Here is a 71,345-nt window from a genome sequence, read left to right on the forward strand (position 1 = left end):
TTGAGGACCGTTCTCCTATTGTGTGTTCCTAGTACCTGTATTAAGTCAGGGTTTTCTACAGAAACATAACTGATAGAATAAGTATCAGCCCATGAGGCGGGACACCTGTCTCATCTCAACTCAGCCCTGAAGGCCTGGACGATTCCTAGAGACCCTCTGGTCTTCAGTCTAAGTGAGAAAGTGGAAGGAGTTGCTTCTAATGTTGGTAAAGGAATGCTACAGCGACAGGATAGGTGGACTTGCCAGCACGGTGAGGGCAAGCAGGCAAAACCCAGCTTTCTTCTTCCTTGTTTTTTTATCCCTGCTGCCACCAGAAGGTGCCACCCACATTTAGGGCAGGTCTCCGTGCTTCAGACAATCTGATTAAGACAGTCCCTCACAGGAGTGCCTGGTAGCTTGTCTTTTCATTGATTCTAGATGCAGTCAGGCATACAACCAAGCTTAACTGTCACAATACGGTTATAAAGTTTAACGACCTGTGGGTTCCTTTATTGTTCCCTGTGCTGTTCAATTGTGCCATCTATCTATGTATGCCAGTTCCGGGCTTTTGTGCCCTTTATTTTTTTTATTTTTATCTTTGCAGGCTTTTGTTTTGTTTTTTAAAAACAGACTCGGCGGGCTGCATTCTCTTGCCTCCACCAGAGTGCTGGGATTACTAGCATGCATCATCATGACCTGCTTTAAGCCTAGTTTGATTGCTATGGCTTTGTGATATTATTTGATATAAGAATGTATGATGTCTTAGCTTTCTTTCCACTCTAGATTGTGTTGGCTATTCAGAGTCCTTTCTGGTTTCCTGTGAATTTTAGGAAGGTTTTTCCTGTTCTTGTGATAAGGATCATTTTGAATTTGTATGTTGTCTTTAGTAATATGGACATTTTAACAATATGAATTCAGATCTTTCTCCTTCTTGATTAAATTTATTCCTAAGTATTTCATTCTTTTTGGATGTGGTTGGGACTGTCTTCTTGATTTCTTTTTAGATGGTTGTTGGTGTACAGAAATGCAGCTGAGTCTTTCTTGAGTTAACGTATTAATGTCAGCAGCTTGAGTGGGGTGTGTTCTCTGTGGAAGACCATGCCATTGAGATGTTTCTACTCCTTTGCAGACCGGGACATCTTGTCGCACTTGCCTGACATTTCTGGCTGGAACTCCCACTCCTGTGCAGAGTGGAAGTGAAGAGTACCTCCTGGTTCTTCTTGACCCGAGAAACGCCTGCAGCTGTTCACCACCGAGTCAGACTTAGCTATGGAGTGTCACGTGTGGCCTTTCTTATGTCAATTTACATTCTTCCTACACTTTTTCTGTTCGGAAATGTTTGTCCCTTTGTTTGGAGACAATGACTTTGACATAAAGTCTAGGATGTACTCAAACTCCTGATTTTCTTCTCCACCAATAGAATTAGAGACACATAGCACCATACCCAGCTGAAAATAATTTAATTCTTTCATTTATTATTTTAAGGGCTTATTTATTTATTTTGTATGTGCATTTGTGTATGTGTGTAACACACACACACGTGAGCTAAAGTGCTCTCAGAGGCCAGAAGAAGGCATTGAGTACCCTGGACAGGTGGTTGTGAACTCTCTGATGTAGGTAATGGGAGCAAACTCCAGTTCCCTTGTGGAAACAAAAGCAAAACCCCTCCCCAACATAATACATGTCCTGGTTTCCATTCTGAGGTCAGTACCTCTTTAAAGTACATCGGCTGATTTAATTCTGTAGTTTTTTTCTACTATCTGATGTCTCTCTGCAGCTGCTGTTCCTTTCTCAATAGCATTTAGAAAATTCAAAGTTAATAAAGCATTATACAGTCTATTTCTGTATAATGCAGCAAGCAACATTTCTTAAAGAATATTTTTAATTCTGAAAGAATATGAACTTTTGTTCACTATTTTTAGTTATATAAAAGTGATCATATGATATTTGTTCTTCATTGTGTTGTGAAATATTCCATTTGTACTGGTTTACATATATTGAGAAATTCTTACATCCCTTTCATAAAACCCACTTTATTATCGCAGACCCAAAAGTCCATAGTCTCTTGTAGTGAAGTCTGATTTGTAGTACATCAACACCCAAGGGTAATCCGACCATGAAGGCTTTGACCTCATCATACAGATTAACCTGCTGATGCTCTATGGCCTGGGAGTTGATACAAATAGAAGGTGGGCTCCGGCTGAAGGTACTAGTCGTCAGGGACACACCCTTGCCCTGTCCCCTTTGTTGTTTATCACACGCTTTTTCTCATGACATTTTGACTCCCAGAGTTCTAGAAGCAATGAGCCAAGTGATCATGGACCAAAGCCTTAGAAATCGAGAACCAAAGTGAAGCGTTCTTTCTCTTAGGCATTTTGTCACGGGAGTAGAAGGCCAACTAACAAATTCTGGTGTATGTTTCATCTAAGGTGATGTTGAATTAGATACACTAGTATTTTGTTTTGCATATATATGCATGTATGGTATGTGAGTGTGTGTGTGTTTTCACATGTGTGTGGGCCTAAAGTTAACATCAGATACTTTCCTTGATTGCTTTCCATTTTATTTGATTGAAGCAAGGCTTTGCTCTGCACCCAGATCTAAGGATTCTGGCTAGTCTAGCTAGTGAGTTGGTTCTGGGGATCCCCCTGTGCTAGATTTATAGGCAGTCTCATACCTGCCTGGCTTTTATGTGGGTTCTGGAAATCCAAACTCTGATCCTCCTGCTTGAACAGTGAATACTTTATCCACCGGGTCATCTCCCGGGCCTGGCACATTACCATTTTTTGACTGAATATTTTTCTATCTGTTTGTCAGGCATATTGGGCCACAGTTTCCTTCCCTCCCCTTCTTCTTCACTCTCCATTCCTGCCTCATTCTCTTTTTTCTCCTTTATTTCCTTGTATTCACCTTGGTGTGGTGTGAGGATAATGCTGGCCCGTTCCCTCCTCTTGGAAGTTTCGGAAGAATCTTACTTTGTTCACGTACTCTTTATCCAGCTGTATTCTCTTGTCGACATTAGGATGGTTATTTTGAATTCTTTCTGAGTTAGCTCACAAGTTTCTCCTTCCGTGGGGTTGGATATTAGTTGCTTTTGTGGTGCTGTCTCTGCCACATTTTTCATGATCTGTGTTGCCTCACACTGGTGTTTGGGCGTCTCTCGGGCCTTTTAGTCTGGCTTCAGGAGGTAAAAGCCTTTCTCGGCCAGGCCCTGGGATGGTGGCTTTTGTGGCTAAGCCTGGCAGAGCTGGCACATGGTCTTACTTGGTCTGCAACTGAAGACTTTTATCACAGTCTTCTGCGGGTACAGATCCTGTCTGGTCCCTCCCACACTCTCTGAGTTAAAATAAACCTTACGTTAGTTATTGTCTGTATTTCCTAATGGTAACATGGTGCTGACAGGTGTAATGTTTGGATGGGGGGGCTCTGTATTTCATTTTACTTTGGCTTGTACAAAATACATAGCCAACCCCGTGCCTGAGGCAAGAGCCAGCATCCTTACTCCCCACTGAAACCAGTCTGTTTCCAACCAACCCCTCTAGAGCAAGTGGCTGAAGGCCCAGGAACAGGAGGAGTTACCGCCCAGGGCTAGCAAAGTATAGCCAGGCTTGGAATCCAGCCATAGAAACAGCCTAGGAACCGAAGAAAGCCAGAGCCAATTCAGTCGCCTTCTGGATCTGCTTTTATTACCTGAGAAACAGAGGGATTATAATATATGATTTCTGTTGTCCTCTCTGGCCCTAGAGTTTAACATCTTTATGATTCTCTCACTGTCTTATTCCAGCTCCCACGGCTCCTATTGTGTCGGGTTTGGTCAGGGCAGGCCAGACTGGGCCAGGCTGGGCACCGAGAAGTGCTGGGATGTGGAGATGCTGGATTGGAGCAGCTTAGACAAGCCTTTGCTTATTTTTCCTCTTATGAAGCCCATGAAGGGAAAGTAGACTCCCCCTGCCCCCTAACCAGTCTGTTTAAAGCTTGACCACCCAGACCCCCTGACTAGAAACACCAGGGACTGCTGGAGACTATTCCTGCTGTCCTAGAAGCTATCTGATCCTCTCTTTCCAGAGTTTGCCTCAAGAGATGGTTTAGTGAACAAAATAAATGAAAATTGTATGCAAGCAACACTTTTAAAAACTTGTCGTCTTTGTATGTGATGTGGTATGTGAACGCGGGCACATGTGCCTATGGCACAAGTGTGAATGGGGACCGGGGTTACCATCAGGTGTCTTTTTTCAGTCTCTCTCCACCTTTGGTTTTTGAGACAGAGTCTCTCACTGAGGCCAAAGCTCATTGTTCAGGCTAGGCTGGTGACCAATGAGCTTCAAGGATCTGCCTATCTTGGGCTTGTGGCACTGAGGTCACACCTAGCCCTCAGTCCTCATGCTTGCCTCAAACACTCGTTACCAGCTGAGCCATCTTCACCCCATAAGCACTGCACTCTGGGGAGACTTTCTGTGCAGTCTCAGAGACTGAAAGACATAGCTATCATCATCCTGCCCATGAACTGAGACATGGTGAGGCTGTGTGTCACTCAAGATAATCCATTAGTGTGTGACAGCACTGGGACTTTGATCCTGCATGAACCTACAATGTAACTGTGATTCCAAGAAAGCCTAGGTCCCATTTGAGAAAGCCTGGTTCTCAGAAAAAGGCCCCAGTGCTAGGCGGGCTCAGAGGTTTGGTCTGATACTATTTAGCCCAGCAGTCAGGCAAGTTACGAACTCCAGTTTCTCTTTCTGTAAAGTGGGTGAGAGATGATAGTTAAGGTTGCTAACCATAGTTTATCTGGTAGGAGCTGGAATTCATAGGTGGAGAACAGTTGAGTTGGGGGCACCTGCCTATGAAGCCGAGCCCCACACAGGATGAGAAGGGAAATGGTAAGAGGGACTGATATTTCAGAGAACTACACAGTAGAATTAAGAGTCTACTGATGGGGGAATTGGTCGTGTGATGTACTGTATGCAGCTTGGTCAGGAGGGGCTCAATCAGCATGTCCAGGCTGAACTGATGTCCAAGTCTTTAACAAATATGCAAAGATACCAGGTGTCTGTGGAGGTCCTAACATTCTAGACTCCTGGTGTCCCTGTCTTCTGGTCACATGGCGTGGCGAACTTGGTGATCTGGAGTCTTAGGCCAGTTCTCCTTCTTGGTGCTTGTCAGAGAAGAATTTATGAACTCTTGGTGGCCCAGACACTTGGTCACAGAGGGCCATTCTGCCTTAATTTGGTGCAGATTTCTCACAAGGACATGTCCCTAGCGCTGGACACCTTTAAGAACCCAAGAATGATGTGTTATGAACTGGGGGCAGGAAAACAGCCATGGAGGAGGTGTCCAGCTCTCAAAGCTGTGTCATCCCTTGGCTGGAAGCTACCTGCTGGCTGCCTATCTGGTCCCTGTGAATGGAGTTGCTATTTGTAAATGCCCAAGTCCAAGCAGGCTGAGAACCACCACCCTGAGGGGACAGCACTTCCCATAACTAGGGCAGAGCAAGAGCTGGTAGCTGGAGACATTCTGGGCATCAACATTTAGGGAATAGACTCTTATTTCACTTCATATAACGATCACCTGTAAGACAAATATTGCATATGTTCTCACATATGTAGAGTATAGATTTAAATGTGTATGTATGTGTATATCACATGGAAGTGGAAAGGGGTCTAATGGAAGGGAGGAGGGAGGACCGGGAGTAAATAATGGAATAAGGGATGGGGGGCCAGAAAGAAAGGGAGAAGAACTAAGGGAAAGAGGGAGCTGGGAATGGGCACCCTGAATGTGGGTGACACCACCCCAAGGGTTGGGGTCGTAAACCCAGTAAGAAAGAAAAGAGAAGAAAGTGGGGTACATGTTAGAGCTCATGTCTCTGCTTCCTGACTGTGACGTCAGCATGACCAGCTACCTCAGGCTCTTGCTGCCTGGCTTCCCGCCACACTGCACTATGTGCCTTCTTAGAGTAGGAATGTAAGCTGCCATTTTTCCTTTAAGTTTCTTTTGTCAGATATTTTATTATAACAATGAGAAAGGTAATGGAAACATACATATATACACATAAAAAAATCACAATAAAGTTTATTTTTGGTGTGCTAACCAAAAGAATAATGTAAAGAAAAATAAATTCCTTCCTATTATAAAAGTAATCTATATCTCCAGGAAACAATAGAAAAATACAGATAATACAAATATTTAATCTAAATATAATTGAGTTAATTTGTTTATAAAATCCCTTTTAGACTATTCTCTATGGGTAGTCATAAAACTGCCTGCGTTTATATATCTCATTCTATACTAACTTCTTCCTCTCCCTCCGTTTATTCTTCTTCTCCGCCCCTTTGCCCGACAGACAGACAGACAGACAGACAGACACACACACACACACACCACACTCACACACACACACACACACACACACACACACACACACACACACACACACAATCTCCATGTGAGCTCCCAGGATTTTCTTTCTGTGTGGTCTACATAGCAGACACTCACTTTCTTTCCTTTTTCCCACTATTACTGACAAACCTCAGTCCTTCATAGCTTTCCATTTTTGCCTTGTTATTTTCAATTCCGTCATTAGAAGGATTCACGGCTGTCAGAAATACCTCTGGTGATGCAGCCATTCGGTGCAAATTGCTGGTGGTCCTCTAGTTCATTCCCATCAGCAAGTGCCATATTTCCCCAGCTCCTTTTCTCTGTCATGTTCACCAGCTTGGCGGGTGAAAAATGCTAGTTCAGTTATTTAAAATTTCCTTTCAGCAGTGGGCTTCTGCCTTTGCCTGCTGTCCAGACTTCCTCCACCGCTGTGTGACCTGGGCTGTGCTTGGCACTGCGGAGTTTTTGTTTGCTGCTTCCATGGTGTGTGTATGCGTGTGTATGTGCTGACTGGTCCAAGAGAATTATAGAACATTAACACCATTTAAAGGACTTTAGATATATACTTATATATCTATACCATATTGTCATTTAACGGAGGGGAAACTGAGGCCAGGGGAGATATGAGGACACTTTCTCACAGTTACACAGGGAAGCACATTCAGGATGGAATTACAAGTCTGAAAGTATGGATTCTAGGCTTTTTGATTGTTTTGATTTTTGAAGTCCTGGGGACTCAACCCAGGACCTTGTACATGCCCAGGCATGCTTTGTATTGTTGAGCTACATCCCCATGTTTCTTACCTAGCTTCAGGGAGGTTGGTCAAGTTCAGCTCCAATGAGTACATAGTCTTCAGTGCTTGATTCAGGGGTAATTCTACTGAGTGCACAATAGGTGTTTTGAACACATTTGTGAAATGAATGTTTGTATATAACAGATCAGAAGGGAAAGAAAATTCATCCTGTCAAAAAGTGTTCTGGACCCTGGGAAGGCAGACTTTTGTCAGGTGCCTATTTGGGGGAAAATGGCCTTACTAATTTTCAGAATTAAAACAGAAAAGTTACTGGGCTGTCGGAGCTGATGGAAGAGGGGCAGCTAAGGCCCCAGGGCTGAGACAGGCGTGTTTGGAGCTGTCAGCTGCGAGAATTCCTCATGAGCTCTTGCCTCCTCCTGGAGATGGACAGATAAGCTGACGGGGAGGACAGCTTTGTTTCTTCTGCATTCCTGGACGAATCAAGCCTGGCTGGGTCCTTGGTGGTTTCTAGGGAGCCTCTCATGCATTGCTGTGACCCCCTCAGTGCCCGTCACTCTCTTGTAAAGATGTGTTACATTTTTTTTTTATGTTGCGGAACGTTACTTTAACTATGTAAAGATGTGTTGCATTTGTTTGTGCTGCATTTCTTTAATTATGTAAAGAAGGGTTTCATTTGTTTTACTTTGCTCTTCTAAGCCACCTGATTGGTCTAATAAAAAACGGAATAGCCGACAGCTAGGCAGTAGAACGATAGGTGGGGCTGGTGGGCAGAGAGAATACATAGTGGGAGGAATCTAGGCTTGAGAGAAGAAAAGAACGAGGAAGAGAGAGGGAGATCCCTGGGGTCAGCCAGCCAGCCAGACATGGCAAAAGCAGGACAAGTAGGAGGTACAGAAAGCAAAGGTGAAATGCCCCACAGCAAAATGTAGATGAAGAGAAACAGGTTAAATTAAGTTATAAGAGCTAGGGGGACAAAAATAAGATAGGGCTGCACATTCATAATTGATAATAAGTCTCTGTGTTATGATTTGGAGCTGGTTGGTGCCCCAAAAGAAAGCCTGCTCTACCTGTCCCTTGGTCCCCAAAGACCATTTACAGCTTTTATTTCTAGAAGAGTGTCAGTGCAGGTGGTTGGGTCAATGGATGCAAGGCTTATTCTGCCTTTGTCAATCACTATGCTGCTCTGTACATACTAGCATCATTGTTGTCTGGATGCTAGTAGAAGCATTTGTGTGTGTGTGTTGTGTGTTGTGTGTGTTGTGTGTGTGTGTGTGTGTGTGTGTAGGATAATACTGGCATCATTTCTCAGGCACTGTCCACTTTTCTTTCTTTGAGATGGGGTCTCTCATTGACCTGGACCTCAACAACTTGGCTAGGCTAGCCAGCAGTAAGCCTCAGGAGTTTTCTTGTGTTCACCTCCTCAGTGCATCACATGCCTGTCTCTTCCCACGGGTGCAACGGACCACATTCAGGTCCTCAACTTTGTGGAGCAAGGCACTTTGGCCACTGTACCATGTCATCAGCCCTGCAGCGGCTTTTGATTCTTCTGCTGTCACATGTCCCCTCCCAATCTGTGCCCCATGCTCACGGAACACATGAACACAGATCCCATCATTTCTTCTTTCCAACCCTCCTCCCCAAAGCTTCCCAGGATTCTCAGACTTTGATTTCTTGTCTGAGAGTCCTGGGAAGCTTTAGGTCTCATGGCCCAGCACTGGTTGACGAGACTCCACTCCAGTCATTTTGCTTTTCTGAGCCAGATGTTTGCCTTTGAGAACGCGGCTTCCCATCTTTGAACCTCAGTTTCCTCATCTGAAAGCAGAGGTCATAACCCCAAGCATCCTGTATCCAGTGAGACTCTCAGCTATTCCTCAGTTACTATCAACTCTCTCAGGGTCTCCTCTTTCAAAGGTGAACAATTTCCAAAGACCGTGGTTCACAACAAACCTTTTCTTCTGGGAAAGAATGGCCTGGTTACTCTAAGATCCCCGATTCTCTGAGGAAACGTTTCCTCTCCGCATCTCTTCTGCTGTCTTGGCACAGTCGACAGCGTCCAGCTGGAGAGGATGTGCTCCTGAATCTACTCAGTAGCCAGCTTGTGCTGTCACACCCATTGCTGGTGAGCAATTTGGCTTCAAAATTCATATCCTCCTGTCTTGGCTCAGCCATCAGTGCCTATAGGGGAAAATGGCACATGCCTATGAGTGACGTGCTTTCTTACTAGAAGCCCTCCTTCAGCTCCATTCCTGGAACCAAGTTTCCAGGAAGCAAGGACCTGGCCCCAGCGGTTGATTTATTGAAGGATGTTCTCGGGAACCCATCAGTCATTTTCTGGTCACGTTTTCATTGATGGGCACAGATGACAGGAAAAGTAATCGGTGAGTATACAAAGGACAGTGAGCTGGGGCCAAATGGAGACTCTCATCCCCAGAATGGGAGCATTCATGTTGTAAGGAGAAATCTGTGGCCACCTGCTGAGCCTCAGAAATTGGCATCTCCTCTGAGGACAGGTGGTCAGGAAGGGCCCCTCTGAAGAGGTGAGGGCTTGGGGTACCCAGCACACCAATTAGTTGAGAAGGAATTACTGGCACACTATACCTCCACCCCCATGTACTGTGTCTCACTCAACTGAAAAGACACCTGCGCTCCATTGGTGATGAAGATGGAGGCCGATTGCACTACTATTTCTACAGGGTGCTCCCGGAGTGGGGATTGTCAGCATGGGAACAAGACTCAAGTCACATGGGACTTCAGCTGTTTGTAAAACACTCTTCATATATACTAACTCTTATCTGCTTGCACAGCCCGCCCCCCCGGGGGGGGGGTCAGCATTTGGGGAAACTGAGTCCTAGAGAGGTTCATTGAGTTGATCATTCAAGGAGAAGGTACACAGCATTGCTTATCACGGCGAGTTCAGAGTTCTCTCCAATACAAAAAGCATGTTTTTCTTTCGTTTTTCACCCTCCAAGGAACACGGGAATGAAAACACAGGATGAGGACTCCAAAATGATACCGGCTGGGAGAATAATTTGTTACAGCTGCAAGCTGGCATCCAAACTCACCTACTCCCTGAACTTCCCAGGCCAGGCCAGTCCACATGTCTTGCTGTCCCTGGCCTCTTGCTGGCAGCAGCAAATGAAGAAGGCCAAGGGCAAGGCTGTCAGCAGCAGGAAGATTATGGCAGTGTGTTTATCACCATCAGGCCTGAATGAGTTACTGACACCTCCTGGAGGCGGGAGCCCAAGCAGAGATGATTTCCGGGAGGGAAGAGACTGGAGGCAGTGGCCACTCATTTCCTTACTGACTGCAGAGAGGCTAAATGTTCCAGAACTTGAAAACTACCAAGCTACTAAACTCCTTCCCAGCAGGTACTGTGTGTGCGTGTGTGGGACCTTCTTTAGGATGTCTTCTCCAGGTGAAGAAGTGTGTGTGTGTGTGTGTGTGTGTGTGTTTGTGTGTGTGTGTACAGGCACTTGTGCTTGCATGGGCACATGCATGCAGGTGCCCTTCTAGGCCAAAAGAGGCTGTTGGATCTCCTGGAACTATAGTTATATACTGTAACTGATCCTGTTGGATCTCCCGGAACTATAGTTATACACTGTAACTGATCCAGGATGGATGCAGGGAGCTGAACCTGCAAGAGTAACAAGTGCTCTTAGCCCCTGAGCCACCTATCTAGCCCTGGTTCTGTTTCTTTGGCAGACTCTGGTTGGTGTACTTTCTAGTCTCGCCATACTATCCACACACGCCTGTGGCATCTGTCGGGGGCCACCAGAGTCTCAAAGCTACTCTCTGCTGTTCATCTTCTCTGTGGCTGTTTCCCAGCTCCCGTTCCTCTTGCGCCATTACTTTGGGCTTTTCTCACACAATCACTGCGCACTAACCAGCTTTGGCCCTGGAGCTCCTGGCTCCCACTCTGTCAGACTTTATCCTTGGTGAATCAAAGGGAGTAAGGCAGAACGGAGAAAGAAGCACGACACATTCTGTCACTTTCAGCGGCACTCACGGCCAAATTTACAAATTGAGCATCATCACAGAAAGCCTTTCCTCCCAGGCTAGGGGAACACAGTTACTAAAGAAACTCATCCTTCAAGAGGCCTTTGAGACCCTTCAGGATCGTGTGTATCCTTCAGTGCTAGAGGTGGACCAGGCTTCAGTCCATCCATATGGGATTACTATTGTGCAATGCCACCCCAGTGGCATTTCAGGGAAGGATGCCTGGCTTCTTTGGTCCCAGGAGAATGATTTCTTTTGTCCAACTGCCTCCTGAGAGCTCTTCAGGGCTCCAAGAACTTTGTCCCCTTTCTGCTAGAACTTATCCTCACCACACTGAAAATAGATAAGTGCTTTTCTGTCTGGCTAGGGTTCAAGGATGCGGGTGCATGCCTCTGCTTCAGGGACCTTCAGGCAAGCAGAGCCTCTCTTCTCTGCCTTGTTTCTGCACAATATCTGCACAATAAACACGGAGGCTGTGAGCCTCTCACGGATGCTTTTGTTCAGATGAAGGCCAAGTTAGAGAACAAGGCTTTGGTCATTCTTAGTAAATCCACAATGAGGTGGAACCATGTGCAACACAGGATGGGGCCTGTGGGGAAGAAGAGCCAGTGCTAAGGAAGTGAATGGCTGGCTTGCCCCTGAAAGCCACTCCCCTCCAGGGAGAGAGCAGGCTGACCTCTGCAAGCCCAACACTTTCCTTCCCAGGTCTCCCCGTCAGGGGGTTGTCCAACAAATCCTTCCTCATTCAGCCCTGAGGTAGAGCAGGCTTATTTGTCCTGCTGGGGTAGCACTAGCTCCCCCCACCCCGCGCACTGTGCTTTAGAAAGAATAGGGGCTGAGGAGATGGCTTAGTGAGTAGAACACCCACTGCACAAGTGTGAGGATCTGAGTTCAAATCCCCAGAACCCACGTAAGAGCCAGGCATGTTAAAATGCTCCTGTCATCCCAGTTCTGTGTCTCTGGAGGCAGAGACAGCTTAATTTCTGGAAGCTTCCAGGCCAGCTGGCCTGGCATACGTAGCAGCAAACATCAAACAAAATGAACATTAACACCTGAGATTGTGGTCCGGGCCCTCCCTGCCCACCACGTGTGTGAGCATGAACTTGCACACTCACACCCACACCACATATACACAGACAGAAAACCAAAGTGATAGCGTTGACCCCCATTTTGCATATGGTGAAGTGGGGTCTCGGGTCGGGTCAGGCCACTTCTCACTTGAGTGTTCTGTAAGCTTGGTCTGTCGTTGGTGTGTGGCAGATGCTGGGACTGATACTGTTCCAAATCCAGTCCCAAAGCAAGAAGAGAACAGTCTTTGCCCCCTACCATTAGCTAATGCTCAGGGAATCCCCACGCCACCTTGGCACGCTGTCGTGTAGAACCTGGGAGCAGGCCCTGGAAGACTCTGCCCCTGGGGAATCTTGGCACAGTGCTGTAATTGTGGATTCAGGAAACACTGCCCTTGGCTCATTTAATTCTCTCCACATAATTAGAAGAGGGAGAAATGAAATGTCAGGAGGAAATACGCATTTAATTCATGTTAAAGAGCCCCGTTCATTTTTTAATCCTGGCCCTTTCTGTTCCTGCCTCGGTCCTTTGTCACTGTAAATCAGTTAAAAAATGATTTCAAAACAGAAAAAGACAGGGGAGTGGAGGAGCAGCCCTTCACATTTCATCTTCCCCTGGCTCCAGCTAGGATTTCAATTTTGAAGCCTGGTGAGGAGACAGAGGTAGCCTTTGGCCCATTGAGAAGCAGAATCATCTTAAATGGTGATAGACTTGGGGCGCTGGGGCGGGTGTGTAAGATTTCCATCACTAACTACCTAAAAAAAATGAAGATAGTGGCGGGGGTGGGGTGGTGAGAGCAGGCATTTTCAATTCCTCTTTAATGGGAATATGAACAAAGCCAGTCCAGAGCAAGGGCTTACACGAGCTCTCCTAAAAGAATGTGAAGAAAAATGAAGAAATAAATAAAGAGAGAAAGGGGGGAGAAGAAATGTGACTTTATTAAAATTTACTCTTGGAAAAACCGTCACTCTCCAAGGCTCCTACATCTCTGAGAGCATCAAGAACTAAACCTATAAAGGAATAAGCTAGGTAGGTTATTCGCGAACCACTATGAAATAAATCTGAGGGACCAATTGTGGGTGAACTGACCAGGCTTTCTGGGATTGCCGCGACCGGCTTGATCTGCCCCCTAGCGGACATATGTGGTGCTGCAGTTCTGGACTGTGGGAAAGCCGGCCACCTTCAGACAGTGCCGCGTGCTGACGCTGTCCGCGCGCACAGCCTGGCCACAGCTCTCCACTTGCCTTCGGTCCGCATCCAGCCACCAGCAAAGCCACAGACTAGAGGACTGCAAAGACGCCGGGATCTACTCGTGGTGGCACCGAGCGTGGCGCCGGCAGCTCTCCCATCCTGGGCGTAGAGCCCGCGCATCTCTGAGGCCATCTGCTGCGGTGCAACTTCCCCAGTGGCGAGGCAACTTTGGGCTAACCTGCAGGCTCTTTCCAGGTGGCTGGGTCCTGCGCACCGCACCTTGGGGACAGGATGGCTAATACCAGTGCGACCATCAGTTTCTGAGGGAAGGCTCTGGCGCCTCTCGCACTTCTGGTTCCCGAAGGCGCTCAGGGTACTCCGAGGGACTTAAAAGTGACAGTTCGTACGACGAAACAGCAGAGCTTTGAGGCTACGGGTTAGGGGATCCTGTGAGAGGTGGCTACCCCAGAAGTTCCTCTCATAGCAGTCCTTCATCCTGGGGTGCTAGGCTCATAGGCAGGAGTCCCTCCCTCCGGGACCCGGGGCTAAGTGTCTTGGATGTGAAGAAGGTGCAGAAGGATGTGCTTGAGCTGAGCTTTTGGGGAACCCCAGGAAGATGTACCTGGAGTAAAGCTTACCAAGATGGGGGCTGCCATGGCTGCCCATTAGGAGGTGGCTGTGTTACTGTCCTGAGGGGAGAGGTGTAGGTTTGGGGGCTCTCTAGGGGGATTGGGGCTAGGAGTGGGGTCCCTGCTCTGGGGAAAGCGGTTAATCGTGCGCCTCCTCTCTCCGCAGGTAGGGAGCCTATTACTTTCCCGGGACCCACGCTCAAGCGCATCTGCAGAGGTTCAAAGGAGGTCTGCATCTTGCAGAGACTCAAAAGAGATCCGGCAAACCGGGATTTCCGCGGTGGTGGCTGAGCAGCCCGGTGGCTGGGCTTGTGTCCTGAGACCCAGGTAACTTCAGATTACCAGAAAGGGGCCAGGCACTCCCCCCCACACGCGTCCTAAAAGAAGCGCAAAGGTCTTCTCATTGCCCTCTCGGTTTGTTTCAGGGCGGAAAGAGAGAGATCAGTGCCCGGGTGCTCCCGCAGACACCTGGACAGCGCATCGGGCCCCGCCCCACGAGCCACGCTTTAAAGAGCAGCAAGGCCGGGTGCTCCCTCGCTGTCGCGGTCACGGTCATGGAGGGCACGCCCGCAGCCAACTGGAGCATCGAGTTGGACCTCGGGAGTGGAGTGCCACCGGGGGTGGAGGGGAACCTCACAGCCGGGCCACCGCAGCGCAACGAGGCCCTGGCACGCGTGGAGGTGGCGGTGCTGTGCCTCATTCTGTTCCTGGCGCTGAGCGGCAACGCGTGCGTGCTGCTGGCGCTGCGCACCACACGCCACAAGCACTCGCGCCTCTTCTTTTTCATGAAGCACCTGAGCATCGCCGACCTGGTGGTGGCTGTGTTCCAGGTGCTCCCGCAGCTGCTGTGGGACATCACCTTCCGCTTCTACGGGCCCGACCTGCTGTGTCGTCTGGTCAAGTACTTGCAGGTGGTGGGCATGTTCGCTTCCACCTACCTGCTGCTGCTTATGTCGCTCGACCGCTGCCTGGCCATCTGCCAGCCGCTGCGCTCTCTGCGACGCCGAACCGACCGCCTGGCGGTGCTGGCGACGTGGCTGGGCTGCCTGGTGGCCAGCGCGCCGCAGGTGCACATTTTCTCGCTGCGCGAGGTGGCGGACGGTGTTTTTGACTGCTGGGCTGTCTTCATCCAGCCTTGGGGACCCAAGGCCTACGTCACGTGGATCACGCTTGCCGTCTACATTGTGCCCGTCATCGTGCTGGCCGCCTGCTATGGCCTCATCAGCTTCAAGATTTGGCAGAACCTGCGACTCAAGACGGCAGCGGCTGCGGCGGCAGCTGAGGGGTCTGAGGGATCTGCGGCCGGTGGAGCCGGGCGTGCAGCGCTGGCTCGGGTCAGTAGCGTCAAGCTCATCTCTAAGGCCAAGATCCGCACAGTGAAGATGACCTTCATCATTGTACTGGCCTTCATCGTGTGCTGGACACCTTTCTTCTTCGTGCAGATGTGGAGCGTCTGGGATGTCAATGCGCCCAAGGAAGGTAGTGCGGGTGGAGAGAGGAGAGGGCGGCAGGGGTAGGCCCTAGTTCTGCTCTCTGTATTTTCAAAGGTCTGGGGTCCTCCTGGGTATGACCTGGTTTGACATCATCATCCCCTGGTCCATAAACTTTGAGGAGATAACCTCTCTGAGTCTCCAAGACTTAAAGATTTTGCAGCATGGAAATGCCCAAGAAAGTACGAACTCTTGCCAGAATGCAGGCAAAATCCCCAGAGCAGGCCTTGGACAATTTTCAGGGTGAAAATCCTTCTTATGGAGGTGGAAACTGAGGCAGGGGATTGTCTTTCCCACAGAGAGACAGAATGGAGGTGGGTTTCCAACCCAGAGCACAGGCTCAGGTTCCTACTTTGAGTTCACTTTAAACGGTACTACTTTAAGTTTGGATAGGGTCGACCCCAGGAAGGGACCTTTGGTCCTATGAAAGCGGAAGAGCTGTCCAATGAAAGCTGAATGAGTCTCCCGAGACAAGCTGCAGAGCCTATCACCAGGCAGAGGCCACGGAGAGGCAAATACCTCCCAGGCTTGGGCAGGAACAGAGTTGGGGTGCCCAGGACTGACTTGATTTTGGGAGAGAGGAAGGGAGCCAAGAGGACAATGCTCAGCCTTGACGGGGAGGCAGTGTGGTTGCCACACAGGAGGGAAGAGCCTCCCACCTGGGAGACCACTGAGGTTATAGGATAGTGCTCTGAATTTGTTAGCCACCTGGGAGCTGGGAAACAGCAGTCCCGGCTCTGGGCCTGTGGTTTGTGCTGGGTACCAGGTGCAGCACCCGGACAGCCTCACCCCCAATCTCACCAGTCCCCGTGACTTATTTGGAAAGAGCAGAAGCAGTCATCATGTGTGGCCCTGCCTTACATCTTTTTTGAAGATTAGCACAGCCCACATCTGTGCGGGTCTGGTCTTCACAGACCTGGCAGAAAGGACTTAGCTGCGCTAACCCTGGATAGTGCAAAATGGTATTATGGATATAAACACCGCTGCTTCCAACACCAAACCCCTCCGCTTGGGAAGCTAGGCTCTCAGGGCAGGTGACCTGGAAAGCACAGACCCCGCCTTCACATGGCCCTCTGCTTTGCTCCGTAGTGGCCAGGACCACTGGTCACTCAGCATTTACTGAGGGCCTGTGCTAGACGGGGTGAAGATGCTATATGGACTCTGTCCATCGTGTGGCCTCTGTTCACATATTCCAATGGTTCAGAAAAGGGAGGTATGTCTACTGGGTTATACAGAAAGTTGGGGGAGTGGGCAGAGCAGGAGCTCGGAAGGAGTTTCCTGAACCAGGGTTCTTAGGAAGGATCACGGCCAGGGAGCTGAGGGAGGTGTGAGACTGAAGTGGGAGTTCCCAAACCAGGCCCCAGGCCTAGCTGCTTCCTCAGCGGAACTGGAGGATTCTTAGCCCATGTGGAACAGAGGGATCTCCAATGCCAATGGCTGCAGATGCTAGATGGCACTCCTAAGGGCAAACCTGGGGGATACCTGCTTTATTGGCAATTTTTCTTATCTCTGTAACAAGAGCAGTGGAAAGAAGAAGGGTTGATTTTGGCTCACAACGTGAGGTGGCTGGTCACATTGCATCCTCTGCAGAAGGCAGACAGAGTGGATGCTGCTGTCTAGCTTGGAGTCTCCTTATCTGGTTCAGGCCCCACCCTATGGATGGTACCACCCATATTCGGGGTTGGTTGGCCCTCCTCGTGTAAACCTGGAAATGTCACCCTCACAGACATGTCCACAGGTGTATCTACTAAGTGACTAAATCTTGTCAAGTTGAAAATGAGAGTTGATCCTCACACCTGGCATCCGGCCCTGCCTCCTGTCCTAACTGGCTCTGAGATGCTGGGTCAGGGGTCCTTTTGTCCCTTGACCCACTGTGTCTACCTCTGAGGATGAGGCCACTTCAGTGCCTGTGGTGACCTTGGAGGGCCTGACTTTTCAGTAACCTAGCCCTGGGGAAAGCCGTAGGGAAGGTGGGCAAAGGGACACCAGGCAGCCTTTTCCCTTCTTGGCCCTGGAACACCTTCCAGCTTGGTCTGCAGGTTATACATCGTGATCTGATAGACAGGTCTCGGCTGTCTTGGCTTCTGGAGGAGGGTGGTTATGCACACTTCTGTGCTTTGGGCTTGTGTTGTGCTGTTTCCCTGGGTTCTGCTGCAAGTGACTTTAGTCCTCCAGGTCTCAAAGGTTTGATTAATGGTATAAAAAAGACTCACTGCACAGCCTTTCCTGTTTGACAGATGTCTGAGTGGGCTGGGAGCAGTGAGAAGGTAAAGGCAGCATGGAGTCCCTGGATCTGGATGCTTAGCCTGCAGCTTGGGAGGCCTTAGAATTGGGGAGCTAAGCCTGGGCCACAGCATACTCTTTGCAGAGCCTGGGTTGGGACTGGATCTGAAGCCTGCTTGCTTTGACCCCACCTCATGTTCTGGCAAGTTAGAAGCCAAGAGAACCAAAGGCTCCTCTTAGTGCCAGGGCTGTAAGGGGATCATTCCCTAGACTTCATTAGGCCCTGCTGACGGAAGTCCCTATCAGAGACCTGTTGCCACCTGTAGGACTGGGGCCTCTCACAGTGTCAGGCCCATTCCTGTCTAAGCAACAGGAATGACAGCCATGATGGAGCAAGACTCCTTTTCTGGGTATCAGTTCCGGTTAAGTGAGTTGTTAGACAAATGCTCACCTGTGTGTCCACTGTGTGTGCCTGAACTCTCTAGTTCTCACCAAACTCAGCATTAGATGTATCCAGCCTGAACACAAAGAGACTGATGCTCAGAGAGACAACTCTTCAAGATCTGTGCTGAGTCAATAGTAGGGCCAGGATCTGACCCCATATCATCTCCCACTGGAGATGAACAGACTGAATTGCTCCCCTGCACCCCACTGTACCAACCGAGGACAACCTCAGCATAAGGATTTCCTGGGCCCTTGACAAAATACTGGTTTGTGGGCCCCATGGAAGACCCATAGAGACAGAGGAGACACTGCCTTGCTGGTTCCACTACGACCATGACACGGTGCTCTCAGCACTTCAGGTCCCCCACCCCATTGCTTGGAATGCAATTGCCTTAGCCCCAGCCCTCATTATCTGTGTTCCCCTTTTTCTTCTTGGCTAGAAGCATGACTTTTCACCTCACCACTCTTGGTAGTTTGGGACAGATCACCTTGTGTGTATGTGATTGATTATGTGTACAAATGTATACACGTGAGTATCTGCATGTGTGTGTGTGTGTGTGTGTTGGTACATGTTTGTGTGTATGCACATGTGTTCATGTGGGTATGGGTGCATAAATGAAGGTGTGTTTGTGTGTGTTCATGTTGGCATGTGTGTGTTTATTTGTGTGCTTATGTGGGTGGGTGTGGGCTTGTGGGCGAACCTCTGTACATGTGTGTTCATGTGTTTGTATGTGTAAGTGTTATGTCTTCATATGGGTATTGTGTGATTTTGTTTGTCTTTGTGTATGTATGTGTGTTCATGTTGGTGTGGTGCATGTCTGTGTATGCCTTGTGTGTTTGCTTATGTAGGTATTGATTTGGGCATATATCTGTGTTTGTATGTTCATGTGTATGTGCATGCGTTGTGTGTTTGCTTGTGTGGGTGTTGGTTCACTTGCGTGTGTGTAGCATGTGTATGTGTGTGTACATGCTGTGTTCACGTGAGAGCAGGTGCATGTGTATAAGTGACTATGCATATGTACGTGTAGGTTCTCATATGCTTGTGTACATGTGTGTATGGAAGCCAGAAGTCACCCTTATGCAGTGGCTCTGGTGCCTTCTCTTTGTTTTTTGAAACATTGTCTCTCACTGTCCTGAAACCCACTAATTCAACAAGGCTGCCTGGCCAGTGAGATCCTGTCTTCATTTCCATCTGCAAGCATGTACCACGGTGCTGGCTTCTCAACATGGGTGCTGGCGATCTAACTCAGGTCCTTGGCTTCTAAGGCAAGCACTTTAACAGCTGAGCCATCTCTTCAGCCTAATATAGTGTCTACTTCTTAAAAATAAAAAGCAAATTTTAACAAGTACCAGGGCCTTAGGGAGCCAGTGAGAGGTGGGACCAGTTTTGAGAGCAGGGGTAGCATGGTGGGCTGTGGCAGTGGGTGGCAGCTGGCTGGCCTGGGATGCTGAGAAGCAGGGTGAAGGTGAAGGAGTGAGCGTCTTGCTTTCCCATAGTGGGAAGGCTGGTGGGAGCAGGGAGGACCTAGCCCTGGTCTTGGAAGTATCGCAGTTGAACCCTTGGTGAGGGAACGAGGAAGAGAGCAGGTGTCTGCAGTGTCCTCTTCCTGGGCTGCTTGCTCCTGGGTCCTAGCCACTGGAAGCAGTGGCTTTCCTTTCAAGCCACACATAGCCAGGAGGTGGCGCTTCTGGGACGGGCTTCTGTCCTCTTGGCCACACCTCACACCTGAACAATCCCTCTGGCTTGTTCTCTCTCTCCCCACTCACCTCACTGTCTGAGTGTGAGCTTAATTTTCCCAGAGGGAATTGCATCTGAGTCCAGTCACCCTGCGAGCAGGCCATGTCCTGTCATCTAACAGGGAGATTGTCTTTTTGCCTTTCCGATGTGCTAGTGGAGGCGGCCGGTTTATCAAGACTTCCTGTCTGCTAATTTCATGCTTCAATTCAGGTCAGTCCCTTATCGACCTCTTTCTATTTTCCAGTCTCTGCTTGCAACCAGGGGCATGGCCACAAATGGGGCAGAGTCTCCAGCCAAGAAGTATAAAAAATAGTGAGAACATGGTGGGATGATTCCACACTAGAAGTATTCATTTTCCGTAGGGGCGGTAGCTGATTCTGTTGCCCTGGGGGAGAACTCCGGAGGGTTTCAGAGAGGAAGCAGTGTTTGAAAAGGTTTCTGAGGGCTGAATAGGAGCTTATTGTACAAAGAGGCAGGTTCACATCTCATAGTTGAAAGCATAGACAGTTGCTTTATTATTTCTCCCTGTTCTCTCTCCATATGAGTTGGGCTAGTTGGAAGGAATTTTAGCTGTGCAAGATTCCCTGAGGTTCTGGTTAAAAGACTGGTGTGACTGGGCATACGGAGGGGCGGAGCCTCAGAGTCTGCATCTCTGGCATAGGACAGGTAATGCTGGGCGGTGCCCATGAAGCCGGCCACCAGCTACCCTTTGAGTAGCAGAACTGTAAGACATAGTCTGTGCCCTAAGCCCGCCACGTGCCTCCTGCATGCTTCCATGATGAACTGTTCCTCGAGAATGGGTGATGTGGAATACACAGGGAGGTCTGGCTTTTCTTCTTCAGCCCAGCACACCAGCCTCACATGTTGGCCAGATGTGGCCAGAGCCCGAACAAAACCCATTTTAACCTTGGTAACCTAGATACTCTTCACAGCCCTGAAATGCATGGAGCGACTATACCACAGAGAGTTCTAGAAGGATCATAGTGGTAAAAGCTCTGTCTTCGCAAAGATGCATCCTGTGGCATCTCCCGGGACCCCACCTTTATGTAAACATTTATGTATACATTTAGAAGGAACATTTTGAAAAGCCTTTCACAGACCTCCTGCCACACCCCACAAGTCTGTGTGGTAATAGGGGCTTCCCCCAGGTTCTCCATATTCTGGGGGAGGCCTTGCCCAGGAGTCTGGCTTCCTGGGTGCGAATTTTAGGAAGTGATTGGTGGATGTGAGTCAGAGGAGAGGAGCCATAAGCCTTTGTTTGTACTATGTGGGAATGCCGGGGTTGTCTCAGGAACAACACAGCCTGTAGGGGCTGTGGCCAGCTGCCTGCCAGCTGTCCTGGGCTAATTTGGGCCCTGAGCGCAAGGCATAGTGAGTGCCCGGAAGTCCAAAAAGGGAGGTTATAGGGGTGTAAGTAAAGCTGGCCTGGTGGAGGTAGAACGCCGGCTGTTGTCCCTCCACAGCCCTCCTGCCTCCTGCCCTCCGTGAATCACAACCCTGAGGCAAACGCGCGGGCAATTCTCCAGTCGGGTGCACGGTGCTTAGGACCAGACTCTGGCTAGGGATGTGAGGTTGCTTTGGCCCATGCCTCTACCTCGTTGGGAGCCCCCACTCGCAGGTGTCCCCAGATCCAAGCTGGTCCAGCCGCTCCCCAAATGCTGCCTCTCTCCTTTTAGTTCAGAGCTGGTCATTTCACCCAGTCTGTGAATCGCTGTGCCCAGGAACCTGATGAGCTTACATGGGTCCCCAGTGCCAGCTTGGCTCTGGTAAGGATAAATGAATTGGATTCAGAGGATAGAGAGATATTTGGCCTCTTCCTCCCCCAGGTGGCTTCCGGGTAAGCGGATGGCCCATTACTCCCTCTTATTGTCCCTTGCTGGCAGGGACCAGCCATACCAGGTTGATAGCCTGGGCACCTGCCAGGGCCTCTGCGCATGGGAGGAGTGAGATTTTTATTTCAGGAGAGAGGAAGGCAGGATCTTATAGCTGGCTTTCCCGGCTCATCCTGTTTGCCGAAACCTACCCTGCTGGGCTAATGGCGTAGCTGGCAATGTAAGTTTCTCCAAATGGATTCTCTTGAGTCTCTCTCATGAGTACATCCAATCCGAGGGCTCTGGTTTTTTCTCTGTTTTAATTTTTGAGAAGTATTAGAGGAAAGGCAGCCTCTTTAACTGACCTCTGATCAGAACCCCGACCATGGACTTAAATACATGACAATAGCTGACCCATCATTTATTCTTTATCCATCAACCGCCGCAGCAGCAAGTCTTTTCACGCTAGCCTAAGACCCTCTCCATTCCCTCTCTTTCCTGCGCGACCTTCAGTGTCCAGATGAGGGAAACAACACTCAGAGGGCTGACAGGGCTTGGAGAGGACTCGGGGAGGGAGGGGCTTAGACCTGGGGTTTTGGGAGGGGCCTGCATTCCAGACACCACTCTCCTCTAGGTAGATTCTCCAGGCTCAGGTCTCCTTCTGTGAACTGTGCGTGTCTCTCCCCAGGTGACTTCTGTGTATACCTCCATCCTGGCCTCGGGACCTCTCTTATCTCTGTTCTCACTTCACGATGGCTCTGTCTTCTGAGAAATGTGACAGGAGACCAGGCTTACCAGGATCTTGCAATCTGGGATATCTCTGCAACAAAGATAGATGAAGGCTGGGTTCCTGACATTGATGACATCACTAAAGCATTCATGAAATGTGGTAACTCCTTTGTTCCGGGGGGGCAGGAGTCCCCCCCCCACTGTGAGCCCTAAGCAGCCTGCACTCTGGCAGCTGGAGAGTAAGCTCTGAGTCCTGAAGAGCTGAAACAAGCATTCCATTTTTGAAGAGGTGGGACCACATCATCCTCTTCCTGAATGGGTGGGACCGCAGCATCCTCTTCTTGTGGGGTGGGACCACAGCATCGTCTTCTTGTGGGGTGGGACCACAGCATCCTCTTCTTGTGGGGTGGGACCACAGCATCCTCTTCTTGTGGGGTGGGATCGCAGCATCTTATAGCCTACTGCACGTGCCTAAGGGCAGAGGTAGGTCAGTCAGCCTCCCTAAAGTGAAGATGTGTCTAACCTTTTGACTTCTTTGGGAAACACTGGACAAAGAAAAAATTGTCTTGGGTTACATGTTTAGATTTCAATGACGTCCAATTCACAGCCTGCAGTATTTGAAAGCATACATTTATGTGACACTGAGACACGATGGTGTCATCGGCAGAGTTCATACTTGGGTAGTGCACAGTCAAGCTTCAAAAATACTAATGGGATGCATTAAGTAAGTTTATGACTGTGTTGGTCTGCTTTCATAGCTTTCCTGGGCTACGTATAACCTGCTAGCTGTAGGCTAGATGCCCCTGCAAGCTTTACACAACTAGTCTGTGAGTTGGGAAAGAAGATAAACATAGGCAGGATCTCAGTGTGGGAGCGAGCTAAGGGATAATGTGGGCCTGGTCCTCCAGGCTGCAAGGCTGGTAGGTAAGCGGAAGGCAGAGAGGACAGTTTCATATATGCCCAGGGCACTGAGAAAGACACTGAGAGCCCAGGGTGCTTGTATCCACTGTGAGGTATTTGTTCAGTGGTGGAGTCGAGACCCCACCCCCATCTCAAAGTGCTTATGCCTACCAGAAGTTGAGAAGCTTGTAGAGTTGTGTAGTTTCACCCTGTGGGCCTTTAAGCCGGCACAAGTATCTACATGTCTTCTGGCCTTCTTGGCCCAAGACCCACACTCTGGAACCAGTCAGTGACAGACACAGCCAGATGGCTGTGAAGCATTGAGAAGTTCGGTTATGGGGTCCTGCATCTTGCCCCATCCCAGGGTGCTTCACATTTTCAGACACACAAGCCCGGGGAACACAAGCCTGCCTGTTTCCCATGCAGAAGGCTAACTCCATTGGGGATTGCAAAAGTAACGTGTGTATGAAGTGCACCCCATCATTGCAGGATGTGGGGGCTGCGCCTGCTGTCAAGGAACTTGAATTCTGAACCACACTTGTTTGTCAGACAAGTCAGTCTCACCACATCCCTGTGAGGGGAGCCTTGGCTTCCCATCTCACGAGGAAACTGAGGTACAGAGATGTTGAGTAACTTCCCCAAGAACACACAGCTCTAGAGGGAGCCAGGTTCCTGCCCAGATTTGTATGACTCAGAAACAAAGGCACGATTTGATTCTGTTAACTATAGGGTGAGGAGGGGCTTCTTTCTGTGGCCCACATGCCCTAAGTGTACTTGCTCTAGGGTCTTCACCCTCTGGGTCCTGCACTGTGCTAAGTGCACTTGCTCTGGCATCTGCATCCTCCTCCAGCACCCTGAGTAACTACCTACCTTTTAACACCTACCCCTCCAACAGGCTCTCCAAGAACTGCCTAAATCTTTTTTTTTCATATGGGATCAGATGACAAATACTTCAGGCTTTGGGATTCAAGGTCTTGTTTATGATTCTTCAACTCTGCCCCTGAAAGCAGCCATGGAAAGCCAGTGAATAGATGGCCATGGATACATTCTAATAAAACTTTATTGATAACAGTGCAAGCAGACTTTAACCCATGATCCATAGTTTGCTGACTATGGGTCCCTGCTTGTGGACACATCTGTCATTGGTGAGAAGGATAACGATCCCACTGGAGGTATTTAAGTGGTGTCCCAGGCAATCACCTCTAAGGACTCTGTATTTGTCCTAGAACAGAGGTATTCTCTGTGGTCCACACTGCCTGGGTGCATTTGTTCAGCCAGCCTTGACTTTGGGGCTGGATCTGCTAACAAGAGGTTGTTCAAAATCCAAGAATGAGAACCTGTTTTCAAAAGGAACCAGTTCTGTTCCTTTTGGGTGGGTGGGTATGGTGTGTGTGTGTGTGTGTGTGTGCCCTTGAGGGGTTCACCTTCCTTCTCTAACACCCATTCCCTTCATCTGTAAACCAGCTTGCAGACCGCTCTGGGAACTGCACCTTCCTGGGAAGCCTGGGGCAGAGGTGCTGACACAGACCGCCTGCATGGTCCTATCCCGTTGGAAAAGCACCATGCCCTGGGCTGACAATGTGTCCATGCTTCTGTCATTCTAAATGCAAAGCCACGATGTCAGTCGCTTCAGGTGACCCACCAAGCTTACGCAGGGAGAGGATCCATATCCAAAATACCTAGAACCAGAAGTCTTTCTCTGGATTTTGGTATATGTATACCTATGCAATGATCTGTCTTGGGGGTAGGACCTGAGTCTAACCATGAAATTCATACACGCTACATGTACACTGTACACATGCAGCCCACAGGGAATTTTACACAGGGTTTTTAGTGCTGTTGGGTTTTGACTGACACATCACATGAGGTCAGGTATGGCACTTTCCAGCTGGGGAATTGTGCCAACACACAAATACTTTCTAACTTGAGAGCCCTTGAAGTGCCGGGTTTCCTCATCAGGCCTGCTCTGATTATACCCAGCAGAATACAGGCTGGTGCCTTGGGGTCTGGCTATGAGATTCCCTCTCTCATTTCACCTCCATCTTCTCTGGGGCTGATGGTTTGTTTTATTGTGTTTGGCCTTTATTGATTTTTGCCTCTTTTATGATTTGGCCATAGTCTATTTTTAGTCTTGTGGGTGATTTTAACCTTAAGGCATCCCACCACTGTTCCCTGCATTCTCTTTACCCAAGCAGAAGCAAATAGAAAATCCTCTTTCATAAAGATAAGCGGTCTGATCATGTTGGCTTTTCTCCCTCTGTTATTCTCTCTTTGTTACTGTTTGAATTTTAGGGATTAGATGTTCTGATTTGAATTTCTGAAAACAATTTTTTGGCAAGATTCATTTATTTTTAAATTTATTTATTCTTATTTATTTGTTTATTGTTTGTTTGTTTATTGTAGTTGCTTCTGTGCCAGTTGGCACACTTATGAACTGGGTCAGTTGCTCTTACATTTGACTGCTATTCAGAACCCCTGAGGGCCTGTTCCGCCATTGCTGAGTGTCTCCCTCGGGCCTGAGGGCCTGTTCCGCCATTGCTGAGTGTCTCCCTCGGGCCTGAGGGCTTGCATTTTATCCACGTTTCCAGGAGCTGCGAAGCCCTGGGGTTCCACTCTAAGAACCACCCGGGCTTCCCAGCCCCTTCTCTTCCATGGCTGCTGGGGACGTCATTGGCAAGCCTCTGTTCTCCACACCCAAGTCCTGCCACTCCTGCCTCCCAGGGGCGATCTCTTTTCCAGGTTGAGCTCTTGACTTCTGGGGTGAGTTTTGGAAGTGTTTCCAAAAGGTAGAAAACCAGGGGGTTTGCCCAGCCCTTCCTGGGATCTTCCTCACAAGTGTGACAGTCTTGTCTCCCGGGGTGTCCAAAGAAGTCACCTAGTCATCTCTTGTCACACTCTCCATTATTCAGACTTGAGGCCAGTGAAAGAAACCTAGATTTTGCTTTTATTCTCTCTGCTTGAAAGAACCTAGGAATTAGTTTGTCCCTTCATTCTGCTGTCGATTGGGTCCAGTGGGTGCCTGGCACATGTTGACAACCACCACATCTTACTGGGCACACTCTTGTGAACCTGGTACTTCTTGAATCTTGCTGGCTTCCAGGCAGGTTGGGAATTCTCATTGGCCCGTGTAAATATGGAGGAACTGAAGCCTCGGGGAGATATGGGGATTAGATATAGTCATAGGTACCGGCTGAGCTATGCAAATAGCTATGCAAATGAGGTCTGAGTCGCCTGCCCACCCCTGCCGGTGTTCTTTGGTATCAGAGTAGCAGGCACTCAAGCATTTGCTGGGTGAAGGACGAAGGCTGTGAGGCATAGAGCTCCCACTGAAGGAAGGGGGCCTTCAGTTCCTGGGGAAGCTGGAGTTCAGAGAAAGGGCGAGGGACCTTTAGGGCTGCACTGAGCCCTAGTTAAACTGGGGAATGGGCCCTGAGCAAGTCTGTAGAAGAAGGACATTCTGTACTTGTTTGGTACTTCGTCTTGTGATCCAGCCTGTGGTACCTGAGATTGCTATTGCAGGGACAGCCAGGAAGGCCTGGGATGGTCCCAGAGTGACCCCTTGTTCTCCTTTCCTCCCGACCCACCCTGCAGCTTCTGCGTTCATCATCGCCATGCTCTTGGCCAGCCTCAACAGCTGCTGCAACCCCTGGATCTACATGCTGTTCACAGGCCACCTCTTTCACGAACTTGTGCAGCGCTTTCTCTGCTGCTCTGCCCGCTACCTGAAGGGCAGCAGGCCCGGAGAGACGAGTGTCAGCAAGAAAAGCAACTCGTCCACCTTCGTCCTGAGTCGCCGCAGCTCCAGCCAGAGGAGCTGCTCTCAGCCATCTTCAGCATGAGCCACCTGCCTAGCCCACCGCGCTTGCGGGGGTTATGCGGACTCCAGTCTGCCCCCTGGTGGCCGTGCGTGGAGTTGTATAAGGTGCCTATTGGTGTGTATCCCTCTACTCCTTGGGGTGGCTAGCCAGTGGGGACATATTCTGACTTGGGGAGGGGAAATGTCTCTATGGGAGATGTCAGTCACTCAGCCATCAAGAGGGTCTTCTGGGTTCCCACCTGTGCTTCTACTACCCCAACCAGAGTGCTCTCGGGTGGTGGGTGGGCTCTCCTGAACCTGGCTTTCATTCCATTATCTTTCTTGCTTGTTTATCTTGGGATCTTGTAAAAGGCAGTAAGCCATGGACTGGTGACCAGTCATGTGAGGAAACCCAGTGGGCTGGGACAAAGAATGGGAGATGAGGCTTCAGATACAGAGTGGTGCTGATTTCCTTGTGACCCAAGTTGTGTGGACATCCCAGTGTGTCCCAGGAAAACAATGGGAACAGGAGACTGAATCGTGAGGCCACCTGCCTCAGGAAGGCAACGAGAACACGGGCTGAAGTGATGAAGAAGCTGATGCTTGGTGAACATTTGGGAAGGAAAAAGATGAGAGTCATCCAGGACAGACAGGACTGGGAAGAAGTGTTTGTACACGACACTGACCCATGCATATGAGATCCTGAGGAACACACATGCATGTGTGTGTGCACACACGTGCAAGTAGCCCCCCCCCCACTCTGGAGCTGACAGTTGAATAGCAAGGTTGCAGAGTCCCAGATCAGTGTACAAAAGCCATTCATATTTCCTTACACTTCTGGTGAGCCATTGGAAAGTGAACTTAAGAGATCCTACCCATAACTGTACCAGAATGAATAAGGGAGGGCCAGCGTTAGCCGAGGAAATGTATGACTTCTGTCCTGAAAGCTGCAAACACCATGGAAGTAAATGAAAGGAGACTTAATAAACATGGACAACTTGTGCTTATGGATCAGAGATGTAATATTGTTGGACAGATTTGATGTAATCCTCCTCAAAATCCTTGCTGGCTTCGGTAGAAATTGATAACCTGATCCTGAAATTCCCGAGGAAATGGGAATTGGGGTAGTTGAAATGCATTGGATTGTGTGGTGGGTGCACAATTTTGAGAACATATTAAAAGTCACTGAACCAGGGGCAGAGGAGACGACTCACTTAGAGAGGTACCTGCTGAGCAAGGCTGAGATGCCCCTCATCCAAGCAGGAGCCAGGCTCAGTGCGTTTGTAACCTCGGCCCTGGAGGGTGAAGACAGGCGCATCCCAGAGACTTGCTGGCTAGCCGGCCTAGGAGATTGATCAGCTTCGGGTTCTCAAAATAAATAAGTAAATAAAAAATAAGGTAGAGAGTGGAGGAAGACATCTGAAGTTGACCTTTGGTCTCTTCATGTGGATATACAACATGCACACACTCACAGGCAGGCAGGCAGGCAGGCAGACAGACAGACACACACACACACACACAAACCCACAGAACTAAATACATTTAAAATGTGAGAAATAAGAGGTCCAAGAGCTGAGTTCTGGGAAAGTCAAAACGATGATGCATTTCTCGGTCTCTCTCCTCGAGTGCCGGTTCTCCTGTGTCTCACAACCTCCCAGTGTCTGCGGGACAGGCTGTTCTCTTCTGGCCGGTGAGAGTGGCGGTCACCGCCATCTGGCTCTAACAAAGGCCAGAGGGATGCTCTGCCATGCCATGGCCTGTCTTCTTTAGAACAGGCAATTCCCCTGGAGTCTCAAAGGTTTTGTTTACCCAGTAAGTATGATTTCAAATGTCCTCTCAGCCTCGAGGGCAGGACCTGACTGTCTCAGAAATACCTTCCGTCATTAATACAGGACACAACTGACTAGTGGCGTTCTGGCTGTGGCTGGTCACTATGCACTCCAGAGTACCTGTGAAATACCCAGAACTGATTCTGGACTTCCTGAGATATATCAAGGGTACTTCCCAAAAGCCTCGAATCTGCAGATCCACTTTACCACCTCTCCCTGTTTCTGAACACATTTTCTTCTGCCACACTGCAATATCTACCCAAACCCACACATATACCCATAGGCACACACACACAGGTAAGTATGAGACAGCACAGTCTGGTGTTCAGAGAAGAGGGAGCCATGGGCTACCGTGCCCACGTTCAACATCCACAGTTTAATGCACACTCGTTGGCACCAGCTGGAGACAGGAGGCGATGACATCTTTGGACTCAGGAGCATTGCACAGCGGCCCACCCCATGCATGTCACCACCAGCTAGTTCTTTGAGAAGCTGGCAGGATTCTGCTTTGGGGCACATGTGCCTATGCTCCAGGTGACCCGGGTTGTCTGGGTGCACCCATGGCAGCAGCGTGGGGGGTCTGTTTGCATCTGTATCGTGAAGATGTCCTTTGTCCCTGCTGTTCCCTGGGTAGTTGCCATCCTTAGAGCCAAGCAGATGTCACCAGGGGTCAAGGGGACAGTAACTCAGATGTTCTGACCAGGGGCACCATTTTTGTGTTCTTGAGAGGTGTAACGTCTTGGACATCGAAACCCTTGGGGGGTACTGTTTCATTCTGTGTGAAAGCTCTAGCTGGTACTTTGAGGCTTGTTATGGTCCTGACACCTGTGTCTATGACATAAATGACCACTGACTTCATCAGCAACATTGGATTGGCACTTGCCGTCCCAATCTCATGGGAGTATGTTTTCACCATTTCTTGTTATTTCCCCAACCAAAGCCTAGGATCTCTAAGGGTCTAAAACACTTCCCCAGTCCTGTGTCCTATATCTTCCTTCCTCAGACTCCACACTTGACATCCCCAATGTCCTTTCCTATTTTCAACCCTGTTTACAATCTATGTTCAGGGCTGGAGGTTGTATTAAATTGGAGCATGCTGAATTTTTCTGGAGTGTTTCATTGTTCTGACCATGAGGAGCCAGTGTGCAAACTGTGAGGGTTATTTAGGCCCTGCAAAAAAAATCTACATTTAAAAAAGCTGTGGTCTTCTTTTGGTATAAATCAGAGCCATCTATTCAGGAAGCACAAAGGGATGTGTGTGCAGCCTGCCTGGATGACAATCCTGGCTTTATAAGTGTTTTGTTTTCAATTGCGATGAGATGCCACTTAGCACACAGTGTGAATTCCTTGGTATTGTTCTTCCATGGACTTGCTGTGGTGCCTCCATGTCCCCGCATCTGGTGAGTGATGTGGCCCATACTGCTTTACCAGTTGCTTCCTAAAAGGTGCACTTAATAAATATTTTTCTGTGTATTTCACTGCCTTTTCCTCCCTCCCAAGAACAGTGGCCTCTCATACTAGTTTCCTGGCCGGCTCCAGGATCACCCGTCTGCTAGTGACAGCTGTATGGGCTGTGGCAGGGACCAGAAGGGGGGCCCGGTACTATTCTATGGAGTCCTAGGTGTGCTCACTTGTTTGTGGAAAGATTTGAGGATCTTGGACCCAATCCCTCATGAGATTTGTTAAACCCACTGTGTGTTGTGGTCTAACTGGATATTTGGGATTCTTTGGTGTTACCTCGAAGGGACCAAGTTCCCAATGGGGAACGTGTGGAAAGCCATCCGAAAACTGGATTGCTAAGATTTGGTGTGTGTTTATGCTGTGGAGGAGACAACGAGGTGTTGCGAGTACACCCTGTTATTTTCACAGCTAGTCCAGATATGTAAACTCTGGGCCTCCGACACTCATGGCGTCTGTTAGGGCTGACAGTGCACACGTGTCACATGGCAAAGACACATATGCTCTGGGCTCAGTGTCTTCTGAGCCAGAAGGGAGATTCTGCAAGGTTTGAGATTGGGACCCATCGGGGGATGCTCACTTGCTCTGAGTAGTCATAGCTGCCTCAGGGACATCAGAAGCCATGTGAAAACTATCTCTTCATATGGAAGACCCTAGGGCCAGCAAACAAGCAGAATGCTAAAGAAAACACAACTTGGTGCTAGCTTTCGAGTTGCCCAGAGCTCCAACTGAATTTTCTAGATTTCAGAGTCAGAAAAGGACACACGACCAAGTCATGGACAGGCGAAGCATGGTGTTCCCCGGTGCAGCAGAAACCCTTTATTGCAGCACCTCTTCATGTCTGCAGTCACTGCTTGCTTTCTCTTGCATGAGGAGCCGTGTCACACCTCTAGGGGACTAGCTCTGGTTTGTGGTATTACAGTACATGTGAACACAAAGCCTTGCGGTAGCTGCCTCTTAAACCATCTGCCCTCAGGCAGGCTCACGGGGGATCATGGCGGGCTGAGCAGAGCGAGGGTGTCTGTGTTTCCACACGGGGTCATCTATTACTTCTGGCTCCCCTGACCCATGCGTTCCCATCTTGATGTGAAATTGAAAGGACCCTCAAAAGAATGAGCTCTCCGGCAGCCCACGTGGAGTGGAGCCGCGGGGCTCACCCGGCCTAATTTCTCCTGCCCAGCCGCCCCCGTAGCCCAGCCTGGCTTTAGCCTTCCCTCCGCAGCACCACCTTGATGTTGCTGCAGACCTGGCCCAGAGCAGCAAAGAGCGGGTTGCAGAAGGTGCGGATACACAGTGAGTAGATGTGGCTGATGCACTGGATCTCGATCAGGTAGCTCTTAATGCAGGGCACCACGGCCCAGATGTGGCAGAAGGAGATACAGGCGAACAGGAAGCCCCAGATCAGGGCCAGTGGCACACCCAGCAGGGTAGACAGCAGGCGGTAGCACCAGTACTTGGAGACGGTGAAAGTGGTGTAGCTCACCTTCCATACACCATCGAAGCTGTAGGTGCCCTCAGGCTCCGCGATCACATCTTCAAAATCTACCTGCGGGAGCCAGAAGGGGACAGCTCAACTCACAGCGTATGTGGGCACTTCTAGCGTTTGCAGACCTGTATCAGAAACTCTGCGAGAGGAGCCAGCTAGATGGTTGAGCAGCTAAAAGAGCACCTGTTGCTCTGGCAGACTTGGGTTTCGTTTCCACATAGCAGCTCACAATCACCCATAACTCCGGTTCCAGGGAATCTGACACCCTCTTCTGAATTTCATGGGCCCCAGGCAAACACATAGTGCATATGCATAAAGCAATTCATACACACAAGTAAAAGAAAGCTAAACAAAAGATTAAAGAAGATGAAAGAAACTCTGGGGGTGTCTTGGTGGGGTCTGGGACCATATCTCTAATGACTGTCCAATATTGACAATGTTGGTCTCCAGCCCCACTTGCCATGTACTGTAGTTACAAGGTACTCTGAAGCCTGCCCAGCCTCCTCATTCTATGCTTGGGTAAAAGGATGCCCAGAAGTCAATAGCTTGTTTAAAATGGCAGTGCTTGAGTTGCAGTGTCTGCTATAATGTTTCCCAAAGGCTTGGTTCCCAAGATAGTACTGTTGGGAGAGGTAGAACCTAGAGAGAGGAAGTTAGGGCATTTGAAATGTGCTCTGGAGGGGACACTGGGAGCCCTGGTCTCCTTCACTCTTCTTACTGCCTGGCCATCAGGGACAGTTTGGCTCCACCATGTACTCCTGCCACGATGCACTTGCCTTACCATAGGACTGAAAGCAACCAATTGACCACGGACTATACCTCCACAGCTGTGGGTGTAATAAACCTTTCTTTTCTATACATTGCTTATTTCAGATGTTTGTTATAGAGATGCAAAGATGACACCACCAACTTTTTGTTAATGTGACACAAATTAAAGTCAATTGAGAAGAAGCAACCTCTATTGAAGAAAATGTCCCTACCAGATTGGCCTGTGGGCAAGCCTAGGGTGCATTTTCTTAATTAGTGATTGCTGTGGGAGGAGAGACCAGTCTGTGGTGGGTAGTGCCATCCCTGGACAGGTCATACTGGGGGTATATAAGAAAGCAGGCCGAGCAAACCTTGGAAAGCAAACCAGTAAATTGTTTGTCTTAGGGTTTCAGTTGCTGTGAAGAGATACCATGACCACAGCAAGTCATATAAAGGCAAAAAATTAATTGGGTGGCTTACAGTTTCAGAGATTTACTTCATCATCATCACAGTGGAACACGGTGGCACACAGGCAGACATGGTGCTGGAGAAGGAGCCGAGAATGGAAAAGGAGCTAGATCTTGATCTTACAGGCAACAGGAAGTAAACTGGGACACTAGCCATGACTTGAGCATAGCAGGCCTCAAAGCCTACCTCCACAGTGACACACTTCCTCTAAGAAGGTCATCCTACTCCAACAAAGCCACGCCTCCTAATAATGCTATCCCCTATGAGCTTATGGGAGTACATACATTGATATTACATTCAAACTACTAGTGTTCCTTCATGATTTCTGCTTTAGTCCCTGCCTCCAGGTTCCTATGCTTGAGCTCCTGCCCTGACCTGAGAATTGTACGCTGAAATAAACCCTGTCTCTCACAAGTTGCATTGACCATGGTGTTTTTATTACAGCAACATAAATCCTCTCTAAGACACATACATCTTAATATTTAATGATCCTAATGAAGTTTGACGTCCAGGGGCTAGAGTGAGGCTCAGGTGGTGGAGCATTGGCCTAGCATACACAAAGCTCTGGGTTTAATACTTAGTGCCACACAAACCAAGTCATTCCAGAACTTGAGAGGTGGGGGCAAGCAGATCGGGGGTTCAAGGTCATTCTCAACTATTTCGAGTGTTAAAAGGGCAGTTTGGGTTATATGAGTCCCTGTTTCAAAGCAAAAAAAACAAAAACGCAAAAAGAAGCTGAATGGTCATTTATCCTGCAGAGATCTGTGGATATCTTGTGGACATCTCATAAACTCTCGTCCTCGTGGAACTAATGTGGGTGGTAAGTACTTGTTAAGCTGGAGGTGGGGGCTGGGTACTTCTAAAGGGCATTTCACTCAGACTACGGAGCTTCCTGGTGGTAGCTTGTGTCTGAAGGTGGGCAGAGAAGTTGTGGGTTGGAAAAGAGCATTGGGGCTAAAAGAATAGTGCAGCCTCAGGAGATCCAGCTGCTTCCTGAATGCAGCAAGGAACAGTGTGGTGCTGGAGAGGGTACATGGGGGAGACTTCACTACCGTGGACCTTTCGATGGCAGTGGGCAGTGCTCAGCTGAATCTGGCTTTTGAGCACCTTGTTTAGTTATTGCAATTGGGCAGTAGGCATGCTGGCAGTGAGAATGGATGTGGGGGTCATGAGAACTTGATACCCGTTTTGCAGTAGTAGCTGTGAGTTGGAAGGAGGCACAGGTAAGGGATCCACCGGCCCGTGGCTAGACACAGCCAGCCTAGAACTGGCATCTTCAACTCTGGTTTCTGTGAAGCAAAAATGGAGACTTTCTATGTCTTCAGGGATCTCCCAACATTTAGGATCCTAGAAGTTAGGCTGGAGGGCCCTTCCAACCTAACCAGGGTACATTCCCCATCCCCATCTCTCAGAGAGAGACTCTGTCTACAGAAAGGTTTTGACCTTAGAGACCTTTCCAACCTCCATGGTGCCAACACCCTTCCTGAGAGGATCTCCTGGGGTAGCTGTAGAGAGACCTGCATGACCTCAGAAACTCTGGCAGCACAGAGGCATTTGGGCAGAGGTTTGCTTCTCTGCCTTAGGCCCATTTGACTCCTTTCCACTGGCCTTCTTGACCAACCTATCCTGAACCAGGCTCAGTCCAGGCATCCTGACTAATTCAATGTCTTCCCACTACTGCAGCGGGGGGGTGTGTGGGGGGGGTCAGACCCCAAAGTGTATGCTGGCTATGCTGCATGCACCAGGAAGGGCGACCCCTCCCAGTGAGATCTCGCCCTTGGTAGGCAGAGAAACCTATTCTGAGACAGAGCCACAGCTCTTTATCTTTACTGCCCGCCCAGAGCTGAGGCCCATCAATCACGGTAGCCCCGCCTGCCCCTTTCATTTAGCAGCTTCCTCCATTTGACACACGTTTCCTGTTTGTGTCTGGCTCGAAAGTGGATGCCGTGCCTGGTCCCTGTCTAGCTGCTTATTGGCTGGATGGCCCAATCAAGACATTGGGTTTTTCTGGGTTGCATTTTCCTTGCCCGGTTTTGTAGGTGTTGTCAGATGATTAAATGAATTGAGACATGTGAAGACTCAGGACAACGCCTGGCACTGAGTGGCGGGTGAGGAATGGCTGGCTGCTGCTAGGGTTCTGATCTGAAATGTCTTCTAATGGAATGTGCATTAAAGCCTTGGTCCCACAGTGACACCACTGGGAGACCAAAGAACCTTTGAGTTGGCATCTCGCCGAAGGTTGTTAGACCATAGGTAGTGTGACTTTAAAGTGAACTTTGTCCCTTCCTCTCCATAATTTACTTCCCCATCAAGAGGTGAATGGTTTGGCCATGATGGATTGTCTCGTCATAGACTCAAAGCAATGAGGCCTCTGTCATGGACTGAGTCCAAAACTGAGTCCAAACCAACCTGCACTCTTTGTAAGTTAGACTTGGGTACTTGATACACAGAATGAATAGCTGTTATTAGAGGTGGAGACTGTAGTGGAGGGTGTTCCTCAATAAAAAGCTAGCCATGCCTGTAACCCAACCCCAGGGAGGCTGAGACAGGAGAACTGCTATAAGTTTGATGAAAGCCTGGACTACATAGTGGGTTACAGGTTAGTCTATCTATCTATCTATCTATCTATCTATCTATCTATCTATCTATCTATCTATCATCTATCTATCTATCTATCTATCTATCTATCTATCTGTCTATCTATCTATCATCTATCTATCTATCTATCTATCTATCTATCTATCTATCTATCATCTATCTATCAATCATCTATCTATCATCTATCTATCTATCTATCTATCTATCTATCTATCTATCTATCTATCTATCTATCATCCATTCTCCCATCCATCTTCTACCCATCCACCCATCTATACACTTCTCTATCTCTATCCATTCATTCATCCTCCTGCCTATTTGTCTATTTGTCTATCTGTCCTCCTTTCTTCTTATATATCCATTGCCCATTTGTTCATCTACAGAAACAAATACTTACTGAGCATCCAGTGCTCAGTACTCAATAACTGCAGCATGGTAGATGCTCCCTAATGACAAGTACTTGTTCAAATGCTCTTAAGTTCCTATAAAACACATCTCAGCAGTTCTGCTGACATTCCAGATCACAAATAGAAGACTTCTCCAGTTGACTTCATCACACTGCGTGCCCCTCTCATTGACAGTGGATAATGGATGGAATTCTTTCTTTCTTTTTCTGCTTATAGTGCTTGTCCCTTCCATGAAGATCTCTCTGTTGTGTTTTTAAATTATCATTTCTTCCCAGAAAACACTGGCACCCACACTTGGGTTATTTCCTGGGATCGTCCTTAGAGCTGAATGTGTGGCTACTGGCCTTTTTTTTCTCTGAAACAGCAACATGCTGTTGGAAGGCTCTGCTGGAGGGAGGCAGCTGCTCCCCTAAATTGAATCTGAGACCGGAGAGCACTCTGGTCACAAATGCTGATTTGGAGAGCCATTCATAAAAGCCATTCATAAGAGTCACTCAGCAGCTCTAGGTGGTCATGTCAGTGCATCAAGCACACTGCGACTTCATTTCCTATTTCTTTTCTAGCAGAGGAAGGAAGAAGGCTTTTTCTTGAAGGGTTGGGACTGAGGAAGCCTTGGAGCCACCTATGTAGCTGGACGCTGGGAAGGGAAGACTGGTGCTGTTTTGGATAGTGTCTTATGCTCTGACATAGTTATTTTTGGAGCATCCTGAACGCTGGCTGGTTAACTGGCACAGGCCTGCACAGCCCCCATGGTCACTGAGAGGATTGGGAAGGTGTAGGACCATTGGGTTGCCTAAGGATGACCCAGAGAAGGACAGCACCTTCCCCTGTCAAAATTCTGCCTCCACCAAGAATTCCACATGACTCAGTCCCTGGTCATCCAGGGTCAGGGCAATTCAGATAAGATATCTCGGAGTGGGGGAGGTGGTGCTGGGATTCCAGCTTCCACTTGGCTGCTGAGTTACGGTGTGATTCAAGGTGTTAGGCTTCTTCTCTCTGGGAGTGAGTTATTTGCTGTGTTGAACTCTACAGGAGAGGATAGACACAATCCTCAGCATGGCTTCAGCTCGGGAGTCAGAAGACAGGAGCAAGTAGCTTAGCGTATCTGGGCCCCGGTTTCCTGGCCTGCTGTCTTGCTATGTAAGGGGTGGCCATTCTGTCCCAGAAGGTCAGTGCAGAAGCTGAGTTGGTGATAGACGTAGTCATAGAGATTCAATGCAGTTGTTTTATGACTACTGAATAATAACATTAATGAGGATTTATACTACAGACCCACTTTTCATTTCTCTGATCATTAATTTTTACTATATCTTACAAAAGTATTTGCTGTACAGCTGTCTGGAATGGTCACAGGACTGACCCTTCGCCACTCAGTCTGAAAAGCACTGACGTAGAAAATTACAAGGTGAAATGAGATGGCAGTTCTACAAGATGGATGAGATTTGCTTCTTTTGTTAGAAATGACATTAGCTGATTTCTGTCTGATCTGGGGTGACCATGATAATTCCCACAATGCGTTTGGGTTCTATGAGATCATTTCTGCCCATGTATTTTATACAAGCCATTTCATAGGGTGTTTGAGGCCCAAGCAGAAGACCTAAGTCAGACAGACAGCAGAGCTTGTGCCTGAATCTCTGCTGCATGCTTCTTGTTCAGGTCATCACATGGGCTGGGTGCCTTGTTCAGCACTGTTTCAGGGACAAGCCTGACTGCAGAGGTAAGGGAATGAAGAAAAGGCAAACACAGACAGAAAGCTCGGTTCAGGCAGACTGGGCTCTCGGATAGAGAAACCATAGCACCGCGGAAGCTCAGCATATTTAGTATAGAGTTGATCAGAGAGGCAGGATTATTGCAGACAACTGAACAAAGAGGCAGGGTTTATGGTAAGGAGCTTGATCAAGGAGGCTGGTTTAACTAATCTCTCTTGGAGAAGTCTCTATGGAAGAACAGTTTTTACGTTGTAAGTATCCAGAGGAAGAAAGCTATGTGGCCGCTTTCTGTATACATTATCATCATCCCACACACAGGCCAGAAGGGATGGTTTTGCCATTGCTCCATGGGTCTGAGGCCTTGGGACCTTTGACATCACTGTTCCTATGTCAACAGCACACATTCACTCAGGACTTCTGTCACTCCTGGCTTTCTCCATTCTCTGCAGCTGGATACCCCAGTAGGAGCTGAAGCTCAGAACACAGGGCAGGAGGTGACCAGTATTACCAGTGTCTTGGGCTGAGGGCTGTTTTGGTACAGGGCTACCCAGAGAACCCTTGCTGGAACACAAAGACTTGTATTTGTGTAAGTACCAGGGAAGGGACCAAAACAGGGCCGCAGGAAGTGAGAAAGGAACCTGTCTTCCCAGTGCGTTTGGCATCTGGCCTCTTGCTGGCTCCTTCTTGGCATCTCTCTTACCCTCTCAGCTAGTGCCTTTGGTGAGGATGGTGCTGGTGGAGTGAGGAGCAGTGGAAATGCCTTGGCTGGAGTCCTAGACTGTGCTTTTGGCTGCAGGCTAGCAGGTCTCCTCAAATAACCCTCAATGAGTCACAATTCTTTGTATCTGTGTCCGTGGGTGGTCTTGTCCCATCTCAAGTCTGAGCTTGCCATGAGACTCATTTTAACCACCAGAGTGTGACAGAGAGAGCTTTGTGTCAGGTCCAGACTGAAGACCAAGAAGCCCTGACACCTTCATCTTTGGGGACTCTTGAGTCACCATTTTTTAAGATTTACTTTTATACCTTGCTCTAGAGGCCAGTGGTGCTAAGTGCATGTTACAACCTGCTTTTCTAGAAACAGTCTTAAAACTCTGAAACAGAGGCTCAGATGTCCCAGCATCTACACCGAGTCCTGTCCTCTGTCTCTATCTGGGTCCTAGAATAGCAGAGGACCTTCTTGAAAGATCCAGCTCAGAAGAGCCCCCAAGTGATGTCAGCCTTTGGCTATCATCTGACTGAAGCTGTAGGAGATGTCCCCAGAGAGAGTAGAACTGCCTAGCCAGCTCCACAAACCCACAGAACTTGTGAGGAGATGGATTGCATGGCAGCCGATTACTGATAAAAGTATGGCCCTGGGGAAAGAACCCTGGGTCCCAGGTTCATTTTCTAGAAGCTGGGGTGGGGGCAAGCTTGTTTGCTTATATTCAAAAATGAAAGCATAAGACATTCTCTGCCTTGGTTGAGTAAAGAGTTCTGATGGCAGAACACGGGGAACTAAGTTTTAGCAAGCTAACCCCCCAAAAGGAGACCACATTTTGAAAGCTCTGGACCAGCTGTTCTCAACCTGTGGGTCGCACCCTTTTGAGGGGTTGAACGACCATTTCACAGGGGTTGCCTAAGGCAATTGGAAAACACAGATATTTACATTGCAATTTGTAACAGTAGTAAAAGTACAGTTATGAAGTAGCAACAAAATAACTGTATGGTTGGGGGTCAGCACAATGTAAGGAACTGTATTAAAGTGTCACAGCATTAGGAAGGTTGAGAACCACTTGTCTAGACCAGCATAGTCTCTGTATCACCAAGTGAGAATACCTCCATATTAGTTCTATGAAGCCTTCTATGTGTTCATATACATGCATGTATACGTGTGTTTTTGTGCATGTTCATGCACAGAGGCCGGAGGCCAACACTGAATCTTTCTCAGTTGCTTTTCCACTTTATTTCCCTGAGACAGGCTCTCACCTGGAACTTACCCATTCAGCTAGGCTGGCTAGCCTACGAGGCTCAGGGATAGCTCATCTCCCCCAGCTCCAGTGCTGGGGTTACAGGCACATACCAGCCCTGCCTGGCTTTTGATGAGTTGTGGGAACTAAACTCAGGTACTCCTGCTTGTGCAATGAGCGCTCTTCTGACCGAGTCAGCTTCTCAGGGCCCTTGTAGCCATTCTGAGGGGTGACATACAGGGGGCAGGGCACAGGAAGGAATGGCCGGAGGACTGAGTGAACCACAATCCAGCCTCAATATGCCCTTTCTGCTTTCTCACCCACAAATTCACTCTCAGGTGCTCTGGGCTTTCCTCATTGGATGGTTCAGTATTCTCCAGCAGCCAGAGGAGTAGAGAGGTTCTATTTGTGGTACCAACTCTGGCTAGCTGGTGGGGCTTCGCTTCCTGGAAAAGTACTGTGATCCATTAGTAATGTCTGCCATGCACACAGGAAGGAAGAGGTGGTGAGGACACCTCTCTCATGCCCACCGGCTCCATCAGTAGTCTTCCCAGAACTGGGAAAAGCCTCCTTATCTATGCTCACTCCATTTCCTCTTCTTAGAATACCTGTTCCTCAATTTAATTTTTTTCTCATTTTAAAACGTCCACCTTGGGTATCATTTTGCCATGAGAAGATGGCTCCTGATTTTCCCAGGCACAAGTCACTTTTCTCCCCTAACCTTCCAGGACACCTCATCTGACACCAGCTCATGGCATTTGTCACCTTTCCCTGTACTTACTCTAGTCTCTCTCATGGCAAGGCTTCGATTCTCTGGTCAGTTTGACTACACAGCAGTGTGTCCCAGCTCCACCAAAGCCGGAAGTGGGACTTTGAGGGGAGTGGTAGACTACTGGCTTCTCTCAGCATGTCTTGGGCTTAGTTGATGAGCAAAAGGTGCCACTGGAGGGGACAGGGTGCTTTGTGGCCGGTGTGAATTGTAAGTAGGTGGAGAATTCATGTAAGGGAAAAGTTTTGACACATCTATTCAAGTCTTTGGGGCTGACTTGAGACACCCACGGAGGGAGAGATAAAATTGCTTCAACAGGACCTAGCACCCACGTGTGAGCCAACGAGGAAGGAATTTGGAATTAGTCATGAGCCTTCTCAGAGTGACTCCAGTGGCTGGGGTAGGCTGGGGTTTCTAGGCATGCATGGCAGGGGCTGTTAGAATCTCTACAACCTGAGTCTTCAGGACATACCATCATGTGGGGCACATGTATGTACTAGTGAGCTTAGTGGCCCCCAAGCCTGGTATGTGGACAGCTCCCACCATGTCCTCTAGGTCAGAATGGCGCCTGGTACGCAGCAGGTTCTCAGGACCATGTGGGGGTCCACACTAGTGGCAGAGATGGGTGGGGAAGGGAATGAAGTGTTCTCTTCCCAGTTCCTCAGCCATCATCTCTAATGACCTGAGGATGGGAGACTAGTAAGTCTAGGGGGTGTACAGGTCCCATTTTCTCCACGATTCTCATTTCCCAGCCTGCATTCAAGGGCAGCGCCACTTGGTGCCTCCCTGTGCCGGTGCTCCCCAGGTGGCTCTGTCTGCTTCCTCTCTTGGATTTTACTGTGTGAAATCAGCAGCTGATTGCAGAAGGGACTATGTGTCTCTACCCAAAAGGATTTTTTGAGACACTCAGCAAGCCTAGTATCTTAGCTGGTTCCACAAATGGGGACCACAGGTGGTCCTTTCTGGATTCTGATCTTGTCATTCATCGTAACCCACAAGAACCCTACTGACATGTGTGAACACTCTAGCAGAGGCCACTTAGTATGCTGCTGTGCCCTTCTGTACCTTCACCTTGGCCTCTGTCTTATCTCTCACCTGCCATCCATCTTTCTGTCTTGTTTGTTTACTAGGTGATGAGAGAAACTCAGGCTAGAAGACTGCCCTGTCACCCCCTCCCTCTACCGCCAGCCAGTCAGCTTTCTCTCTGTGTGTGTGTCTCTGTCTCTGTCTCTCTCTCTCTTTCTCTCTTTCTCTCTGCAGGTGAACTGTCTTGAAGTCTCAGTGAACCTGTGTGTGGTATTTGTCTTCTGATATGATCCCTGTCCTGTGTTTATAAATGTTTCATTTCTGAGTCATTAAAAATGAAGGAAAGGAAATGCCAGACAACTTCCCAAGTCAGACAAGGACCAAACAGTGTCAGTTATTTCCTCTGAACAAAACTATCTGTGCATCCTTTATTTCGTCTTTGGGAGCTATTTGTATGGGGATCAGGGATGTCAGAGAGGACCCCTTCTGCCGCAGAAAAGCTGCAGAAAGCAGGATATCTATATTGCTGACTCTACGTCTTTTTTTGGATCATAGTCTGATCCTAGGGCTTGATGCTGCTCCCCTTCTGGCTCAGTAGAACTCGAGTCCCCTCTGCACTTGATATCCATCACAGCCTCCCCAAGAAACTGCTTCCCCATCCTTCTCATCCTTAACTCCAGGGGCTCACCAAGGTCGCCAGAGGGCTCAGTTCTCCAGCCTTCCAGACTGGAAGCTGCTCGAGGGCTCTGTTCAGCCCCAATTAACTCTATACTTCCTGGGAGTGGGGACCACGCTACACACCTTCAAATTCCTCCTCTCCTTCAGCCCACCCATGACATTTCTTCTGCTCAGAGCTGTCTGAGGTTCATGTAGCTGATAGAGGTAAATGGTGCTGTTGCAGCGTCACAGGAGGTTCATAAGCTCAGGTGACATGTCCAGCGTTTGCACTTCAGGGGAGGAGTCTGGAGTTGAAGTGGGCGGTTCAGCTGGACCTCTCTGTGGAAACCATGACTGCCATGCTTCTCTAGTATTTTGAAGTGAGAAAGCTTTGCTTTGTAAGCACCCATGGAGCTCTATCTCCACCATTAGTGATATATGTCAGTATAACACACAACAGCGTGAGCTGTTTGAGTGGTCGGTCCTAGAGAAAGGGCACAGGGGTGTGGCTACCTGCAGGAGTCAGGAAAGTCTTCCTGGAGGAGGTGACATTGGTAGTGTCCTTCAAGTCTGAGTGGGGTGGAGTGAAGGCAAGCACTTCTGCCCAAGATACAGGGACTTTCTCCATGAGGCTGGCATGGGGAGTCACCAGGCACAGCAAACAGGGGGCAGGAGCTTATGTTGGGTATGGACAGGTACATGGGAAGTTGGGTTTTTTTTTATCACGTAGAAGGAGCTGTCCTGAAGGAGGCCACCTCTGACTGTGCCTTTGAATGAACCCTTGGTTGTGTTACCAAAATCAAATAACCCTAGGTCTCTAAATTTCTGGGTCATCATAATCACAATATAAAAAGAGAGGTATATTGTTGAACAGTAGTGGCACGCCCCTGTGATCCCAGCACTGGGGAGGCAGAGGCAGATGGATCTCTAAGTACAAAAGTCAGCCTGGTCTACAAAGTGAGTTACAGGACAACCAACACTATATAGAGAAACTATGTCTCAAAAAAAAAAAGAAGAAAAAAACCAACCAACCAACTAACCAACCAAACAAACAAAAAACCAAAGGGAGGGGCAGCTTTGCTGTTGGAAAACTTAAGAATGTCTGGCACAGTTTGAATACGTGAATCAGTTTTCAACATTACATTTTATGAACCAAACATGGAGCATGCATTTCTGAGAAAAATCTGGAGTTCACACAGAGGTGTATTCTCTGTACAAGACATACAGAAAGTTCTAAAAACAAATATGCATCATTTTATGTAGCTTAGATGCTACGATTATACAATTCTGAATATAAAGCTTAATAAAAACATAAAAGTTAATTTAAAAGTTAGTAAATTAATTAGTGTGTGTGTTCATGTGTGTATATGTATGCACTATGGTGCGTGTGTAGAAGTCAGAGGGCTTGTGGGAGTCCGTTCTCCCCTCCTACTACATATGTTCTGGGGCCTGAACTCAGGTCCTCGGGTTTGGCAGGGGCCATTTTTTTATCTACTGAGCAATCTTGTCAGTCTCCTAAAAATCAATTTCAACTCTAGAGTTTTCTTTTTTGAGAGTGACCTCTAGAAAAAGTTTAAGTTTCGGAGCAGGTGGGTCATTGATCTTCTCTGCGCCGTCTGTTTTGTTTTTCGGTCAACCATGCACGATGCTAAGTCTAATCTTATAAATCTACACATGTAAAACTAAACCGCAGGGACTGTTGTGCCAAAACAACACCACCCCTACAATCGTGTCCAGGCCATAGAAGCTGCTACGGAGTGGCTGCAGTACTGTGGATGGCTTTACCATCCACAGGTCTGCAGTACAAGGGTCACACTGCACCTGTAATTCTACAAGCAGCTCTGGCTGTGATTCTCAATACTCAGTCTGGATGCGCAACCTCTCTGGGGACTCTTGAGGCCGGTGGCTGGGACTTCTGAGGGGGATCCTTCTGGCTTTTAAGTGGGGATTGAGTTGTAGGGATCCAAGGCTAATGACTTGAGTGTCCCTTTCAGGGCGCCTGCCGAGAGGCCTTTGCCTGGTCGTGGTCACCAGGCCGGCAGTGAGGCAGGGAACTGGACTGATGGCCTGGGGGTCCCAGTGTACCAGAGGAACAGATACTAGGCGCTGCTGTGTGGCAACTAGTGCGTCTTGAAGGGGCCACCGGGGAAGCTGCCCTCAGGTTAACCCCAAGCCCACTATGGAGACAGCCTAAGTGCCGCTGGCACAGCAGAGCAACCGACTTGGCCCGGGTTCTGAATCTTCCCAGCGATTCCTCCTGGGCCTGGGGCCAGAGCCCAGGACAGGCAATTGGAACTGCTAGTAAGACGGTATTTTTTGAGTCTTCCCCTCAGCCCCATCATGCACGTGGCTAAAGTTTTCTACTTGCCTTCTAAGGCCTGTTTGCTGAGGTTCAAAGAAGACAGTATCCAGGGCTTTGGGGAGGCTGACCTCAAGTCTATGAGGACCATGGTGCCGTGCTTGGGCATAGAGCCTACCTTCACAATGTCCTCATTGATATTCTTGGGGTCGCGGTTCACCAGGTCTATCTCCTTGCAGTGAATGTCCTTGATGATCCGGGCCTCCAGATCCGAGTGCTCTTCGGTCATCATTGTGGGGCTGTGGCACCTTCAGGAGGAGACCCGAGCCTTGTAGCTGGTGCCGTTGACAGTCCTGGGACAGAAGGACCAAGCTTGGGGTCTCCAGACTGGTGCCCCTGCTGGCTAAATAGGCCCCACCCAGCATGCCGGCTGACAGCTGTCCTGAATAACTTCAGTAGGCCTCTGGTTAAAGCTGCCGGTGGCACGCCTCCAAGCTAAAATTAAGACTGGATGGCAGAGCACTCCTTAAAGGGGGCTGTGCTGGCCACTGGCCTCACGCGAGAGGAGACCTGGCATTCCCTGCCAGCCTCCAGGGCCTGGCCTTCCCGGTACTCTGTGGAGGCGGGCTGAGCAACTCCCATGGAGTCCCTGGAATTTGCTGGAGTACTCAGGCTCCTCCCAGGATCAGCTGCTCAAGAAGGGAGGTGGGCTCTGTCCCAGCCCTGTCTCTTGCTAGCTGTTAAGTGACCTTGGCACATGTCCCTTCTCTTGGCTGCCAGGACCCTAACTGTGAATAGGGATACCATAAGGAACAGATAATGACTATCAAGACCCCTCCTATCCTGGAGGGGAGAAGACGGGTTTTGTGGGGGATTCTCCTTGGGGGGAACTGGAAATGTCTCTTGGAGTCTCCTTAGATTAGTGACTGAGTGTGGTGGTCAACAACGGTGTACTTGTTCTATTATTAAAAGAATTAAAATTACATTTTATTCCCGCTTTGTGTGTGTGTGTGTGTTGTGTGTATGTGTAGGTGTGTGCATGTAAGTGAGCAGTCCACAGCATATATGTAGGGTCAAAGGACAAGCGGAAAGAATCTGTTCTCTCCTTCTGCCATGTGGGTCGTTGAGATTGAATTAAGGTCGTCAGGCTTGGTGGCAAGCACCTTTACCTGCTGAGCCATCTCACCAGACCATATATATATATATATATTTTACCTGGAGGATTGAGCTCAGGTCCTCAGGCTTGCACAGCAAGCCCTTTAGAGACCAAGCCATCTCCCCACTTCGGTTCACCTTGATTGTCAGTTTCACTGGCTCGAGACACTTAGGGAATCAGGAGAGCACAACCCTGGAACTGGCTGTGAGGACGTTTCTACAGATGAACCCACTGAGGGATTCAGAATCGAAGCAGATGATCAGCAGGTGTTAGAACGTTGGAAGGTGGGGTCACTGGGAGCTGCAGGCCTTTGAAGGGCATACCCTGTCCAGCCGCTTCCCATACTCACCTGCTTCCTGTCTCCTGAGACGTGACTTGCTTTGCTTTGCCATGATGCAATTGTCATGGCTCGGAAGATGCTTCCTCCTGTATTCCTCTAACACTGACAGCCACAACAGTCTTGCGTTTTTTTTTTTTTTTTTTTTTTCTTTTTGTGCCTGGAAGGAAGAATTCACCCCAGGGCACAGGTAGGACTGGCAAACAGTCAAGGTTTATTTTTAGCACCCTAAGAGCTAAAATAGATAAGTGTCTCCTGCATAGTGGCGGGAGACCTGTCTTTCCTATCAGGACTTGTAAGTCTTGTCCTGCCATTCCTCCTCCCCTGGCTTAACCCTGGAGCGGTCCAGTCCGGGTGGTCCCAGAACTGATGGAGGTTTTTTAGTCACCCTTACCCTCACTCCAACCTGTGACGGGAAATCAGGGCTGTAGAAAGGTGTGAATGCCTGAGAGTTGACAAGTTTACTGGGGAAAGGATGTCAGTGTCTTTCACAGGCTCCCCAGGGGAGGCGCTGATCCAGCTGGAACCTGCCTGAGGTCGGCTTTGTTGGCTTTCTCAGGGACTGGCTTTCCTAATTTTTAGTTAGCTTGGCTGTTGTGGACCCAGTCACAAACCTCTCCCTTATCTTCCCTAGTGTTCCTGCCCTCGCCATTGCAGCAGGCACTTCCCTCTAGCGTTTGCTCTGAGTGTAACAGACTAAGCCTCTGGGCAGTGAGCTAACGTTCATGTTCATCTTCCCTATCTGAAGCTGGCTTTGTTCACAGTGACCCAGAAGAGACTAACACCTTGGCGCTGTTCTTCTGTGCCTTGGAGCGGGTTTGTGGTTTTCCTCTGAAAGGGGATTCAATGGACTCCAGGGTGAGGTGGACTTGGGGATGAGGAAGTGGAGAACCCTGGGAGGGGTGTCGCTCTATTCTCTATGTGCCAGGGTTGCCACCTTCACATGGCCCTGGTTCCAGCCTTCAGGAAACCATCCCCCAGTGGGGTGGCCCTTCTGGACACTTTCTCGGGTCATCTTCCAATTATCTGTCTCCAGGAGAATGACGATCCTGAACCCTGGAGGCCAAGGTCTATGTGTCTGTTTATCTAGTTATCTACACTATAACTTAATCCCCAGGATTCAAGTTCTGGGGATTAAGTGGTAGATCAAGCTTTGCCCCTGCCCCAAGGGCCCGGGCTAGGGCAGAATGATTGGAAGCTGATGGACCCGTCTACAGCATGGCAACTGACTAAGTTAAACACGGCTTATAGACAAGTCCCCAGGAGGTGGCGTTTTTCCCTGATGCCCTCCAGGGAGCCACCTGTCAGGTGGCTGTAGTTAAGCATCGGAGGATGAGTAAACAGACCAACCGTGGCTTCAGAGGGGTGTGAAGTGGCACACTGAGACACATGGGGTGACTAGATAGTGGTGTCTGGGGCCAGGGGCAGGGAGGTGATGGGGACAGGGCAGGCTGCAGCCTCAGTGTGAAGCATCCCAAGTGTCGCGCAGAAGGACACACACTTTTATTTAGAGGCTGGTTATGACTTGGATACGAAGCAACCCCTGCAAAGGCCCTCATGTAGAGGTCTGGCCCCCAGCTGGTGGTTCTGTTGAGAGACGTTGGATCACAAGGGTTCTAACTCCATCAGTGAGTTCATCCCTCAATGAATTTCTAAGCTGCTAGGAGGTGGGGCTTAGTGGAAGGAAGGAAGGAAGCTACTGGGCCATGCTTTTGAAAGTACATCCTTTTCCAAGACCTAACCTCCCACTCTTCAGCATCCTGGCTGCCGTGAAGTGAGCAGTGCTGCTTCACAGAGCTCTTCCATCCTGATGCTCCCCTTTGGCATTTTGTCAAAGCCTTGAAATGGGACTAACCCGAAGTGCTGGGAAACCACTCACAACATTGTGGTGGCAGAGGTTTATTATCTGGCTTGTGTGTGAAGGTCACTGGTGCTCACACATAGGGTAAATGGGAACTGGGGCAAGTCTGAGGTAAGAAGGATGATCAAAAGCTGGAGCAGGGACTGGGGATACAGCTCAATTGTTAGAAACCCTGGACTCCATCCCCATCAATGCATAAAACTGAGCATGGTGGCTCAGCAGGTAAATTCAGCACTTAGTAGTAGGCAGGTGGAGTATCAGGAGTTCAAGGTCATCTTTGCTACAGAGGAAAAAAAATCGAGGTCAGCCTGGGTTACATGAGCCTTGTTTCCAAAATAAAGAAAGAAAGAAAATAGTAAAAGTGGAGGCAGCGCGGCTCTATCTACTGCAGTAATAAGGATGCAGAAATCATGTAACTTCAACAATATAGGGATCTCTCTCTTTTGCAGCGATAGGCAGCTTAAGACTGCTTTGGCCACTTCATGAACCAGATATCTGAACGGTCATTTTGCTTTGCTCATCTCAAAGTTACCTCATAGGCATAGGTGGAGGCTCTTCCTCCAGCCATCACATCTGTGTCTAGATGAGAAATGGCAAGGAGGAGGGGCAAGTTGTCAATGGAGTCAGTTCCATTCAAAGCTTTACTAAAAGCCCCACTCAACAGCTTTAATTTATGTTTTATGTCTGTCATTGGTGATCCCTCTTAGTTACACGGGATGGGATTGTAGATTAGACAAATGGTAGGTAGCTAGAAAAACTGTCGTGTCTCTCAGCTGTCACTGGGGTCTTTTTCATGCCCCTGCATAGGTCCCTAAGATCTCCAGTCCTAGGAATGTATGGTTTATTCTCTAAAGGTATGGAGAGAAAGAGAATACTATAGCTTAGCTACATGTGGATTATGACAGCAATCTGAGCCTAGCTTGGGCTACACCCACTGTATCACTGGTAAAGACAACAGGATTACCAACTATGAACTGACACCTCCAAAACTGTGAGACAAAACAATCCTTTCCTCTTTTCAAGTCGACGACCTTGGGCTGCTGTAGTAGTGGAAAGCGACCGACACAGACAAAACAAGATGATGATAGAGAGGATGGAGGGGTGGAGCTTGCCTTTCCCGAGGATGACTGTACCTGTTCTATTTCAATAGGCCGGACAGACCTCCTACTAGGAGGTGGCTGTCTTAAGGACTATGAGGCTGGAATTATTTGCAGGGAAAAAGGGCTTTTGCTTTTCATTGAATCTTTAGAACTTGGGCAAAGGGCTTCTGATGTCTCCCCTAACTAACTAGTCTGTATTTCAAAGAGAAACCATACTATGCTAGGGTTGAAGAGACCCAGCTTTCCCATTCTGTAGATAAAGAAACTGAGGTCCCTAAAGTCTCAGCTGATGGAGGGAGGGAAGAACTTGGGATTTGAAGACAGAACTACCATGATCTTGTGAGCAGGTCACTGTCCCCAAACTCACTGATGTCATGACTTCATGGATAGTCTACTTACCTACCATGAGAGAGACTGAAAAGGCTTGAATCATTTTCCAAATAGAACAACAAAGTCCCTAGGGTCATCAACAGGAATCTACCACAGAGACAGGTGGAAGCAATTGGGTCAGAATAGGCTTGGAGTCTTGCTCAGGTTCTGTACTTGACTGTGACCTTGGGTAACAACACCATAGTGAAGATGGGGATTGAAACATGTCTCACATGTCTTGGGAGAGACAAGACGCTTTGGGACTGGGAAAGAGATGACTGAAAAAAAGGACCAAAGAGCTTTTGTCAAGTTACTGAAAGGTTACAAGTGTGTCCAACCTGTAGTGTGAAGCGGCGGGCTGTGTCCCGCCACCCGGCTAGCTTTACCCAAAATAATTACTGTATTCTTTTAAAACACTGCCTGGCCCATAGTTTCAGCCTCTTATTGGTTAACTTTTACATCTTTCTTTAACCCATATTTAGTAATCTGGATAGCACCACGAGGTGTGGCTTACCGGGAGAGATCTTAACCTGCGTCCATCTCGGAGAGGAGCAGCATGGAGACTCACTATGGCGAATGCCTGAAGCGTCTCCCCAACTCTACTTCCTTGTTCCCACAATTCTGTTCTGTCTACTCCACCTACCTAATTTTCTCTTAAAGGGCCAAGGCAGTTTTCTTTATTAATAATGAAAGTAACACATAAACACTCCTCCATCATTTCCCCTTTTTCTGTTTAAACAAAAAAGAAAGGCTTTAACATAGTAAAATTACATGTAACAAAACAGTTATCAAGCAAGAATTACAGTTACAATATTTAAATCTATTTTATCTTTTATCATAACTAAGGAAAACTATAACTATCTATTTATTCTTCAACTCCATCAAAGACTCCAGAAGGATATAATGCTACCTAAGTAAACAAGAAATAAGTAACTTATAAAACTCTAGAAATGACAGAGACAACTCGCTGCCTGGACAGTCACCCAAAGTTCCTCTGTACCGTTGGGGCATCCATCTTCGGGCTTCAGGCCCATAGTGTCCAGCAGACTTTTTCATGAAGCAGGAAATTCCAAAGACAGTTCAGTCACTTTCTACTGTGTCCTGCAGAACGTCTCGCAGACTCTTTCATGAATCAGGAACCCCGAAAGACCATCTCACCTTTAGGCAAGTTCAGCAGTCCTCTCTCTGCAGGTTCTTTGTGTCCAGTTTATGGAACAGTCCAGCCAAGAGCAGTTTCTTGCCCAAATGGCTAACAAACTCCATTAGTAGCCTCTTCGATGCCCATCTTCCTCTCGAAGTAGATTGGTGCTGCCAGGAGCAGACGTGTCTCATTGTCATGAAAAACCCTAAGTTATTAAAACATTAAATGCCATATTCTGCAGTCTTTGAAAGATATGAAGAATGCCTATCTGAAATATATCTATGCACATCTAGAAAATGACTAACATGACTACAAGCTTGACTATTAATCGATGATTATCCATTAACAACCTATATTTCCTAATTATACATTACATTCTTTAAAATGAACTACAATCACAATAGCTTAATCAAAATCAGAAATACATATACATATAACAAATTGACCTTAAAATCCATACCAATGCAAATTCATATCTATATCATCTCCCCCTTTAAATGTAAAAGAACATTTATAAGCAATATTTGGGAAAATGGGCGCAGTTTTTTCTCTCCAAACTGCTTCCTGCTGAATGGGGGCGCTGTTATTTAGGTCTTTCATGGTGTAACCTGTGTGCTAGGTTCATCTCAGTCGGCAGTTGAGCGAAGTAATTTTTTGAGGGTGTTCACAGCAACCTTTCAGGAGGGCGTGGTCTATCATACCATATTGGGATAGAAGCAATCCACAGAGTCTCATCCTCTGTGAAAACAAAAGAAGAAACTCTTTTCCAAAGCATCATGTTCTTAGATCCAAATTCTGAAGTCATACCATTAAGATGTCCATTCTGGTCTAGCCTGGCAGCCCATATAATGAAATGTCTCTCTGTATTTAGCTCCTTTACAGTCAAAAATTTCAAAGAAAACACAATAAAATACATAATCCAGACTCTCTGTGAATTTTCCATTTTTACGTGGCTTATTTTTACTCTATCACTTTACTTTATTCTGTCTCTTTAAAGACTTTACCCTTTTTTAAGGCATTAACTTTATTCTCTATATATTTATTTTTTCTCTCTCTCAAGCCTACGTATATCCATCCAACATTGTGACTCATTTAAAAGTCTTTTATGTCTGAATCTGTCCTATTGTGAATCTGTAATTTTTCTACTGTCGAGAAACATGTTTGATTTGTGCCTTTACATAGCTAAACACTTAAGACTCTAAGCTGTGACATTCCTAGGTTAAAAACAGGTACTGTGTGCTTGCCCCGCCCAGTCCAACATGGCGGAGCCACTTGTGACTCTAAATCAGTTGCACCTCTGAGCTGCAGAGCTGCCAGGCTGTTCTGATGTTTGCTCCACCTCTCTCCAATTTCAAAATGGAGGATATACCATTTTCTACTAGCTATGGGGCTGCCAGGTAGGAGCCGCACTCAGCACTTTAACTCTGAGACTGAGCGTGCAGCACAGAAACTCTTTTCATCCAAGTTACAGCCAAATCTGACGTGCAGAGCACCGTGCAGCCTGGAAACATCGGCGGAAATCCGCCATGTTCTCCTGCTCGCCTAAGCCTGATTCCGCCATCTGCCCAGGTGCAGGCGGGGAACAGTGAGCCATCGGCCTGGTCTCAGAGCACTTTCTTTCCAATCCCAAGCAGGCACACAAACATCCAGTCCATAAAAGCCACTGAAATGCTTTAAAGCCAGAGTTCGCACTGGCAGCACAGCACCAGGAAGCTGCGTTTTAAAATGACTCAGCTTTTTCTCTGCCGCTATTGCCGAAACAGGAAAGCTCTCTACGGCACGTCCAGGCAAACAGCAAAAAGCTGTGTTAAACTCTCTCTCTCCTTTATTTAAAGCTTTTTCAGGTTTTTACGTGGATTTAGTCACCACGTTGGAGCGCCAATCTGTAGTGTGAAGCGGCGGGCTGTGTCCCGCCACCCGGCTAGCTTTACCCAAAATAATTACACGGAAACTGTATTCTTTTAAAACACTGCCTGGCCCATAGTTTCAGCCTCTTATTGGTTAACTTTTACATCTTTCTTTAACCCATATTTAGTAATCTGGATAGCACCACGAGGTGTGGCTTACCGGGAGAGATCTTAACCTGTGTCCATCTCGGAGAGGAGCAGCATGGAGACTCACTATGGCGAATGCCTGAAGCGTCTCCCCAACTCTACTTCCTTGTTCCCACAATTCTGTTCTGTCTACTCCACCTACCTAATTTTCTCTTAAAGGGCCAAGGCAGTTTTCTTTATTAATAATGAAAGTAACACATAAACACTCCTCCATCACCAACCCATGGTCACATGTGACTGAGGAAAAATATAAATGTGGACAAAATCTAGATCTAATTAAAGCATCGTGGGGTTGGTTTGTGGAGTTTTCTTTCATAACTTGATTGCATAATTTCTACATATGAGATTTCTAGAGGACAATGTCATGTCACAGTGTCCGAAGGTTGACTAGAAGATGCAATGTATTCAGTGGCAGACTTTAAACTGAGACAGTCCAGTGCCTGACTCCCAATAGGCTGTTGGGTGATGACAGCTGGAAGGCCTGTTGTCAATGTACTAGGAAGGACTATATCCAGATGTGTATCAAACTGCTCGAGAGAGGGACAGTCGGTTTTGTCCAGAGTCAAGAAGGCAGTGAACTGAGGGGGAGCCAAGGGCAAGAAGAGGGAAACGTGAGCCGTCAGGCCAGTTAGCACAGACTTCAGGAAGACCGATTACATAATTTGCCAAATCCAAATTGTAACAAAAAAGAAGAGCCCTTGGGAAGAAAGAATCAGGAACGTGAGGCTAGTGGAATAACCTTGAGGCCTGTACAGCTTGTGATTGGTGGCATCTGAGCTTCAGAAGGAAAGCAGACCTCTCAGGTGGGAAGTGGACTGGCGACTTAACATCAGCCAGGAAAACTTCATGTTCCAAAGGTGTCAGGGTCTGGTGCTAACCCAGACCCTCAATTATTTCTCTACCAGACCCCAACATAAACTATCTCTCTCTGGACCGGCGTGGAGGAGATGGGAATAAAGACACTACTCACATGGTTTCATCGGGAGGGAGATTCTCAGAGATCTCTCATGACACCCTGAGTTCACATCCTGAAGAATTTCTCCGTTTTTATTCTCCAAACAGCCTTTATACCAAAACTTAACTTAGGGGAAATACATTAGCATTCTGTCTCCTAGGTAACCAGGTGAATGGCTTTTTGTCTCTTCCACAATTACCTGTGTGCTGTGTATGCTAGCTGTCACATAGGCTTCAATCAGCATTTGTATCAGGCATCCTCTAAATTACAAAGAAAGGAGCAGCAACATCCTGACCCTTTGTTAGGGCAGTGACAGCCTGTCTGGTAGGATACATGACCCATCTCAGGTGTGGCCTATGGCTTTATGGCTTGGCTGCCATGCCATATAGAAATATGGGCCTCCACAAAGGTTCTATAACCTTCCCGAACAGTGTCACCAGCTAGGGGAAGTGTTCCAACACCCGAGTCTATAGAGGACACACCTCATCCCAACCATGACAAGGCATCTTATAGCATGGGGTCCTGTGGTTGTCCACATAGAAGCTGCCTCCCACAAGGCTCTGCTGACCTATGGTACTAAAACAAGCCTCACAGGCTTCCCTGCCTCCCACACAGGGGAGGTCACTCTCTGGATTATTCCATTTTCTTGCTACCTCACAAGAAACATGAAAGTGCAGCTCGTCATGGCAGGGAAGGCAAGGCGGCTGCGGAGGGAGGCAGCTAGTTATGTTGTGTCCACAGTCAGGATGCAGAGAGAAATGGATGCTTGTGCCCAGCTCACTTTCTCCTTTTTATCAAAAGCAAGATCCTGACTTATGGGATGGAGTCACTCACATTTAGAATGGGTCTTCCCAGTGCAAGTGATCCAGTCTAGAAGCTTCTTCTCAGGCACACCCATGCCGTTGTCTCCTAGGGGACTCTAGCTCCTGTCAGGTTGGCAATGCACACTCTTCTGCATCTGATGTCTCTACGAGATCTCTTCTCCTTTCCTTCCTTTCCGTTCATCCCCTCGAGCAGAAACTGTAGCAGGAGACACTGACCTTTGCCTTGTTCTGACAGAATCCACTCTTCCACCAGAACGTTTCCTCAGCTCCAAGCACCAACCGTGCAGAAACACCGTGTTCAGAAAGCACCGTGCAGGAGTTGGCTGCTGGGAGGGCCCGTGCCGGTGAGCTTGCTGTTCTCTTCCAGATGGAGACCAGCCTCTATCTCTAAGCAGCTAGAAGAGCACTCTCATTCACTATGTCAGCAATACATGGGGAGATGAAACTGAGAAGGGGTTCTGCAGATTTCTTGGAGAACATAGTGACTGACCCAGGACCCATTAATGTCCTAAGACTGCACATTCAGTTATCCCCTGCTCTGGCCTGTTGGAAGTCTCATGCTATTGTCATGAGGGGTGAGGATGGGGCGGGCCCGGGGCTGCCTGTCTCTTCTATCTATATCCCCAGAGAATATTAGGTTCTGAAAAAAGAGAAGAAGAAGAAGGAGCATCCATTTCACTCAGACAGACCTATGGGCAGGATCTATGCAGGGAGTCCCATGGCTCTGAGTATCTCCATTCATATCTCCATTCATACAACAGTCCTTGTCTGAGTCAGCCAGGAACCCCTCTGTGTGGAGGGAAGCAATCCCAGGGCCACATTATCCTTCAGCTTACTTTGACGTCATGCTGGTATTTGTTCTCAGGTCTGTGAGTGAGAACAGAATGAATAACACATTATTTCAACAAGTAATGGGGCCGAGGAGATAACTCTGTAGTGTGCTTGTCCCTTGGTTCCATTACCAGTGCTACATAAACCTGGCATGGTGGTGCTTGACTGCAATTCCAGCACCCAGGAGAAGAACTGATTTCCTTGCTTCTTGAAACCTCTGGAGGCCTCCTGCGTTCCTTGCCTCAGGGCACTGCAGATGTCTTCAGAGCAAATTTCATGCAACTGAAAACATCTCTGGAAGTCATTTTCAGAATGTTTATTGTCCAACATCAAAGTGCACCTCAGCTCCAAATCAAGGGATGTGAGCCAGATGTCTTCCTGTTCTTGCCCAGGTCCGTTGTTATGGTGTCCGAGGGTTCTCAGGCTTCTTGCCAGTTTTCTTGTAAGTACCCAACTTCTCGCTCTTGGCTTATGACTCAGGAGGGATTCCTAAGTGTATCTAAGGGCAGCTTTCCCAGACAGTCATGACACTGCTGATCCCACCCAAGCAGAGCCTGGTGATCAGTTTAAGGTATATGACTGTAGAATCTTTCCTCCCTCTCTTCCTACATGATGTTATAGGTGAATGAAGAGCCATGAAGCTTCCTGCAAGGAGAGCCTTTCCAACTGCCAGAGCTGTGTGAGTCAAACAGGATGGGCACCTGGGCGCTCACCCAGAGAAGGTAGAGTCCCAGGTAGAAGGCAGAAGGCAGATGTCTAGTCATCTAGACCTTGAAGGCTTGGGTTTCTGAGAGAATCCTGACCTTGAACTTCAGTCTTGGCACCTGCGAAATAGGATGCGTGGTGGCAGGAACGAAGTGAGGTCTATGCAGGCTTGCAAGCAGCCATAAAGGCCAGTGAAGGAAGCAGGACAGGTGGAAGAAAAACCTGGCCTTGAGAGCAACTTTGGATAGACCTGGAGCCAAGAAACTGTCTTCTGTCTTTTGAGATGAGGAAAGCTGGTAGGGGGTGTTCAACCTCAGTGGGGAGCAACAAGTAGTGGTGGGGTCCCACTGATTATGTAGGCTTGGAGGTGATAAGAGGCTCAACCTGAGAAGGTGAGAGGCTATGTGGTACCGTGTAGGCTGTGGAGAACCCCAGAATCCAGGATACCCATTAGGCCAAGGCATTAGTCTGTGTTTTCTAGAGGAACAGAACTTATAAAATGGATATCTATCTATCTATCTATCTATCTATCTATCTATCTATCATCTATTTGTTTATCTATCTATCGGGAATTTATTAGAATGACTTAAAGGCTGTGGCCCAGCTAGTCCAATAATGACTGTCAACAAACAGAAGTTCCATGAATCTAATAGTTGTCCAGTCCATGAGGCTGGATATCTAAGCTGATCTTGAGTATATACCAGAATCTCAAAGAAGTAGGTTTTAGTGCCAGCGAAGGGATGGACCTGCCAGGGAGAGTGACAGCAAGCAGGCAATGAGTGCAAGCCTTCTTCTTCCATGTCCTTTATATAGACCACCAGCAGAAGGTGTGGCCCAAATTAGAGGTGGATCTTCCCACCTCAAAAGGTCTGGATTAAAAGTGTATCTTCCCATCTCAAAATACTTGCAGTAAAAGTAGGTCTTCCTACTTCAAATTATTTAATTAGGAAAAAATCCCTCACAGGTATATGTATCCAGTTGCTTGGGTTTTAGTTAATTCCAGATGTGGTAATGTTGGCAACCAAGAATAGCCTTCATAGTCAGTTCCAACAAAATGCCTGGGTGAGAAATGAAGCATTAGTAACTTTGAAAACTCCTTCCACCATCATGATTGTAGCTTTAGAACCCTGGCTGGTAGTACAAGGGTGAAGGTTGAGGCTACAGGTCAGGTGTTCCCTGGGGAATTGGGTGGATGGGGAGGAGTAGGGGTACAGATATGGGAGCTATAGTTCAGCTGCCATATAATGGAACCCCTCTCAAGATCCCCTCATTATCTTCATAAAGCCACCGCAGCTGGCAAGAGGAGAGATGGAACTCTGGGGAGCAAGTGGCCGGCATTAAGATTAGATGTGGGGTCAGCCACTGCCCAGGATGCAAAGGGAATAAAATATTCAGCTACAACGGAGAGCTCGGTAAACACTAGCTAAAATTGAGCCTTGCCTCAAAGGAGAACAGTGTGCTAGGCTGTCTAGGAAAGGGCTGTCAGAAGTTTAATAATGTGCTAAAAAATGGGACTTTGATCATCTCCAGAAAAATCCCAGAGATCTCAAATGGGATCATTAAAATGTCTGTGGGGAGGAGCGATCCATCAGGCTGTGTTTACGTTGTGAATGTGGTGCTTCTGCCAGGTAATTACAAATTCTTATTGCAGAGGGGCTTTTGTAGCTCATGATGGGTCGATATTTTGTTCTGATGTATGAGTTCTTTGTTTTACCCAGACATACAAGAGTATCTCTGTAATATTTCATTTCAACACAAAGGGCTGGCACAAGCTTATGAGGAAAAACTTAACTTTTGCCCATGTACATATTTTTCTTTGCCATTGTATATTTATGGGCTGTAGTGAGCAAGCATTTATTTATTTGTGTGTGTGTGTGTGTGTGTCCATGCATGTGCGTGTGTGTGTGTGTCTGCAGGTGCCCGTGTGTGCACAGGCAGAGCCCAGAGGTTGACACTGGATGCCTTCCTCTATAATTCTCTACTCTTTTGGAGATAGGATCCTTACTGAAGCCACGGCTTGTTGTTTTGGCTGGACTGGCTAGCCAGTGCTCTCTGAGACTCTCTTGTCTCTGCCCTCCACAGCAGTAAGGTTACAGGCATGTGCCAGCTTTTATGTGGGTGTTAGGGATGTCAGGTCTTTTTGCTTGTATAGCAGGCACTTTATTCACCGATCTCTCTTCCTAGGCTCTCATTTACAATTTTGCACCTTCACATTTGTGTAGGTGTGTGTGGAGAGTACAGGGGGTGATACTGGATATCCTCCCCAGCCACTTCCCACCTGACTTTTGAGGGAGCAGGGTCTCTCACTGTCTTAGTCAGTGTCCTGTTGCTGTGAAGAGACACCAGGACCACAGCAGTTCTTACAAAGAAAAGGATTTAACTGAAGCTTGCTTACATTTCAGAGGTTTAGTCCATTGTCATCATGGCAGTAAGTGTTGCCGCATGCAAGCAGACATGGTGCTGGAGAAGTGGCTGAGTTCTACATCTGGATAAACAGACAATAGGAAGAGAGAGAGAGAGAGAGAGAGAGAGAGAGAGAGAGAGAGAGAGAGAGAGAGAAAGAGAGAGAGAGACTAAGCTTAACTTGAGCATTTGAAACCCCCCTGGTGACACACCACCTAATCCTTGTCATGTGGCACTACTCCCTGAGCAAGCATTCAAATATAAGAGCTTATTGGGGCCACTCCTATTCAAACCACCACACTGAACCTGAAACTCACTGATTCTGCTAGGCTAGCTGACCAGCAAGTCCCAGGGATTCTCTTCATCTTGGGATTAGTGGCACACATGGCCACATCCAGTTTTTATGAGGATGCTATGAATCAAATAGGTCCCCATTTTTGTAGAAGAAGCACTTTACTAACTGAGCCATCTCCTGAGGCCCCAAACATCCATTTTGTATTAAGGAAAATGGGTTTTTGTTTTGGAAGGCCTCTCTGTTTTATCTGTTTTGTGTTCAAAGCAGAGTGTCCCGTTGGTTACTTCCCTGCAGCCCAGAAGGGTAGGGAGGGAGATGGCAGTGATTTGGGAAAAGGACCGAGTATTAGGCAGGTGCAGATACTGGAGTTTTCTTAACTACTCTTCCATTACTGTGAAGAGACACCAAGGCAACTTTTATAGAAGAAAGCATTTAATTAGGGCTTACAGTTTTAGGGTGCTAGTCCCATAATCATTATGGTGGGAAGCAGGCATGGTGCTGGAACAGTAGCCGAGAGCTTTGCATCCTGATGATCAGTCAGAAAGGAGAGACAGACAGGCAGACAGACAGACAGACAGACACTGGGCCTGGCATGGGCTTTTGAAACCTCAAAGCCCCACTCCCAGTGATCTATAACAAGGCCACACCCCCTATTCCTTCCCAAACAGTTTCACTAGCTAGGGACCAAACAGTAAAATCTATGAGCCTATGGGGGCCATTCTTATGTAAATCATCACAGGAGAACAGCAGATTTAGAGATGTGAAGGTTTTTTGTTTTCAGCTTGACACTGGTTCCTGCTTCTTTTCCTTCTTGAGTTTCTGCCCCGATTTCCCTCAGTGATGGTCTGTGGTTGGAGTATATAAGCCAAATAAATCCTTTCCATCTCAGTTGCTTTGGGTCATGGTGCTTACCACAGCCATAGAAAGCAAACTAACATGAGAGCTAGGCAGGGAGACCTGGATGTGAAGAGAAGAAAGCTTTGCAAACTGAGTGAGATGGGAAGAGGGGCAGGCCAGGCAGACAAGCAGAGTGGGTGGCTTTGAATAGCACAGGACAGGAACAAGAGGGTCTCTTCCTTCAGAAAGCCATGATAACTAGGGAATAAGTTGAGTTTACAGGATCGTCAAGGTTTCTCACTACATGTTCTGAGGAATCAGCTGTACTGGCCTTTCAGACCAAAAGGAACTCCTGCCAGAAACCGACTGATGGGAACCAGTGAGAAGTTCTGAGCAGTTAGCATGAAGCTTCCTGCAAACAGAGCCTGGTCCTCAGGTACCATAATGTAATGGGTCTTTCTCTGTCCTGCCAGCCAGCTCAAAAATTAGTGACATGGAGACTTATACTAATTATGAAAGCTCGGCCTTTATCTTAGGCTTATCTCAATAAGCTCTTATAATTTAATACAAACCCATTTATATTAATCTATGTTCTACCCCATGGTTTTACCTCTCTTCTATCTTGTAACCCCATTTTCTTTTCTGTGTCTCCTGGCATCTCCTGCCCCTCTATTCCACCTCCTTTGGTTTAGGTGGATTTTAGGAAATCTCACCTAAACCTCTTGCTGAGTTATTGGCTGTTTAGTTCTTTATTAAACCAACAACAGCCACATATCTTTGCACAGTGTACAGATATCCTACAACACGACAGGGACCCATGGAGAGAATGGGTCTCAGTGCACAGAGGTAGCCGAAAAGTCTGTGAAATAAGGCAGCTGAGGGAAAAACAAATTGTGTGAATAGTGCACCATCCATGTGAGTTATCGAGTTGGGGGTGATAGTCTTTGGGCTTGTTTCCCATGATGCTTCAGCAGGGAACCTTTAGATAGCTACTTCTATGCCTAGACAGTGAGACATGTCAGAACAAATTGAGAGTAGGAACGGCTCCCAGCTGCACTTTGAATGCTCTTAAAGGCCATTGACGGCTACCAAGCTTAGGCTAAACCCAAGACATTCTGGGGACTTTTTTTTTAAAAAAGATAACGTGTAAATAGCGTTATATAAACTCATATTCACTCTAGTGTGACTTTAGGCGAGCCACCTTCCTTCCCTGCACGTTACCCTCCTCTTCTGTACATAGGGTAGTCAGTTCCTAGTTCATAGGGTGGAGTGAGTAAAACCACGACTTAATGAGTGTAAAGCACACAATGCCTGGCCTGTGGCAACCACTAGATGTATTATCATTATCATTATTATTATTAATAATAATAACAAGAAGAGATGGAGTAGTTAGATGTATTACTGATGTTTGCTCAGTGAATGAGTTCTGAAGATTGGCTAGCAGGTGGTATTGTGAGCACTCTGTAGCCACTTCCTTTGGACCTCACAAGATGGGCACTTCTGAGGTTCAAGGAGGTGAAATATACCACACGTGAGGAACTGTATAAAAGGGGTGTGGCATTAGGAAGGTTGAGAAGCACTGCTCTAGAAGCTGCCTTGGTTTTAGTGTTTTCTAACAACCACAGAACTGTAACCAACATACCTTGCCTGTATTCACTGTGGTGGGAATTGATGGGGAAGAGCCCACTTGACTGAAGTCAAGGCCCGAGTTCTTTCCACCTCTCTTGAGTTGGCATGAGGTCCTTCAGCTCAGATTACTTTGTGGATTCAGGCAGGGTGGAAGTGGAGGGCGACACTGTCACACATTGTTATGATCTTCAGGAAGGCACCCGAGAGCTTCAGCAGGACAGGGGACTGATATCTAGGGCTCAGGGGGTTGAATGCTCAAATTTTTTTTCTCTCTCCCCAAGGGGTAGTGAGGTTCAGGAGGGCATATGACTCCCTTGCCGAAGTTTGTTCATTCTCAGTCCCTTTCTGTTGAGATGAGAGAAGCTCACGGCCCGGGTAACTTATGGACATCAGACACTGATTTGGCTCACTACTGTGGAGGCTGGCAAGGGTGGGAGATGTAGGTCAGGCCCGTGTCTGGTGAGGGTGGGTCTCAGGCAGCATGGTGACATGGAGGGAAATTGAAAGAGTAAGGGATTGTGGGAAGGAGACAGAAAGGAGCTGCACAGAGCCGCACGACACCGTGTTTATTACAGCACTACCCATAACAGCTGACTACAGGGTTGATGGAGATGTCCAACAGAGGAAGGGATGACAGAAAGGCACTTCATATGCACAATGGGACTCTTCTCCGCCATGACAAGGAATGAAGTTATATTGTTTGTAGGAAAAACAAATGCGGCTAGAGATAATCATATTAAATGGAATAAGTCAGTCTCAGAAAATGAATACAGTGTATTTTCTCTCATTCATGAATCCTAGACTTCATAGATACATACATAGATACATACATACATACATACATACATATACATAGATACATACATACATAGATACATACATACATACATACATAGATACATACATACATACATAGATACATACATAGATACATACATACATACATAGATACATAGATACATACATAGATACACACTGAGGAATAGGTGAACTGATGGAAGGGGAGGAATGAGGAGGAGAAGGCTATTCTGATGATGATATCAATTTGCTGATGAGGGCAGAGCCTCATGACCCCGTCGTGCCTGTCCGGGCTCCACCTCCTAGCACAGTTGCGTGGGGGTGAAGCTTCTGCCCTGTGAACTTTGGGAAAAGCTTCCAAACCTTGGGAAGTCCTAGGCCACAAGCATTCTTTCACTTGCAGATGACAGAAACTGGACTCAATTAACTGGCCAGAGAAACAAGTCGGTGGGCTCGAGGACTTGGCAAGGCTCAGGAACCTGAAGAGCACCGGGTGGGCTGGGGAGCAGTCCCCTTGGATCAAGGAACGACATCAGGGCATTCCCTCTTAGACAGACTCCCCATTTCTCTCCATGACATGAGGAATCATCATATGCTTACCAATCCCAGAGGGAAGAGAATACTCATCCCCCAGTCCAGAGTCTTCCAGCAAGGTATAAAGGCAACCGTGACCAGCCTGGTTCCCACCTGGACCCTTCACAGTGACTGGGAGAAGGGGAAGAAGCAGAGGTCAGTCTCCTGTAAGTCTTAAGCCAGTGCCCCATTGGTTATTACAAGAGATGGGAGGGGGCAACCGAAAACCCAGTTCACCCAGACTGGGGGTTCAGGCAAGATGAGTTAATGATTGGGCTCTCGGAGTGACGGACATGTTCAAGACCATGTAGTTCTCATTGGCAGGTGAGCCACCCTGTTTGGAAGAAGAATTCCAGCCAGGGATGGGGTAGGGGAGAGACAGGCTTCAGTTGAAGGGAAGGCTTCTCAGGCAAGCCAGAAAGGCCTGTGTGGACCCGGAGAGACTTGATGAATTAACTTGGAAGGCATTGCCACGCGCACAGCAGAAAGGATCTTTATTGCAATCATTCTTCCTCAGGCTGAGAAACAAAGATGAATGAACACTCATCCTTGAAGCTCAGCTTCTGGAGAAGCACACTATAATTTTCAAAGCAGTACCGGTAGCTGAATCTGGGCGAGGAGCCAGGAACCTTCGCCACAGGTAGGATCCTGTTTAGTCGCAAAGCTAGGTGAGAGACATGGGTCCCAATTTGCCTCATCTCACGTTATCAGAAAGTGAGGCTCAGAGAGGTCAAGGGTCAAAGGTCATAAGGTTGACAAGAAATTTGGCATTTGCAAATTTACTTCTGAGGTTTAATAAGGTCACCTATTGGTGGAGGGTGGGCTGAGGGGGCAGAGCAGTTTGAGGGATCTGGAGCTTCACTTCTGTTTCTTCTCTGCCTCTCTGTCCCTTCAGCCAACCAGAATCACTCTCTTCTGAGTGGTATTAGGCATTAAATTTTTAAGAACATTTAAAGAAAAGTTTCAACCTTAACTTGGACCAAGGCAGTTAAGAACATCTATGGGGCTAGGTGGTGGTGGTGCATGCCTTTAAACCCAGCACTAGGGAGGCAGAGGCAGGTGGATCCCTGTCTGTGAGTTTGAGGCCAGCCTGATCTACAGAGCGAGTTCCAGAATAGCTAGGGCTATTACACAGAGACACTATTTTGAAAAACCAACCAATTAACCAACCAACCAACCAACCAACCAACCAACCAACCAACCCCCAAACCATCCATGGGAGGTGAGACCTGAACACTCACAGGTATAGATGTGAGGCCCAACTGGCCCTGTCAGCCAACATATACTTTGGTTTATGGATGTTGATTCCCTGTTCCTGCCTTTTTCCTTTCCTGCTTAAGGCATTCCCTTGTCCCTGGAGCCTGCTTTAGGGAAACATCACTCAATGCGAGAAGCCTGTAATCACTGGATGATGGGAATTGGCATGTAAATACCCCTGACTCTCAGGCTAGAGATAACTCTGAAGCATGTGGTGTTCAATTCTGCCACCTTGAGGTCTCCATGAACTTTAAACTCTAGACATCAGCAGCCAATGACTGGCTGATGGGCTAACCCCTGGTTGGCGATGCCCTTTTCCTGCATTCATCCCCTTCGTGATGCTAATTTTCCTTGTACTTTCCATATAAGCAACATATTCAACAGAGTCTCAGAATCTTCTCAGAACTCAAACCCCCTCTATATCTTAGGACCTGACCACTGATTCACCTCTATATGTTCTTTGTGACAGCAGGCATGGCGTAACTTTCTGGTCTGGCTTGGAGACTTGGGTCATTTATTCCTGAGTAGTCCTGCTCCCAGGGCATACCAGGTCCCTCTGGCAGTGTAGCAGAGGAGGCATCAGCTGTGCATCTTAATGGTGGCTGTCACCCAGAAGCACCAGAGGATATTGGTTGTATCTAGGTACTGGGGGTGCTCTTGGCATTTGGATTGGTCAAGATGTCTTACTGCAAAACATTCTGGATGTATGAGAGAGCCTCTTTCACAAAGGAAGACACAGCCATGAAGTCGGTAGTTGAGTGTGAGACTTGTGGCCTGATGAAAAAGTCAGCCACCCTTGCATGTCTCCAAAGACACACTGCCCACAGAAGAAACATCTCTGGAGACTCACCCAATGACACACTACAGGACAGCTCACATAGCAACCATTTCTTGTTGAGGACATTCCAGCATCTTCAAGATGGCCTGCAGTATAAAGGACCCAGAGAGAGACACTTTCAGAACCTGAGGTTTCAGGTGCCTGACTGTTCAGACTGGAGAAGGAAACTCATGGACTTACAAGATATAGGAAGGAAAGACTTTTCTCACCAGCAGAGATAGAGCAGCACAAGATGGACTGGTCTAGTTACAGCTCCACACACCAAGCACTGCCACCATTTTTGTGTGTGTGTGTGTGTGTGTGTGTGTGTGTGTGTTTAACCGAACTACTGTTATGTGGCCATGAAAGCAGCCCTAGATAGAAGGTCCCTAGCACAATGTCTATACTCTGGTCAAGAGAGTCGAGACAAGGAGCTGAGTTGAAGAACTGGGATTTTAAACCTGTTTGATAGCAAACTAGTGTTGGTCTTGGTAGTGGGGACTCAGGTCACTAGGGGCAGCACTGTCCCAGTCTCCCTTGGGCTCAGAGATTCTGAAAGCCGGAATCTTCATCTAAGGTGAATGTGTATGTAATGGCAGTGAGCATGGGAGAGAGATAGAACACAGGGAAGATGGGGACCCAAGTAATCTGTGCTAAGTAATCAGGTCCTAAGATATAGAGGGGGTTTGAGTTCTGAGAAGATTCTGAGACTCTGTTGAATATGTTGCTTATATGGCTGCTTAATGGAAGCATCCTTTGTTAACAGATTCCAAAGGAGTGGAGAATTGGGGAAGTTTCTTGGTCCCCAGGAATTCATTTCTAGGCCTCCTGAAGCCTCTAACACATGCAACATTATTCAGAGTCTTGTTTGAGATGATTTCATACCCTGTATTCTACTAAAAGGCCAAATGACAGGAGGAGTGTGTGAAGACATTTTTCACTGTAAGAAGCAGTCCGCACCACAACCCTTGGGGAATAGCTTTAGGATTGGGGTCTTAAGCCCCAGGTTAGAATTAGGGTCCTGTTGTTTCTGGACTGTGTGAAATTCAGAAACTTTCATTGCTTGTTTGGGAGGTGCTGACACTGCATCCAAGCCACTAGGGGCAGTGGTTTGAGGCCGTGACTCTAGACTTGACACAGGATTTGAAATCAACTTCAGTCATTGAGCAAGGGCTGTTGTGGTAGACTTTCTGTCACTGTGATGAGCACCCAAGGAGAACTACTTAAGGTAGGGAAAGTTTATACTGGCTCACAGTTTCAGAGATGTCAGTTCATCATGCCTGGAAGGGTGGTGGAGCAGGGGGGCTCCCATCACAGTGGGCAGGAAGCAGAGAGGGAGGAAGGGCCTGGGAACCAAGTACAACCTTCAATGTACTACCCTGGGGATGTACTTCTTCCAGCTAGGACCACCCCTAAAGTTTCCTGCTCCTCCTAGAATAGCATCTCCAGCTGGAGATGTATATCTATCTGTGTATCCATATCTGTGTATCCATATGCTAAAGCTTTATCAGTGTATTGGGACTGAAGCAGTAATTAAGGTTCAATAAAGCATGAGAGTGAGGCCTGATCCACTAGGATCAGTGTCCTCCTAAGAAGAGGCACATAATATTCCTATTACCCCCCCTTGTTACTGAACTTGGAGTCAAGAAGCCAGCTTCAGCTATTCTCTACAATGCAGTTAAAATAGACAAATTAAAAATAAAAAGTAGTTAAAAAAAGACTTACTCAATGTGACCACACTGGGAAGAGGAACAAACAGATCCAGGGACTCTTACAAGACCATCTATGGGGATCCTGGAGTGAGTCTGAAGTTTAGGTAGCAGGCTGGGGCTATACACATCTAAGCAGTCCTGGTCAAGGTGTGGTCCCATCCTACCCTGACCCTTCCTTGTCTGGACTTCACTGTTCTCCTGTAAGGTAATAGAACCATGTGAAATCTCCTTCTGGGAGACAAGTTCCCCTTCGGCTGACACAAGAACTCTGCCCTTTCCTTCTCCCAGCAGGAGACTCCTGGGGAAAAGGCAGCTTCTTGAGGTCCATTGTCTCAATAGTCTGGCAGTCAGGTGAGAGACCCATGAATATCTTCATTCCCAAAGTGTGGTGGTGGCACACGCTTTCAATCCCAGCAGCTGGGAAACAGAAGCAGGTGGCTCTGGGTTTGAGGCCAGCCTGGTCTACCCGGTAGGTTTCAAACTATCCTGAACTACATAGTGAGACTTATCTCCAGAAAAAAATTAATTATCATTTCTGTCATGTTAGTTACACTTTCTCCCACCATTGTTAGCCCAGATGTGGAAGGCCAGGCAGTGGGGGCCTACAAGGTGACCTGTAGTCTTCCCCCAGCCGGACTCCTCCGGTCCTTCTCCAGTCTTTTGTACAAATCCCAGGAACCTGTATGGAACAGGAATTAGGTGCTGGATCTACTGGGAGACAGCCTGAAGACAGAAGCTTCAGGAACAGTACCCTCCCGCATTACCCGGGCAGCTGCCAAGTCCCACCTGATTACAGTCTCTTGGAGCCCAGGGGTAAAAGAAGAGGAGGGAGGGGTGACAAGAAGACATGGCTCGTCCCTCTCTGGAGTGATAGTTTATTTGTAGGAGTTTCCCCTGCACATTATTTTATATATATAGCCTTAAATTGGGGAGGGAGAAAGACATAGGTAGATAGATAGATAGATAGATAGATAGATAGATAGATGATAGATAGATAGACAGATAGATAGATAGATAGATAGATGATAGATAGATAGATAGATGATAGATAGATGATAGATAGATAGATGATAGATAGATAGATAGATGATAGATAGATGATAGATAGATAGACAGATAGATGATAGATAGATAGATAGATAGACAGATAGATAGATAGATAGATAGATAGATAGATAGATAGATAGGTAGATAGAGAAAAGGAGAGAGGCAGATCGGCAGAAAGAATGATTCCACAGCCTCAGATTCCTCGACGAGGAACTGAGGCTGAAAACCACTGCTCTACAGCTCCGCATCCCCACAAACACAGTTTATCCTTGTCTTTGCACTGTGACATTTCCACCGCTCTAAACCTTTCCTTTTGCATTGGTCATATTAAAATGCTTTCTAGAGCTGCTCACGGGGTGCAGGCCTGTACTCCTAGTACCTCTGCAGGCCTGGGGCTCTGCCACGTTTTTGATTTAATTGCATTCACGTACCACTTCCCTGCTTTCATTTCTCAGTAGCTGGTAATAACACACATTCGTTTTCTATGATATTTTACTATTTTCACTCCCCCCCGCCCCCGGGGAACTTTTCTCCTCCAGTCTTTTGTACACTGCCTGAAGGTTTACATTGTCTAGGCTCTTTATGTAGAGATGACAGGTGTTCGTGTTTGCTGATTTAGGGTTGCCTCTCTCTCCTCCTCCCCCTCGAGCCAGCACAGTTTTAAAACCGGGGGCTGCACTCGCTTCACCCTGTGTACCACTAACTTATGAAACCTGATAAGTTCACGGTGTTACTAGCGGCTGAGCACTTGAGATATTGAAGGTTTAATTTGCAATGAAATGAATTGGCTTAAGTTTCAATCGGCTGTCTCGGCAGGAATGAGTTTTTGTGCACTTCCTGTCTCAAGCCCATTGCCAAGTGTGCAGTCTGGCATATTTTCTCCTCCTTTTCCCTGACTTCCCCTTTTCCTTTCCATCTCTCTGACTGAATTAGCTGAAGAGGAGCCCTGAGGGCAATGAGGAAGCTGGCACTGCCATCAGTCACTGCAACAGAAATGGCCCTTGGGACTGGGTTCCCTTCATCTGTTGAGGCACCCCACTCTTGGTTCCCCTGAGGACCAGCTAAGGCCAGCTGTTTTTCTATTTGGGCCAAGGAACTGACCAAGTTCCTCAAATAGGTTGCAAAACATTTATTTACTGATTTTTTTATTTAAATGACATTTTCCCCATTTTTTTACATAGCAACCAGTTTCCCCTCCCTCTTCTCCTTTTATCTCCTCCCCTTTCCCATCTACCCACCTCTCCATCCACTCTTCCTCCATCTCCATTCAGAAAGGGGCAGGCCTCCCATGGGCTCACTGAAAATATCAAGCTGAGGCAGGACCAAGCTCCTCTCCTTACCTTGAGGAGGGGCCAGGTAATTCAGCACGGAAAATTTGGTAACCAATAGGTTACCAAAAGCCAGCTAACTTAGTTGTAAAAAATGATAACCTCATGAAATTTGCAGGCAAATGGATGAAACTAGAAAAAAATCATTGTGAGTGAGATAACCCAGACCCAGAAAGACAAACATGACATGTACTCCCTCATAGGTGGCTATTAGGAGTAAAGTATAGGATAATTCACCTACAGTCCACAGCCCCAGAGATGTAGATAACAAGGGCCCAAAGAGGGATGTACGGATTTCCCTGAGAAGGGAAAGTAGAAAAGATCTCCTGGATAAACTGGGAATAAGGATTTGGGGGATGGAAGGTGGGGAACTAGGGGGAGTGGGTTGGGCTGGCTGGGTACTGGAGGCAAGCTGGAGTGTTGACTGAGTTTTTCTGTCCTGCTTGGTTCCCACGGTCATTAAGTCCCAAAGAAATCACACAGAGGTCTACATCAATTATAAACTGATTGGCCCATTAGCTCAGACTTCTTATTAACTCTTATAACTTACATTAGCCCATTACTCTTATCTGTGTTAGCTACATGGCTCAGTACCTTTTTTCAGTGGCATATTCACATCTTGCTTCTTCTGTGTCTGGACAGGACTGCAGAGGGAGCTTCTCTATTCCCAGAATTCTGTTCTCATTGACCAATCTCTACTTCCTTTCTAGTTGTCCCACCTGTTGTGATCTAGCTGCCCTCACTCCCCATGACCGACAGGGGAACTTCCTTGTGGTCTATAATTGACAAAGATGTTTGTGTTCTTTCTGGCGGTTGTTTTCCACAGAAGCAGTAGAGGTATAAAAGGCTTTAGCTGAGGCAAAATAAAGGTTGCTGTTCTTCCACCTGAAAAGAAGCCTCCTTGTCTCAATCCCGGCACTCCTCACCAGTCTTGGCATCCAGGCTGCGCAAGGTGCACCACCACCTATACTTTCTGCCTGGCTACTGGCCGTGAGCATTTATTTAAAACATAGTTGACAGAATATAGACAATTGTCCCACACCACTGGAGGGAGGATGGTGGGGGAGAGTAACAAAAGAGACATCTTGATATGGGGGTTCATTTCAGGATTAGGAAGAAACCTGGTGCTGGTGAAACCCCAGAAATCTACAAGGATGACTTCAACTAAGATTCTGAGCAATGATGGAGCGGGTGCCTGAACTGTCAATCTACTGTGTCTAGATTGGTGACCTCCCTAGTTGCCATCAGAGATACTCTGTCCAGTAACTGATGGAAGCAGAGGCAGAGATCCACAGACAAACACTGTGCTGAGCTCTGAGAGTCATTTGGAAGAAAGAAAGGAGGGGATGTACCAGTCAGGGGGGCCATTGCTCACTAATTTCTACCTCTTGTCTTTTTGTCAGTTTCTCTCTCCTCTCATACAGAAACTGCCTGGGCACCTCTTTCTTTCTATACAGTTGTACTAGAGCAGAAAGAGCCCCAGATTTTGAGAGTATGAACACTGACCCAAACTCTGCTGCTCTCTCCAGCTCTGTGAGCTCAGAGGGCCGTTGGCTTCTCTGGATTAGGGAGGGCTGAAGAGATGACTTAGTGGGAAAGGCCCTTGCTGCATCAGCATGAAGACCTGAGTTCAGGCCCACGGACCATGCAAGAAGCTGGGCATCATGGTGAATGCTTGTAATCTAGTACTGGAGAGGTAGAGAGTGATTGGACCCTGGGGCTTGCTGGCACACAGTCTGGCAATTGGTAAGCCCCAGGTTCCAGTGAGAGACCGTATTTCAAAGAAACAAAGCAAACACCTGAGGTTGACTTCTGGCCTCCACATGTACCTACCCACACATGCATATGCCCCTTACCATCTATACCCCCCAGACACACACACACACACACACACACACACACACACACACACACACACACACACACAAAGAGTTGGGATTCTATTTAGCAGTCGTGGTGTGTACAGAGCTGGAGGGACATGTGTTATCCCCAAGTAGCTACAGAGAAACCTGTGTCCTCTCTCCATCTGAGTTTCATAGTGGGTGATGCTGGTGAGTGGGACTAAAGAGGTCCATCAGAGTGGTGGAGCTCTGCACACTGGATGGGTGTTGGCCATCTCTGCAAGTGACATGGTTACATTTACATCAGAATCCCAAGAGCAACGTGCAGAGTAGATCCATGGCAGTCTTGGTTTCTGGCCAATCTTCAGCTCTCATAACTTCAGTCTGCACGCTAACAGCTTCATGAGAAGAAAGCAAGGTGCCCTTACGGGTTTACCTGGTCATGGAGGGGTGAGGGTAGCTCACATGAGGACGGGACAGGCAACTGAAGCCAGCAGGACAGGTGCTTTCACTTCCTCTCTTTCTGTGTCTTCCTTCTCCATCTCTTGGGTCTCTAGCAGTTCCCAAGGGTCTTCCTTCTTGCCATCAACAGACCTTCTCATTGGCGGGGAAGTGGTTTCTCTCCTAGCTTCCTTCATTTTCTTATGGCACCAAGGCAGGTTTTAAATGGGTAATCCCAAGGGAGGATCTGACTGGCCTGGATTAGATCAGAGTGTGAGTTGGGGCAATGGAGGCCTATGATTGGCCAAATTTGGGTCACATGCTTCTTCTTTAGCAGATGGGCCATGAGGGGGCTGGAAAAAGATTAGGAAGCCTTTTTTGTGAGTCCTGGAAACGCCCACAGTTCATCCCTTGTTGCTCATGTCGGTATCTTCAGGAAGCCGGAATTAGAGATTCCAGGAAGAATTGTAAGGTGCGATTTATTTCTTGGGAAGTAATTTTATTTGTTTCTGAA

The 71,345-nt window shown here is 47.9% G+C and overlaps 2 protein-coding genes across 2 annotated transcripts; one reads left to right on the forward strand and one right to left on the reverse strand.

Moving 5' to 3' along the window:
• Window positions 1–14,544: 14,544 nt before the first annotated feature.
• On the forward strand, window positions 14,545–27,164 carry Oxtr (oxytocin receptor). Its single transcript, XM_038320827.1, has 2 exons — window positions 14,545–15,469; window positions 26,917–27,164. Exons 1-2 carry the CDS (start codon window positions 14,545–14,547, stop codon window positions 27,162–27,164), a joined length of 1,173 nt encoding a protein of 390 aa, XP_038176755.1.
• A 4,448-nt stretch (window positions 27,165–31,612) lies between these two features.
• Cav3 (caveolin 3) lies at window positions 31,613–44,812 on the reverse strand. Its single transcript, XM_038320651.1, has 2 exons — window positions 44,699–44,812; window positions 31,613–31,954 (listed from the first exon to the last, which is right to left on the reverse strand). The coding sequence occupies exons 1-2, from the start codon at window positions 44,810–44,812 to the stop codon at window positions 31,613–31,615; spliced, it is 456 nt and encodes a 151-aa protein (XP_038176579.1).
• Window positions 44,813–71,345: the final 26,533 nt, after the last annotated feature.

This window comes from Arvicola amphibius, chromosome 2, assembly GCF_903992535.2.
Source record: "Arvicola amphibius chromosome 2, mArvAmp1.2, whole genome shotgun sequence".
Lineage (NCBI taxonomy): Eukaryota > Metazoa > Chordata > Mammalia > Rodentia > Cricetidae > Arvicola > Arvicola amphibius.

Bases quoted from the DNA above. Each gene is read 5' to 3' on its own strand.
- Oxtr (XM_038320827.1), top strand. From the start codon at position 14,545: ATGGAGGGCACGCCCGCAGCCAACTGGAGCATCGAGTTGGACCTCGGG. The intron at 15,470-26,916 runs GTAGTGCGGGTG...CCCACCCTGCAG, and splicing joins TGTCAATGCGCCCAAGGAAG to CTTCTGCGTTCATCATCGCC.
- Cav3 (XM_038320651.1), bottom strand. From the start codon at position 44,812: ATGATGACCGAAGAGCACTCGGATCTGGAGGCCCGGATCATCAAGGAC. The intron at 31,955-44,698 runs GTAGGCTCTATG...TGGCTCCCGCAG, and splicing joins TCAATGAGGACATTGTGAAG to GTAGATTTTGAAGATGTGAT.